Here is a 70,964-nt window from a genome sequence, read left to right as displayed (position 1 = left end):
AATAGATAGATCAAAGGCTTTATTAAAGTCAATAAACTGAATAAACCACCATAATAGATAGACGAAAGGCGTTATTAAAGTCAAGAAAGGAATTGACGCCACCGTAACAGATAGATCAAAGGCTTTATAAAAGTCAAGAAAAGAAAAAACGCCACCGTAACAGATAGATCAAAGGCTTTATTAAAGTCAATAAACTGAATAAACCACCATAATAGCTTTATTAACGTCAAAAACTAAGATAAAGCAACCATAATACATAGATAAAAGGCATTATTGAAGTCTAAAGAAGTAAAGATAGATGAAAGGCTTTGTTAAAGTCAAGAAAGGAATTAACGCCACTGTAACAGATAGGTCAAAGTCTTTCTTAAAGTCAATAAACTGAATAAACCACCATAATAGTTAGATCAAAGACTTTATTAAAGTCAAGGAAAGAAACAGACTCCATAAGAGACAGATGAAAGACTTTATTAAAGTCAAGAAACTAAATAAAGCCACCATAATAAATAGATCAAAGGCATTATTAAGGTCAAGAAACGAAATAAAGCCAGCATAATAGTTAGATCGAAGGCTTTATTAAAGTCAATAAACTGAATAAACCACCATAATAGATAAACTAAAGGCTTTATTAAAGTCAAGAAAGGACATAACGCCACGGTAACAGATAGATCAAAGGCTTTCTAAAAGTCAAGAAAAGAAAAAAACCAGCAGAATAGATAGATCAAAGGCTTTATTAAAGTCAATAAACTGAATAAACCAGCATAATAGATAGATCAAAGGGTTTATTAAATTCAAGGAAGGTCATAACATCACCATAACAGATAGATCAAAGGATTTATTAAAGTCAAGAAACGAAACAGACTCCATAACAGACAGATCAAAGGCTTTATTAAAGTCAACAAACTGAATAAACCGCCATAATAGATAGATCAAAGGCATTTTTAAAGTCAAGAAACTAAATAAAGCCACCCTGATAAATGCATCAAAGGCATTATTAAAGTCAACAAACGAAATAAAGCCAGCATAATAGATAGATCAAAGGCATTATTAAAAGTCATTAAACTGAATAAACCACCATAATAGTTAGATCAAAGACTTTATTAAAGTCAAGAAAAGAAACAGACTCCATAAGAGACAGATCAAAGACTTTATTAAAGTCAAGAAACTAAATAAAGCCACCATAATAAAAAGATCAAAGGCATTATTAAAGTCAAGAAACGAAATAAAGCCAGCATAATAGTTAGATCGAAGGCTTTATTAAAGTCAATAAACTGAATAAACCACCATAATGGATAAATGAACGGCTTTATTAAAGTCAAGGAAGGACATAACGCCACGGTAACAGATAGATCAAAGGCTTTATAAAAGTCAAGAAAAGAAAAAAACCAGCATAATAGATAGATCAAAGGGTTTATTAAATTCAAGGAAGGTCATAACATCACCATAACAGATAGATCAAAGGATTTTTTAAAGTCAAGAAACGAAACAGACTCCATAACAGACAGATCAAAGGCTTTATTAAAGTCAACAAACTGAATAAACCACCATAATAGATAGATCAAATGCTTTATTAAAGTCAATAAACTGAAGAAACCACCATAATAGATAGATGAAAGGCTTTATTAAAGTCAAGAAAGGACTTAACGCCACCGTAACAGGTAGATAAACCACCATAATAGTTAGATCAAAGACTTTATTAAAGTCAAGAAACTAAATAAAGCCACCATAATAAATAGATCAAAGGCATTATTAAAGTCAAGAAACGAAATAAAGCCAGCATAATAGTTAGATCGAAGGCTTTATTAAAGTCAATAAACTGAATAAACCACCATAATAGATAAATGAAAGGCTTTATTAAAGTCAAGAAAGGACATAACGCCACGGTAACAGATAGATCAAAGGCTTTATAAAAGTCAAGAAAAGAAAAAAACCAGCATAATAGATAGATCAAAGGGTTTATTAAATTCAAGGAAGGTCATAACATCACCATAACAGATAGATCAAAGGATTTATTAAAGTCAAGAAACGAAACAGACTCCATAACAGACAGATCAAAGGCTTTATTAAAGTCAACAAACTGAATAAACCGCCATAATAGATAGATCAAATGCTTTATTAAAGTCAATAAACTGAAGAAACCACCATAATAGATAGATGAAAGGCTTTATTAAAGTCAAGAAAGGACTTAACGCCACCGTAACAGGTACATCAAAGTTTTTCTTAAAGTCAATAAACTGAATGAACCACCATAATAGTTAGATCAAAGACTTTATTAAAGTCAAGAAACTAAATAAAGCCACCATAATAAATAGATCAAAGGCATTATTAAAGTCGAGAAACGAAATAAAGCCAGCATAATAGTTAGATCGAAGGCTTTATTAAAGTCAATAAACTGAATAAACCACCATAATAGATAAACTAAAGGCTTTATTAAAGTCAAGAAAGGACATAACGCCACGGTAACAGATACATCAAAGGCTTTCTAAAAGTCAAGAAAAGAAAAAAACCAGCATAATAGATAGATCAAAGGCTTTATTAAAGTCAATAAACTGAATAAACCAGCATATTAGATAGATCAAAGGGTTTATTAAATTCAAGGAAGGTCATAACATCACCATAACAGACAGATGAAAGGCTTTATTAAAGTCAACAAACTGAATAAACCACCATAATATATAGATCAAAGGCATTTTTAAAGTCAAGAAACTAAATAAAGCCACCCTGATAAATGCATCAAAGGCATTATTAAAGTCAACAAACGAAATAAAGCCAGCATAATAGATAGATCAAATGCTTTATTAAAGTCAATAAACTGAATAATTCACCATAATAGATAGATGAAAGGCGTTATTGAAGTCAAGAAAGGACTTGACGCCACCATAACAGATAGATCAAAGGCTTTATAAAAGTCAAGAAAAGAAAAAAAGCCAGCATAATAGATAGATCAAAGGCTTTATTAAAGTCAATAAACTGAATAAACCACCATAATAGATAGATGAAAGTCAAGAAAGGACTTGACGCCACCGTAACAGATAGATCAAAGTTTTTCTTAAAGTCAATAAACTGAATAAACCACCATAATAGCTTTATTAAAGTCAAAAACTGAAATAAAGCAACCATAATAGATAGATAAAAGGCATTATTGAAGTCTAAAGAAGTAAAGATAGATGAAAGGCTTTGTTAAAGTCAAGAAAGGACTTAAAGCCACCGTAACAGATAGATCAAAGTCTTTCTTAAAGTCAATAAACTGAATAAACCACCATAATAGCTTTATTAAAGTCAAAAACTAAAATAAAGCAACCATAATAGATAGAGAAAAGGCATTATTGAAGTCTAAAGAAGTAAAGATAGATGAAAGGCTTTGTTAAAGTCAAGAAAGGACTTAACGCCACTGTAACAGATAGATCAAAGTCTTTCTTACAGTCAATAAACTGAAATAAAGCCACCATAATAAATAGATCAAAGGCATTCTTAAAGTCAAGTCACGAAATAAAGCCAGCATACAAGATAGATCAAAGGCTTTATTAAAGTCAAGAAAAGAAATAAAGCCACCATAATAGATAGATCAAATGCTTTATTAAAGTCAAGAAAGGACTTAACACCATATAATGAATAGATCAAAGACTTTATTAAAGTCAAGACACGACATAACACCAACACAATAGATAGATCAAAGGCTTTATTAAATTCAAGGAAGGTCATAACATCACCATAACAGACAGATGAAAGGCTTTATTAAAGTCAACAAACTGAATAAACCACCATAATATATAGATCAAAGGCATTTTTAAAGTCAAGAAACTAAATAAAGCCACCATGATAAATACATCAAAGGCATTATTAAAGTCAACAAACGAAATAAAGCCAGCATAATAGATAGATCAAAGGCTTTATTAAAAGTCAATAAACTGAATAAACTACCATAATAGTTAGATCAAAGGCATTATTAAAGTCAAGAAACGAAATAAAGCCAGCATAATTGATAGATCAAAGGCATTATTAAAGTCAAGAAACGAAATGAAGCCAGCATAATAGATAGATCAAAGGCTTTATTAAATTCAAGGAAGGTCATAACATCACCATAACAGATAGATCAAAGGATTTCTTAAAGTCAAGAAATGAAACAGACTCCATAACAGACAGATCAAAGGCTTTATTAAAGTCAACAAACTGAATAAACCACCATAATAGATAGATCAAATGCTTTATTAAAGTCAATAAACTGAATAAACCACGATAATAGTTAGATGAAAGACTTTATTAAAGTCAAGAAAAGAAACAGACTCCAAAAGAGACAGATCAAAGACTTTATTAAAGTCAAGGAACTAAATAAAGCCACCATAATAGAAAGATGAAAGGCTTTATTAAAGTCAAGAAAGGACTTAACGCCACCGTAACAGGTAGATCAAAGTTTTTCTTAAAGTCAATAAACTGAATGAACCACCATAATCGTTAGATCAAAGACTTTATTAAAGTCAAGAAAAGAAACAGACTCCATAAGAGACAGATCAAAGACTTTATTAAAGTCAAGAAACTAAATAAAGCCACCATAATAAATAGATCAAAGGCATTATTAAAGTCAAGAAACGAAATAAAGCCAGCATAATAGTTAGATCGAGGGCTTTATTAAAGTCAATAAACTGAATAAACCACCATAATAGATAAATTAAAGGCTTTATTAAAGTCAAGAAAGGACATAACGACACGGTAACAGATAGATCAAAGGCTTTTTAAAAGTCAAGAAAAGAAAAAAAAAAGCATAATAGATAGATCAAAGGGTTTATTAAATTCAAGGAAGGACATAACACCACCATAACAGATAGATCGAAGGCTTTATTAACGTCAAAAAGTGAAATAAAGCCACCATGATAGATAGATAAAAGACTTTATTAAAGTCATGAAAAGAATTAACGCCAGCATGATAGATAGATCAAAAGGCTTTATTAAAGTCAATAAACTGAATAAACCACCATAATAGATAGATCAAATGCTTTATTAAAGTCAAGAAAGCACTTAACGCAAAATAATAGATAGATCAAAGACTTTATTAAAGTCAAGACACGACATAACACCAACACAATAGATAGATCAAAGGCTTTATTAAATTCAAGGAAGGTCATAACACCACCATAACAGATAGATCAAAGGATTTATTAAAGTCAAGAAACGAAACAGACTCCATAACAGACAGATCAAAGGCTTTATTAAAGCCAACAAACGAAATAAAGCAACCATGATAAAAAGATCAAAGGCAATTTCAAAGTCAAGAAACGAAATAAAGCCAGCATAATCGATAGATCAAAGGCATTATTAAAGTCAAGAAACGAAATGAAGCCAGCATAATAGATAGATCAAAGGCTTTATTAAATTGAAGGAAGGACATAACACCACCATAACAGATAGATCAAAGTTTTGCTTAAAGTAAATAAACTTAATAAACCACCATAATAGATAGATCAAAGCCTTTATTAAATTCAAGGAAGGTCATAACATCACCATAACAGATAGATCAAAGGATTTATTAAAGTCAAGAAATGAAACAGACTCCATAACAGACAGATCAAAGGCTTTATTAAAGTCAACAAACTGAATAAACCACCATAATAGATAGATCAAATACTTTATTAAAGTCAATAAACTGAAGAAACCACCATAATAGATAGATGAAAGGCTTTATTAAAGTCAAGAAACGAAAAAAAGCCAGCATAATGGATAGATCAAAGCCTTTATTAAATTCAAGGAAGGTCATAACATCACCATAACAGATAGATCAAAGGATTTATTAAAGTCAAGAAACGAAACAGACTCCATAACAGACAGATCAAAGGCTTTATTAAAGTCAACAAACGAAATAAAGCAACCATGATAAATAGATCAAAGGCATTATTAAAGTCAAGAAACGAAATAAAGCCAGCATAATCGATAGATCAAAGGCATTATTAAAGTCAAGAAACGAAATGAAGCCAGCAAAATAGATAGATCAAAGGCTTTTTTAAATTGAAGGAAGGACATAACACCACCATAACAGATAGATCAAAGTTTTTCTTAAAGTAAATAAACTGAATAAACCACCATAATAGATAGATCAAAGGCTTTATTAAATTCAAGGAAGGTCATAACACCACCATAACAGATAGATCAAAGGATTTATTAAAGTCAAGAAACGAAACAGACTGTATAACATACAGATCAAAGGCGTTTTTAAAGTCAAGAAACGAAATAAACCCAGAATAATAGATAGATCAAAGGCTTTATTGAAGTCAATAAACTGAATAAACCACCATAATAGATAGATGAAAGGCTTTATAAAAGTCAAGAAAAGAAAAAAAGCCAGCATAATAGATAGATCAAAGCCTTTATTAAAGTCAATAAACTGAATAAACCACCATAATAGATAGATGAAAGGCGTTATTAAAGTCAAGAAAGGACTTGACGCCACCGTAACAGATACATCAACGGCTTTATAAAAGTAAAGAACAGAAAAACGCCAGCATAATAGATAGACCAAAGGCTTTATTAAAGTCAATAAACTTAATAAACCACCATAATAGATAGATGAAAGTCAAGAAAGGACTTGTCGCCACCGTAACAGATAGATCAAAGTTTTTCTTAAAGTCAATAAACTGAATAAACCACCATAATAGCTTTATTAAAGTCAAAAACTGAAATAAAGCAACCATAATAGATAGATAAAAGGCATTATTGAAGTCTAAAGAAGTAAAGATAGATGAAAGGCTTTGTTAAATTCAAGAAAGGACTTAACGCCACCGTAACAGATAGATCAAAGTCTTTCTTAAAGTCAATAAACTGAATAAACCACCATAATACATGGATTGAAGGCTTTATTAAAGTCAAAAACTGAAATAAAGCCACCATAATAAATAGATCAAAGGCATTCTTAAAGTCAAGACACGAAATAAAGCCAGCATACAAAATAGATCAAAGGCTTTATTAAAGTCAAGAAAAGAAATAAAGCCACCATAATAGATAGATCAAATGCTTTTTTAAAGTCAAGAAAGGACTTAACGCCACATAACAGATAGATCAAAGACTTTATTAAAGTCAAGACACGACATAACACCAACACAATAGATAGATCAAAGGCTTTATTAAATTCAAGGAAGGTCATAACACCACCATAACAGATAGATCAAAGGATTTATTAAAGTCAAGAAACGAAACAGACTCCATAACAGACAGATCAAAGGCATTCTTAAAGTGAAGACACGAAATAAAGCCAGCATACAAGATAGATCAAAGGCATTATTAAAGTCAAGAAACGTAATAAAGCCAGCATAATCGATAGATCAAAGGCATTATTAAAGTCAAGAAACGAAATGAAGCCAGCATAATAGATAGATCAAAGGCTTTATTAAATTAAAGGAAGGACATAACACCACCATAACAGATAGATCAAAGTTTTTCTTAAAGTAAATAAACTGAATAAACCACCATAATAGATAGATCAAAGGCTTTATTAAATTCAAGGAAGGTCATAACACCACCATAACAGATTGATCAAAGGATTTATTAAAGTCAAGAAACGAAACAGACTCCATAACAGACAGATCAAAGGCATTCTTAAAGTCAAGACACGAAATAAAGCCAGCATACAAGATAGATCAAAGGCATTATTAAAGTCAAGAAACGTAATAAAGCCAGCATAATCGATAGATCAAAGGCATTATTAAAGTCAAGAAACGAAATGAAGCCAGCATAATAGATAGATCAAAGGCTTTATTAAATTAAAGGAAGGACATAAGACCACCATAACAGATAGATCAAAGTTTTTCTTAAAGTAAATAAACTGAATAAACCACCATAATAGATAGATCAAAGGCTTTATTAAATTCAAGGAAGGTCATAACACCACCATAACAGCTAGATTAAAGGATTTATTAAAGTCAAGAAACGAAACAGACTGTATAACACACAGATCAAAGGCGTTTTTGAAGTCAAGAAACGAAATAAAGCCAGCATAACAGATAGATCAAAGGCTTTATAAAAGTCAAGAAAAGAGAAAAAGCCAGCATAATAGATAGATCAAAGGCTTTATTAAAGTCAATAAACTGAATAAACCACCATAATAGATAGATGAAAGGCTTCATTAAAGTCAAGAAAGGACATAACGCCACGTTAACAGATAGATCAAAGGCTTTATAAAAGTCAAGAAAAGAAAAAAAAACACCATAATAGATAGATCAAAGGCTTTATTAAAGTCAATAAACTGAATAAGCCACCATAATAGATAGATCAAAGGCTTTACTAAAGTCAAGAAAGGACATTATGCCACCGTAACAGATAGATCAAAGGCTTTATTAAAGTCAACAAACGAAATAAAGCCAGCATAGTAAATGGATCAAAGGCTTTATTAAAGTCAAGAAAGGACCTAAACCCACCGTAATATATAGATCAAAGGCTTTATCAAAGTCAAGAAATGAAATAAAGCTTGCATAATAGAGAGACCAAAGGCTTTATTAAGATCAGGACACAACATGACACCAACATAATAGATAGATCAAAGGCTTTATTAAAGTCAAGAAAGGACATAATGCCAGGACATATTTGATCTTGAGCTCACACCACAACCATAAGGCTGCAGGGCAGGGCCCCGACCACCCAGACAGGGACAGTCACCATGCCAACGACCCCATTGTCAGCAGGGGTAGCTCCCGATGTGGAAGTCCCCACCCATGAGGGAAACACTGGAGTTAAAAAAAAAAACTTAAAACAGCTCCAACAAATAAAACCAACATGTATAAAATAAATGTATAGAAAGTTTATAATAAAAGTAGATTTATGAAAGCTACATTAACAGACAGTAACAGTAAATAATTAAATTAAAAATTAAGTAAATATAGAAATGGATTAATTTAAAAGGAATAAAACTTATTTAAAAGCTCTTTTGTCCCTCCAGCCATTACCCTGTTGAACAAGGAGTTTGAGTCCCAGAAGTGCGTTGTCACAGCGCTGCGCTAAATTTACGCACCGAGTAACTTCAACGCACTTCACGTACCCAGAATGCATCAATTCCGCAGTTCAGATAGGGGCTGACAGGAAATCAGACACGGGAGCAGTGTATTTTTCAAAATAAATAGATTTGCGCTGCTTAACCATGAAAACATAATGTGTTTAACTGGTCAGGGGAGCTCAGTGTTTTTGTCATCACAGACGATGGGACGTTCATCCTGGAAGTGGAGAATCACAAGATTCTGCAATCTTCCTGTGATTTTGTGATCTTGCGGATCCTGTTAGGTGGACTGCACTCACGGGCGCTCCACACCTGACATGCTCCCAGTATGAAATGACATACAATGCAGGTCGGAACAAAATCGTGTGCACCCGGTATAATTCCGCTGTTAGAGTCAAAACAGTTTCTTACAGACAGAGTGTTTAAAACTCTCGTTTGCTTGAAATGATCTCTCTTGTCTGCTAGATGTTAAAGAAAATTTCAGTCTTGTCCTGGTTGAGCTGTAAGAAGTTCTCGGCCATCCATGACTTTATATCTAAAATACAGTTTAAAAGGACGTTAACTGGCTCCAGGTCATCAGGAGACAAGGCAATATAAAGCTGCATATCATCAGCATAGTTGTGGAAATCAATGCCATGTCTCCTGATGACATCCCCAAGAGGCAAGAAGTACAGATTAAAAAGACATGGGTCTAGAATTGATCCTTGGGGAACCCCACACTTTATTTCATGGATTCCTGAACATGTACCTGAGAGACACACCAGACTTCTGATTCTGTTTAATAAAATCTGGTGATCTGCTGTGCCAAAGGTGATGCTTTTAAAAGAGCTGTCTCGGTACTGTGGTTTATCCTAAAACCAGATTTATATTCTTCTAAAATATTGTTTGTTTAAAAACTCATTTAGCTGAATAAAAACAACTTTTTCAAGAAGTTTACTTAAAAACGTAAGTTGGATACAGATCGATAGTTATCATATTGGATCAGAAGGGGCCTCACCACTGCTGTTTTACAGGCAGGGGGGAAGACACCCATAAGAGAGCAATTTAATATATAAAAAAGCTAATATATAAAAAAAAAACACATTTCTGCACTCCCCCACCTGAAGTCTCACTGAATAATAATGTTGACTATGTGTTGACTCCTAAAAAATAAACGATGAATGTAATGCAAGGATCAATAACAACTTCAGAAATAAAACTCAGCCATGGACTAACCAGACCAGGAGGAGAGGCCAAAATTCCACAAACAGGAGGAACAGAGTAGCTATTGGCACCTCCACACTAAAGAAACAGACTCAGTTCTGGTTGGGGACTTCCATAACAGCAAGTGAGGATGGCAAAGACGGAAAATCTAACTTTTTCTGATCCTTCAGTCAGGGAACTGATAGACATCTTTAGACTATTCCAGATGGTATGAAGATTATGGTCCACATGGGGTCTTTGGATATTCTGAGGAGGAAAAATGGCTCTGAAATCCTGAAGAAAGACTTTTCTCTGCTGCTGGACAGACTGTGTCAATTTATATAACTGAAACCAGATTACCTGCTGCACGCCTGCGTCATGCTGTTGGGGCGGCAAAACCCAAACATGATGTACAGATAATGACACAGCAGAGAGGTGACCAACCCCAGCTCTCCTCCTCACCAGACCTTCTGCTCCACATCACCAAAGGTCTTCAAAAGATGTCTCAAACCCAGTCCGGACCCCAGAGACCATGGACTACAAGGAAACACGAGGCTCCCTCTCCTCCGCTCCTCATCCTCATCTTAGACCATCGGTCCTGGTAGAACAGGGCACGGAAGGATGTGCAGGAGGTTTACGGATGACCTGTTATATAAATGGCTGCTCTTGATGTTTGAAATATTTTTTATTATTTTTATTATAATCTTATTTTCTTTAGTCTTGATATGTCTGTGCCAAACTTGACAGAGAAACAGAAGAAGAGAGAAAAAGAGAAAAGGACAGGATTGAAATGTGGAAATAACAGTTGTCTAGGCTCCTAAATCACATCAGAATTCACAAAAACAATATAAACTACCACAGTACTACATGACACATGACGAAAATAGGATAATGATGAAATCAAACAGTCATCAAACATACCTGTAGAGAAATGTACCAACACACAAACATCAGCAACATTTAGTTGGAAGCAGATGGAGAGACAAGCATGTTTGTGAGCATGCACATGTGAACGTGAACATGCATGTGTGACCATGCAACAAGGATGAAACGTGTGCTTGCAAGAAGGCCGTGACCACGCCGCACCCCTAGCATCAGGGGGAGCCCAAGGGAGATGATGTCTTTTTTGCCCACGTACAACCACCTCTGTCCAGGACAATTGGTGATTTGGTGTGGAGGACAGTCTAGTGTCTGAAGAGAGATCCCATGGTATGGTGTCAAGTAGGGCAGAGGTAAGTGAACCAATTGTTCAAAAGTCTAAACTGCGTACTCAGTAAGAAGGGCATCTTTGGTTTTTAACTGACCAGAGAACTGCCTTATATCCTCCAGATGGTCAGCAGCATTTTCTTGTTAGTTTTGTGTCTTCTTCATGGGGAACGTTTACATCCATGGTGTCACGTCCCTTGGCCTCTGGCCTGGGTACGTGCTAGTGAGATGCTGCATAGCCTGCACCCTGCACCTCGCCTCAGAGACCTCCTCCTTCTTCCTCCTTCCTGGTGATTGGTCGCCTTCGGCTCCACCTTCCTTCGGAGGAGACAAGCCTCCGACACCTTAGTGGACGACTCCTTCACCGCACTTCCTCCTCTTCAGCCAACCAGCACGACGCCTGGCTTATAAAAAGGAGGTAGCAACGGTGATCATGGCAGCTGTGTTCCTTCAGCCCACAGCTTGCCAGTGCTGGGATTGTGCTTGAGTAGTAGCTGGACTGAGAACCTTGATGGTTTGTAGGAGCATTAATCTTCCCTTTAGTTATTTATTTAGACACCGGAATAGGTTATTGTTTGAGATTCTGCGCCCTCTTTTTGTATTCCTTGGTTTAGCAGACACCTTTTGTTTGTTTGTTGAATATACTTGATTTGGTGTGTATAAAGACTCTGTTTAAGGGAGTAAGAGTAATATTTTGGTTTGTGTGATACATTTGGAATTATAGTGGACTTTGTTTGGTTAAGAATAGCTTGTGTTTGGTTAATTCTAACCTCGAATGAGGACACCTTGTGTTAATTAGGATTTCTTTACTTACCTTGGTTGTTATGTAACACTTGAACCCATTTGTATTGTAATAAATTATTGTGCATACTTAAAGTTTTGCTCCATTTTGATTTGTTACCGACCCGACTACCCCTAGGTTGAGTAGGGGTCGTAACAATGGATGTAGCCATTAGCTGGTTTGTTTTGGCCAACAGCTGATCGATGGCTAACAGATGACAGGTGGCTACAAGTTTTTGACAGCTCCAGAATCAGTCCAAAACAAAAACTCTGTGTCAAAATGACTATTAAAATAACAAGAGCTCTTAAAATATGCTTTAAAACAAGTAAAAACCAGTTCAGACTAATAAAACACTCAAGGCCTCAAGACAACTCATTTTACTGGAACTAACACTGCGTTGGGTGGAGTGAATGGAAGAGGTGCAAGAGAGGAAGAAGATAAATTACCAGGAGCTTGTGGAAGACTGTCTCAGGAATGGGTGGGAGATCAGATATGTGCCAGTGGAGGTGGGCTGCAGGGGGTTTGCCAGCCACACTCTCAGAAATGCCTATGTAACCCTGGGCATCACAGGTCTGAGAAGGGACGTGCCATTAACCACAATGTTGAGGCAGCAGAGAAGGGGTCTAGATGTCTGCACATCACTGACCCACATCAATCCATGCAAGACTGCTGGTCCCAGGGCCGGCCGCTGGCATAAACACTCTATGCGGTTGTTTAGGGCCACAACCACTAGAGGGGGCCACATGATAAGTGTTTGATACACATTTTATCCCTTTCTTTATTCTAATTAAACAAAAATCACGGTAACATGAATTTAAATGGACTAATTAGAAAACTAAACAGAAAAAAATGGTGGTGAAAAAATAAACCAGCAAAATCAGATGTTGACTTCCTGATTCGTGCGTAACCATGATGACACGGCACCGCACGGCAATGGAGGGAATCCGAGGCGTAACGTAACGTATTACGCTAAACCCAAGCATTACCGATGGCTCCGAAAAGAAAATTTAGAAGTGGTGCTGAAGGACGGAAAAAAAAAAGATGGAGATGGAGAGAAGGACACAAGATAAAGGTATGTTGTCATGTCACTGTTTAATCTGAGTGAATTAACTGTCTGGAGAAATCTATCGTTTTTCTTGCTAGCTGCTAGCATGATGCAGCATTACAGCTATTCTGAAAAACAGCATCGTGAGAGGACTTTTGTGTTGTGTCCGATATGTCGGCAAGTTGTCAACAGAATAAGCAGGTAGTTATTAAACGTAATAATACATAAGCTAGCTAGCCTGTAAGATAGCCGGGCAGTCAAGCTCAACACTGCAGCCTGGGCGGGGATAAGAGGCTCTCTGCTGGCTGCATGTTCAAATGTGAAAAAAAGACGTGAAAACAAACTTTTAATCAAGAATAGACTATGAACAGAAGGCAGTTCAATGTATCAAATAAGCACAATTCTTTTGTGATATTATATAGTCAATCCATCTTATTTTAGGATGCACATTTTTGTCAAAAGCTAACTCTTATATTTAGACCTTTCACTATACTTAAGAAAGGGAAAAAATAGACTGTAATAAAAATTAACAATTAACCTTTGTATAATGTGAATGATAGATTTTTGGTGTATACACTCATTCACTCATCAAATCAATAGTATGTGTTGAAGCTGCAGGCCAAGCAATAACATGAATAGGAGTATTGTTTTAATGTTTTATTGCAACATTAAATTTGTGTTTTGATTTATTATTTTAATGCATATAATATCCAATATCTAAGCTGACCCAAAAGATTTAAGAATTTCCATTTACTTTCCAAGCTGTTAAATTGTATATTTTAAGTCTTATATAAAAACATATAAACTTACATAAAAATAATTAAATTCGAATGTATTATTTTTTTCAGGGGCATTACTGAAATATTTTGGGCCAGCCTCCGCCATACCGGGTCCATCTGCTGCTGAAGGAACATCAGAATCTTCAGGGGATTCTACTCCATCCTCTGATGTGAGTGTGGCAGCAGAGGACATAGATGAGGTACCACAACCCTCTACATCCTCCTCTGACATAATTCCAGCTACAGAGGACATAACTGATATGCCTTCTTCATCATCCACCGGTAACACTTCTGCCACCTCCCAGGATCCACCTGCAGCACAACCACTAGATCCATTTGACTGGCCATCTGTCCTATCAGATGCAGACAGGACGGACATTGTACGCAGAGGGCCATTTCAGGTTGATCCCTCATTCTCCTTTCCCAGAAGGCAGGATGGAAGATGTTTTCATTACCACTATATGTATAGGAGACTGGTAAATTACTTGTAGACTTTGTTAAATCCAAGTTGGTTGTTTTTATAGTTTAAATATCTTACCTTTATGTTTTCTATTATTTGAAGATTTCAGTTAAGAATTGTCTTTATTGTTTTGAGGATACCTCATTTTAAAATAAAGTAAGATATTTGCTGTTCACCATGTGCAAGTCTGTTTTAATTCAATTATGAGCTGTGCGTGTAATTTGGTAGTTGCCCTGTGCATGTTTTGGGGCCACAAAAAAAATCTTGCTTAGGGCCACCAAAATCCTAGGGCCGGCCCTGGCTGGTCCTAACGGCATACCTCGACGGGTGCTCAGAGCATGTGCGGAGCGGCTTGCTGGGATCTTCACTGACATTTTCAACCCATCCCTTGCCCAAGCAATTGCGCCAACATGCCTCAAAGTTACATCCATTGTGCCAGAGCCGAAACACTCCAACCCAACATGCCTCAATGACTACCATCGGGTAGCACTCACATCCATCGTTATGAAGTGCTTTGAGTGGCGGGTCCTGACATACCTGAAGAACTCCCTCCCATCTACATCTACACCAGTTGGCCTACCACAACAACAGGAATATAGATGATGTAGCTCTCATAGTGCTGCTCTCTGTGCTCACACACCTACAACACATATGCACGATTGCCGTTTGCCGACTTCAGCTCAGCATTCAGTAATGTCATCCCTTCCAAGTTAATTACTAAACTCAGGATTCTGGGCACCAACACCTCCCTCTACAACTGGATTATAAACTTTATGACCAATAGACCACAGTATGTTAGGTCAGACCATAACTCTTCCACCATCATCAAACTCAACACCAGTGTACCACAAGGTTGTGTGCTGAGCACATCCCTCTACTACCTATTCACCCACGACTGCTGCCCTGTACATAGGTCCAACTCCATCATCAAGTCTGCGGATGACACCACAGTCTTATCAGCTACGATTATGAGACAACCTACAGAGAAGAGGTACAGCACCTGGACACGTGGTACACTGAAAATGACCTGTCATCAACACCAGGAAGATCAAGGAGTTCATTGTGGATTTCAGGAAGGGAAGATGAGGCACACGTGATCCCATCCACATCAATGGGATGGCAGCTGAATACGTCTTCAGTCACTGGGGACCCACATCTTGGCAGATCTGTCCTGGACCACTAACACCTCCAGCCTGGTCCAGGAAGCTCAGGACACTGAAGTAGAACCACCTGTCTTCAGCCATCCTGGTGAACTTTTACTGCTGTGCAGTGTGCAAATAGTAAAAAACACCAGAGGGGGGACATTTTTTTAAATGTTTTATTCTTGAGAATAACAGGCTTATGCATGGTCTGCAATGTTATTATGGCAGTTTGTCCTGCCATGTACTCTTGACTTTTTCTGTTGTTTTTACCACTGTAAGGACTGTCTCATTCTCTTCGGATAACTAGCCGACTAGAGTGCCCTTTCAAATAGGTTTTTGTTTATCAAACTGTGCCATCTACTGTCAGGAGTATTGTATAGCTTACTCCGACCGCTTCCACCAGAAGCGGAGGGACAAAATGTATGTATAGGGGATAAAAAAATAAAAAATATAAAATGAATGACCAGACGGGGGACATCAAAAGTAGAGGGGGAGTAAATTCCCTCCGGTCTCAAGGACCTGGATTGGGAAACACTGAAATAGTTCATGGAAGGCTGATAATATAGCACAAAGAGGGGAATATGAGGAGAACGAGAGGAAACACACAGTTAAAACTTGACGATATGGAAGGCCGAATGGACCAAAACGTCTATTTTAACGTATGTGTTAAGACATACATTTTACGTTAAGACATACAAAGTTGACATCTTAAGATGAACAAAATTAACGTCTTAAGACGTTTGGACCTTAAGCCTTCCATCCTATTGGTTGGCATCAACATACCCTCCCCCCTTTGTACGTCAGTGCTACGATGGGCTGTACTTTACCTACACTTTGGTCATGTGGGCTCTTACTAGAGGATACGTTAGGGCTACGTACTTGTCACCTGTTTATATGCAATTGTGATTCACTGTTTGGGACAGTCTATTAATGCGGCGAAATGTAGCAAGTCTACTGTCTGTTTTAAAGTCTGGAGCAGAAGGTGGTGAATCAGTCGCCATGTTCGTTGTATCCTAGTTGTAAATAGCTGTTCTTCGTCTTTGCTGCGTTATAATCTTTGATAACATGGGAGTCTCGTGTTGTGTGAAAGACTGCCACACTAAGTCACACGATAAAAAAGATAAAAAAGTAGCCACATTGTTTTGTTGAGCTTCCCACTTGTAAACAAGGCTGTGGACAGCAGTTTGAAGATCGTAGCATTGAGAGGAAATCACTTTCACCACTGTCTCCCTTCATGTGTGTTTGCTGTCAGCGTTTTCATAAAGGTAAGTAGGAGTTTTTGTTGTTTTTATTGTGTAATTAATGTTCTATTCTATTCTACAGTCATTTAGTATACGCTTTTATCCAAAGCGACTTACATTTGAGTGTAAGAACAACACAATCAAGAATTCAAACAAAATGGGACATCATAATTAAGTGGTAGTCAGACCGCTTTGAGTCCAGTTGGACCCAGGTGCTGTCATGTAGTGCTAGAGGCAGTGCATATATTTTTTTTTTTTTCAAGTCATTTTGTTTAAATACAAGATCATGATTTCATCAAACAATATCATCTTGGGCATAAGTGCAGCAGCTTCTTCAGTACTTGGTTGAGCCAAAGAGCTGGACAAATCTTTCTACCTCATTCTGACTAGAAGAGTTAAGCTAGGTGTAGAAATGCTCCTTAAACAACTGAGTCTTTAGCTTGCTTTTAAAAGTGGATAAGGACTCTGCGGATCGGACGGAGTTTGGTAGATCGTTCCACCACCGGGAAACAACAGAGAAGAGTCTAGCTACTGATGTGGCGCCACCTTGTGGTGGGAGCACTAGGCGTCTTTCCCTGGCAGAGCGTAACTGTGGAGAGGGAATGTAGCTCTGGATTAAGGAGTGGATGTAGACCGGAGCCGTTTGGGTTATTGTTTTGTAAGCCAGAAGCAGAGCTTTGAATCTGATGCTCTGCAACTGGAAGCCAGTGGAGAGCGATTAGCAGCGGAGTGACATGAGCTCTTTTGGGCTGGTTGAAGACCAGACGTGCTGCTGCATTCTGGATCATCTGCAGAGGTTTAACTGAGCATGCAGTCAGCACAGTGGGAGGCTGAGCAGGTGGTGGAGATAGAAGAGAGTTAAACACCATGAACAGTTGTCGTGTGTTGGGAGCATTGCAGATCTTGGCCGCCTTTAGGCTGAATGTGAAAGTTTCAAGTTTTGCTGGTTCTCAGACAAGTCAGTGTGCTCTTTTGATTTGCACCACTTTCTTTCTGCAGCCCTGAGTCCGGCTCTGTGCTTCCTTAGAACCTCTGCGAGCCATGGACTGGGAGGATTTTGTCTGGCTGGTTTTGACACCAAAGGACAGAGTTTGTCCAGAGAGGCGCAGAGTGTTTCTGTAGCCTCATTGACAGTAAGGAGAAGTCTAAGTGTGAAGGGAGGCTAGAGTGAACCTCATCAGACAGCTGTGTAGGTCTGAGGGATCTCAAATGTTTTTTTTTTTTTTTTTTTTTAAACCTGTCTTGTCCAGCATCGTTGCAAACAGAATGATTGTCTGGCTGCCGTCTGGTGCTGGGCAATTTTACTCTATCAAGCAGGGATTTATACTACATGTATAAAGTCCCTCTTGATGACATGAAAAACTTTATTAAATCAGACTCTTAATGCTGGACTCGACCGGAGGGGACAGAGAGAGAGAGAGAGAGAAAAGAAAGTAGAAAGAAGAGGGAGGGGAGAGAGAGGGACAGAAAGGGTGTGGGGAGTGCAGGTGGGGACTTGAAACATCATACAGAAGACCATGTAATCCATACTACTTACAACATATATAGCTAAGATCATCCTAGCCAGTAGGTCATTACACAACTAGTTGATAATAGTAACAATAACAATAATAAGAGTAAGAGTAATAATAATAATAAGAACAGAAATAATAAAAAAAAGAGAAAAAAAAAATATGATAATAGATATAAGTGAAACTGCTGTATTCAAGAACACGCGCAGAGAAACCTGTGTGGATGTGTTGGAGAACTCGGCCACACGGCGACGCAAAGACTGTGTGGAGACGTTCAGGAAGGAGTGACCATGCAGAGTGATCATGCAGATGCCACCTCACTTGAACAGAGGCCAGAGTCAGGCCAGCGGTCCCGAGACCCAGGCCACCAGCCCCCCCGCAGGCAACAGATCCCGACCGGTCCACAGAGACGACCACTCGCCCGCCCAGGAAGGCAGCAGCAGGAGACCCCAGCAGGAGCCGCCCCGCGGACACAGGGCACCGGCCCCGGCGGGCCGAGGCCAGCAGTCCCCAACCCCCCCGGGCCGCCCGGGACAGACGGGGCAGAGGGCCCGGGCCCAGGAGCGCAGGGAGCACATAGACCTCCACACACACACCCGCACACCACTCACACACACATACACGCACACACCTAGACCTTCATACACACCCACACACACATACAGCACACACATCCCTCTACACTCACCCACACACCAGCATACCTACGGACACACACACACACACACCCACCTATATATAAACACACCCCCACCCAGGTTCCGGGGCTGCGACCAAGCACCAGGGCACGGACCAACCCCCGGCACGGCACATCCGGACGGGCCCAGCCCCCCCCAGCAGCGGCAGACCCCCCACCCCCAGGAGAGGGGGGAGACCCGACACCCCAGAGCCCGGGGCCCCCACCCGGCCCACCCCGGGCCCGACCGGCCACCCGGCCAGGGGCCGACGGACACCGACCCAGGCACCCCGGCAGCCACCCCCCACCGCCACGAGGCAGCCCCACCCCGGGGCCCACCCAATGCCGCCCGCCCAGACCGGAACCCCCAGCCGACCCAGCAGCGGAGCAGCCGAGATCCCCACCCAGGAGACAACCGGAGACCCGAAGCCACCAGGGACCCCCCACCCATATCCACCCCCATCCAAGCGAAGCCGCAATCCTCCACCTACATTAGGTGATGTAGCCAGTCACAGGGGACCAGAGGGAATGAAAGTCATCTGATTGGTTCCTGGAGGAGGCAGACATTGTCTCAATGCTGATGTGATCTAACAGGAGATTTCTAAACTGCTGGATAGACAAATTATTCTTATCTTTCCAGTTCATAAGAATAGTTTTCTTTGCGATGCATAAGACTGCGAGGACCAAGTTTATGGAGTGTATTCCTATGTTAGTGTCACCCAGGTCGCCCAGTAGGCAAAGTGTGGGGTTTGCAGAAAAACTGGTTTTAAACCATTTTGAGAGATCTTCACACACCTTAATCCAGAACCTTTGGACAGGTGTGCAGGACCACAGCGCATGGATGTAGCTATCAGAAGTGTTCTCAGAGCAGTGTGGGCAGATATCTGATGGTGAAAGGCCCATCCTGAACATCCTGTGTCCTGTATAATGAGTTCTATGGAGAATTTTGAATTGTATTAGTTGTATATTTGAATTCTGAGTCATTTTAAACGTGTTTAAACATATTTGTGACCATCTTTTCTGATCAAAGTTATTAGATAAATCATCTTCCCATTTTGAAGTTGGGAGAGATATCCTGTCTTCTAGCTTTGCAAGTAATCTATATATTTTTGATAATAATTTTGGAGTATTAAGATTCAAGAATTCTGCTATTCTGACAGGAAGCTGCAAGTCTAACTGTACAGGGGTATACTTCTTACATATAATTGATTTTAGTTGGTGGTACTCTAAGAATTTATTGCTGTTGATTCCATACTGTGAGACAATTGTGTTGAAAGATACAAAGTTTCCATTTTCTATTATCTGTCCTAACTGTTGTATTCCTTTAGTCTTCCATTGAGTGAAGTTTATCATCTTTTTGTTCTGCAGGATGTCAGGGTTGATCCAGATGTGTTTAAGTATACATGGAAAGAGGGAAGATCTGGTTATCTTACAGAATTCCCACCAAGCCATTAAGGAAAAACGGATGTTAAGGCTTTTAAAGCACTTATATGGTTTAATGGTTGAGCTGATGAACGGCAGGTCAGAGATGACTAAGTCCTCACACAAAGCCTGCTCCACATCTAACCACGGCTCATCCAGATAACTGGGTTTGAGCCACATTGAGATGTACTGCAGCCTGTTAGCTATAAAGTAGTGATTAAAGTTTGGTAGATCCAGTCCTCCTCTATCTTTAGTCTGCTGTAAGGTTTTAAGACTGATACGTGACGGCTTGTTTTTCCAAAGAAACTTGGATATGAAAGAGTCCAGAGATTTAAACCAACTGGTGGAGGGTTTAGTGGGTATCATTGAAAATAAATAATTAACTTTAGGTAGAATCATCATCTTAATGGTGGCAACTCTCCCCATTAGTGAGATGGGTAAGCGCCTCCACCGTAAGAGATCATCTTCTATTGTTTTTAGTAGCTGAACATAGTTTAATTTTGTTAAATCTGATAATCTGGGGGAAATATTTATACCTAAATATCTAATGTTTCCTGTCTGTATTTTGATATTAGGGATGTTTTGTAGGTCACAGTTGATGGACATGGCTGTAGTCTTAGACCAGTTAATAGAATAATCAGATATTGATGAGAACTTATTAATAACTGTGATTGTCTCAGAGAGTGATGTTTGTGAGTTCTGAAGGAAGAGTAATACATCATCTGCATAAAGACTTATTTTATGTTCTATATTTTTGCCCTGGATTCCTTTAATTTCTATATTTTGTCTAATAGCAGCTGCTAACGGCTCTATGAAAATGGCAAAAAGTGAGGGGGAGAGTGGACAGCCCTGTCTGGTGCCTCTCTGTAAGCGGAAGCTTGGAGAAGTTTGATCGTTGGTTTTCACACATGCATTTGGGTTATTATATAATATTTTAATCCACTCTATGAAAGCAGATCCAAACCCAAATTTGTCTAGTGTTGCAAACAGAAACTTCCAGTTTACCCTGTCGAAGGCTTTTTCTGCATCTAGAGAAATGATTGTGGATTCTAGATTATGTAAAGTAGAGTAATCTATGAGGTTAATTAGTCTACGCGTGTTAGTAGATGAATGTCGACCTTTTATAAAACCTGTTTGGTCCGGATGTATTATAAGAGGGGTTATTTTTTCTATCCTTCTGGCAAGAGCTTTACTAATTATTTTCAGGTCTACATTTATTAAAGATATGGGACGGTAACTGGATGGAAGTGTGGGGTCTTTGCCTGGTTTTAGCAATAGTGTTATATTAGCTAAGTTCATATTTTGCGGTATTTTTTGTTTTTCCTGTATTTCTAACAACATATTATAAAATGTAGGAGCTAGCGTTGTCCAGAATTCCTTGTAAAATTCTGCTGAGTAACCATCTGGACCCGGGGCTTTATTGTTGGGCATATGTTGGAGAGCTTCGTGGAGTTCATCTACAGTAATAGGTGCATCTAAATTTATTTTATTTTCATTTTTTAGTTTTGGTAGATTAATGTTGTTTAAAAATTGTTCAATATGTTCATCTGTTGGATTAATCTGTGATTCATATAATGTTTTATAGAAGCTTCTAAACGTGTCATTTATCTTGTCTGGGTCATGGCTGATGTTTCCGTCTTGATCTTTAACAGAGGAGATTGTTGTTTTCTCCTTGTTTGTTTTTAGTTGATTTGCTAAAAACTTTCCAGATTTGTTACTATGTTCAAAGTTCTCCAAGCGAAGTCTTTGCACTAAAAACTGTGTTTTTTTATCTATAATTTCTTTAAGCTGCAATTTAGTTTTCCTTATATTATTCATTGTGTGCTCTTCGGGGGAAATGCGGTAAGCCTCCTCCAATGATTTAATCCTGAGTTCTAATTCTAAAACTCTTGCTGTTTCCTTCTTCTTCTTATGTGAGGAGAAGGAAATTATTTTCCCTCGCATTACTGCTTTTCCTGCTTCCCAAAGGAGACACGCTGAAGTTTCAGGCATGTCATTTTTTTCTATATAAATTGACCATTCTTTTTTAAAATAATCAATAAACTCAGGATCTTTCAATAAAGAGGTATTAAATCTCCAGCTTTTACCAATCGGTTTATTATTTTTGTTTCTCAGACTGAATGAAACTGGTGCGTGATCGCTGATGCTGATTGGATGTATCTGAGTCTCTGAAATGTCGCCCATTAGTGAGTTACTATTTAAAATATAATCTAGTCTAGAGAAGGAGTGGTGAACTGAAGAGAAGAAGGTGTATTCTCTTAGTTTAGGATGGTGAGAGCGCCAAGCATCGCAAAGACCAAAATCCTTCATGTACTGTTTGATAGTTTCTGACGACTGCCAGACTCGATGACTACCTGATGTGCTGCAGCGATCTTGTTCAGTCAAGACTACATTAAAATCACCAGCTAGCACTATTCTGTTATCTGAATAATTCTGGAGTGTAGCAAACAGGGAGTGGAAAAAGGAGGGATCATCTGCATTGGGGCCGTACACATTGGTAATACATAATTTGATATTACAAATAGATAATAAAGTTATCAGAAATCTGCCTTCCGGATCCACTACTGTGCTATCTATGTCAAAATTTAGTCTCTTATTAATAAGAGTAGCTACTCCTCTCTGCCTAGAATTATAACAGGCTGAGTAAACATGAGGAAACTGAGTTGTTTGAAGAAGATCTATGGTTGAGTTTGTTAAATGAGTCTCTTGTAGTAAGACAATGTCAGCCTGCAGCTCCTGTAATTTATTAAAGATCTTCAACCTCTTCTCCCTGGAACCGGCTCCATGTACATTCCAACAGACGATTTTTAACATGGTTATTGTGAACGGTTTAATGCTTCATGCGTGTTACTGACGCGTGTGTCTTTGTGCGCCCCTCTTGCGTGTTCGCGCGTGTTTGCTTGCAGCCTGATTGCGCGCGTTTGTCCGTATGTTAAATGTCCGTATATGTAGTCTACCTTAATGCGTGTTCTCTCATACAGTAAACGCGAGTGTTTATATGTATCATGTATGGTGCGGCTGTGCGTCCTGACGGTGTTGCGTGCGCTGCTGATATTACGAGCTGGATTACAATTAACAGTGAAGACGTGAAATAGAAAGATAGTGAAAAGTGAAAAGTGAGAAGAGTGGTAAAACAGAAAAAAATACATCGATCTAGGTGTAGAGGCTGTGGTGAGACGAGCAGTGTGTTCTACTGTCAGTGATCTATAATGGCGAGTTAAGAGTGATCATTTGGAGAGATTGACTTACAGCACCTGGGATCAGAAGAGCCACGGAGTGATGTCCGGGTCGCGGTACAGTTGTCCATTAATAAACAGTTTATCCACCGCGATGACAGCGCGAGCGCCGTTGGCGATCGATTTTCTCCTGATGGGAAACAGGACTCTCCGTCGGTCCAGAATCTCTCTCGGATATTGGTCGTTTACTCCGAAGTTGGTCCCCTTCAGTTCGCGGCCCTGGTTCTTCACCTGCTCCTTCTGTTTGAAGCTGACGAACTTCACTACTATGGGTCTTGGTCTGCTGGACCCGGGTTTCCTCCCGCCGAGCCGATGGACTCTGTCAAAGGAGATGTTTTTCACCGTTTCCTCCGGGAGCTTCAGGTGGGTTTTGATGAAGTTTTTCACCGTGGTCTCGGGGTCCTCCTCCGTCTGCTCTGGAATCCCTGCAAATACCAGGTTCTCTCTCATGCTCCGCGCCTGCAGATCGATCACCGTTTCCTTAATCTTCTTATTTTCATCTGAGAGACGGGTCAGGCCCTCGGTGAGGGATTTTACCGTCTCTCTGAGACCAGCATTTTCTACAGCCAGACTTTCCACCTGCTTCTGGCTGAATTCTAATGATTCACGTAGCGCCTGGAACTCCTTGTGGAGAATTTCTACCAGACTCAAACGCGCATCAAAACTACTGAGTTTCTTATCTATAGAGATCAGAACATCTGTTGAGTCGTTCCCCGGTGGTGAAATAGCTCCAGGTGAATCCTCATTTCGCTGTCTCTTGGACTTAGATGTGGTGGAGGGGGTGGACGTGTTGTTTGGTTTCCCCATGACGATTCTGTCGTAACAACGATCTATAAAATCTGTCAGGCTGGCCAAATCCTCCCCGCTGTGCTCCAGAGTGTACCTTTTAAAGACACTATAGTCCTACTTTAAAGAATATTTTGATTAAGTTGGCACAAAATACAATCGAATGAAAGTAGAAATGTTTGGGCGCGCCTAGTTTGAATCTGCCGTCTCCCCCGGAACTACGTCACCTACAGCATTAGTGTCACTTACCTGGGATCTCAAATGTTAATGAATAAACTTTATTTGGCTATTTAAAGTCACTACATTCAATCTGGCTAACTTCTCTTGTAAACTAGAGGCAAAGAGGGTGACATGGCCAGCGGACGTGGTACAAGGAAGCGGACCCAAAAGCAGATCACTCAGAAAGGCAAGGGGAAAGGTGCAAACAATGTTTATTGATAAGAAGTGTATGTGGCTTTGTCCAGGTCCGGGCAACTCTTCCTATGAAAGGACAGAGGGTTACTGCGGTTCAGAGAAGGTACCGGGTTGTGTCAGCTAGGCAGCGGCTTACTGTGTTCCAGAGTGAGACTGACGATGGAGGGGTGAACCAGGAGATGCTCTCTGTGGAGGGTGATATGAGCTTGCTTGCAGGCAGGGCGAGCAGGCAGGCAGGCCGAGCAGGCAAGCAGGCGGCTTGATATGAGGAGTAGTCCAGATTCTGGATCGCAGAAATCGTGGAAGAGGCCTGATTACCAAGCTGCATAGAATGACAACCTGCATGAATCTAAATAGCCGGGAGTAGAGCCGGCTAACGAGCACGCTGATGATCTGCAAGTGGTGTCAATTGAGGCTCCAGCCTCCGCCCTCCGTCCCCATGGCAACCTGCTCAGCCCAACCTGCAAACTCAGACACACATACACACAGAGCCATGACAGAGGGAGGGAAATAGAAATGAGTTCATCTGTTTGTGTTTGATCATAGCTTATTTTATTTAATCATCTTCATATAAAACATCACAGAGTGAATGATTTTAGAGATACAGGTAAATACCAAGAGTGCTCTGTGAGATCTGATAGGATAGTTAACTGGTTGGATTAAGTGGTTCAGATTGTGAAATGTAATGGAAGCATCCAGTGTTAACTAGTTTTTAATAACACCAAACATGTGATTGCAGGTCAACCAGCTTAAGAAATGATGGAGGCTCAGACTGGACACCATCCCTGCTTCTAGGACACATCAGTTCCACCCACAAACGCTGCACGCTCTGCAAGACGAAGAAGACGGATCAGCTGAGTAAAGAGACGCTGCAGCAGCAGAGATGGAGTCCACCAGGATGCAGACCCTGGAGATCTACAGACCATGAAGAGGACTCCTGATGCTGGAAAGGAAAGCTTCAGATACAGACCAGAGAGGCCGGAGAAGATGGAGATCAGCTGATCAGAGGATAAGACACATGATGAAGATGTTGATGAAGATGATATGTGTGTACAGTGAGCTGGAAGTTTTTTTTATATTATTTGTGCAGTGTATTTATTTTTGTTTTTGTTCATGACTTAAACATGAATAATAAAGTGTGTTTTTGAAGTATTTTGCCTTTTCGTTGCCTCTTAAGAACATAAATAACCAGTGTCAGTTTAATAATAAAATGACATTAAATTTACATTATATTATAAATCTTGTGGAAATAAACATTGAATAGAAACATGATTGTTAACCAGATGAGAAGCTTGACAGTTGTACTTTTTAATATAAGTTTTTATTGAAATTCTCAGTCAGAATAAACAGCAGCAGCACAGCGTTAAACAGATCAAATTTTATAAAAGAAAATACAGCTATGCACATGCCCGGTGATATAATAAAACACTGAAGTTGTGGTGTAATATCTTCAAGTAATGTAGAGAAAGAATTTCACATCTTTGATGGCAAGTTCAACACTGAAACAATATAATGAGCAATTGTGGTAAAAACTGCAAACTATGTGTAAATGAGTCACCAAGAGGACCAATGAGAGCAGATCCAGAAGTCTTCTTTATCTGCTGCAGGCTGTAGACCTCCATGAAGCAGATCCAGAAGTCTTCTTTATCTGCTGCAGGCCGTAGACCTCCATGAAGCAGATCCAGAAGTCTTCTTTATCTGCTGCAGGCCGTAGACCTCCATGAAGCAGATCCAGAAGTCTTCTTTATCTGCTGCAGGCCGTAGACCTCCATGAAGCAGATCCAGAAGTCTTCTTTATCTGCTGCAGGCTGTAGACCTCCATGAAACAGATCCAGAAGTCTTCTTTATCTGCTGCAGGCTGTAGACCTCCATGAAGCAGATCCAGAAGTCTTCTTTATCTGCTGCAGGCTGTAGACCTCCATGAAACAGATCCAGAAGTCTTCTTTATCTGCTGCAGGCTGTAGACCTCCATGAAGCAGATCCAGAAGTCTTCTTTATCTGCTGCAGGCTGTAGACCTCCATGAAGCAGATCCAGAAGTTTTCTTTATCTGCTGCAGGCTGTAGACCTCCATGAAGCAGATCCAGAAGTCTTCTTTATCTGCTGCAGGCTGTAGACCTCCATGAAGCAGATCCAGAAGTCTTCTTTATCTGCTGCAGGCTGTAGACCTCCATGAAGCAGATCCAGAAATCTTCTTTATCTGCTGCAGGCTGTAGACCTCCATGATGACCAGACCTCCATGATGACCAGAGCTTCAGTCGAGAGTCAGTCAGGTGTTGGGAGGACCTGTAGACACACTGGCAGACAAACAACCATGTTCAACCGTTTGCTTTATTTAGCTTCTTTTATAAGGATGTTTATATTATTACAGGTTCTGGTTTACAGGCTGATGCCAGACTGATGTGTTAGCTTCAGTAATTATGTTGTATGAACATGTGGTCGGATTATTACATCATTTAAACCTTTTTCAGAGTTGTGTAATATAAATATGAAGTTGTTTCTTTTACAACATTGTAAAAGCACATGAATCATTTATGCTTCACTAACAGCAGGTGAGCTTACCTTTGCAGTGAGACGGTGTTGTTCAGTCCTGCGGTGGAAATGTGAATAGATCTGCACCCAGACATTCCAGAGATTTATAGTTTCTGAACTGTTCATACGTGTAAACACTGATACCATAAACGAGGTAGCTTATGTCCAGCGATGAGGTTGGAGGTAGTAATGTAGCATCGGAGCTCTGTTCCTTTGCTTTAAGGTCGTAAGGATCTACGTTATTGATTGTTTACAGTTTGGCCAAATACCGATCCGATCTGATAAGCTTGTCCCTGTACGGTATCCTCTCACCATTCCTCTTTTTATTCATATTGACGACCGAGTAAACGGTTTTAAAACGTATTAGTAACTAAAGTACTGCTCCTGGTGTTGCTTGTTTATATCCGAGATACAACTGATATGACGCAGGGGGGGTGTGTCGACTAGTTAGGTCATGTGTCTGACAAAGACTGATAAGCTGGATGCCAAACGCTATTAAACAAAATGAGAGCATGTGTTTGTGTTTTTTGCAGTGGTTTACTGAAGACTGATTTGTTATTCAACTTTTCTTTCTCGCTCAGTGTTCTGTAAGTCCTGTGCTGTGTCACTGGGTTCCATTGGTGTCTTTAGCCCAAAATGGTAACTGCAGTACCGCAGCGCCATCTAGTGGCATTTGTAAAAAACAAACAAACATCAATTTATCATTTGCAGGGATTGTATGTAGGAACTCCCCTCAACTGGTAGCACCCAATTTTTTATGTCTTAAGATGTCAAATTTGTACATCTTAACACGAACGTCAAAATAGACGTTTTAGTCCATTCGACCTTCCATATGACGATTCTACCTTGAGCGAAAGCGAAGATTGTCTTGCGGGTGCTAATGCTAGGAAGCACGTCAACCATACCATAGCATCATTGCCGAAATAAAGGAGGTACACACCAACGTGAGAGAGTATGTTAGCAAAGCCACAGGAGAGATCAAAAAAGAACGTTCAGATTTCAGAGATGAGCTGCATCACGCGCTCAACACCATTACCTCCGACATGAAAGAAATAGGTGTAACAAGTGCCACCTGGGGGTTGGGAGTTAACTTCCTGATGGGGAAGGAAGTGGATAAAAGAGGCAGGAAGTGGAGGGAAAGGCCAGCTGTAACCTATTGAGGTTGGGTGATGAGGTGAGCCTCATGTCGAGGGTGAGCTTGGTAAGCAGTCTTGGTTTGTAAAATCAGTGTTTCTTATCGATAACCACATTGCTTGATATTTTAATGATTGTTTGAAATTTTAGTGTGGCCGCACAGGATTTTAGAGGGCAGTGCACTACGGTTTCTGCGTATGAGGGATACCAATACGCCAGGTGACGTAAAAGTTAATTTTAGATTTTATTTTTAATGAAAGACTGATTAAAGCTGTTTTATTGGCAGATGTGTAGTTAATTGTGTTTATGTTTTTATTTTTTTCAGTTGCCGGACGGCTAATGCCACTGTTTCCTGCTGTCCTAAATTTGTTTAGTTTTTCCTTTTGCAGTAGTTAGTTCCGCTTGAGTGGGGTGCTTGTGATTGCAAAGACGTAGTTGTACAGTGGACTAACTACTGCCTTATTTTTGTTTTTGTTTTTTGTTGTTTTGTTTGGGCTACTCCCTCGTCTAAGCATAATACAGTAGGTCATCACACAGCTCAGTTCCTGGGCTCCGTAAAACCGGTGTGAATTTGAGGTGTCTTCACGTGTGAGGATTTGTAGTGGAAACTTCTTCCGTGTGCAGTGATGTGTCATTTCTAGGGTTTATGGTTATGGGGTTATGCCTAGAACTGTAGGGTGTGTGACAAGCCTGAATTAAGCTGATGAGGAGTTCCTCTGCATGTGTTAATAAAATCTTTCTAATGATTTGAAGCTTCCGAGGTGTTATTGACACTTGAGTAGTAGGACCTGTTACATAGGTAACCGGATTGAAAAGGATTTCAGCGCCAATGTTAAATAAGAGCTTTCATACACACTTGAATAACAAGACCGCCTTCAAACACAGCTTACGGATTTGGAGGCCCGTTCGAGGAGGAATAATATCCGCATTCACGGCATGAAGGAGGGCGCAGAAGGAGACATCACAGATTTTATTGAAGGATTCATAAAAACTGAACTGACCCTCCCTGACACCCCCCTGGGAATACAACGATGCCACTGCTCCCTTGGTCCTAAACCACCACAGGACTCTAGCCCCCGATCTGTAGTTATATGTTTTCTTGAGTTTAAGACAAAAGAACTGGTGAGGTCGGGCTGGTGAGGTGAGGTCGGGCTGGTGAGAGGTGAGGTCGGGCTGGTGGCAGGTAAGGTCGCTGGTGGCAGGTAAGTGACGCTAATGCTGTAGGTGACGTAGTTCCGGGGGAGACGGCAGATTCAAACTAGGCGCGCCCAAACATTTCTACTTTCATTCGATTGTACTTTGTGCCAACTTAATCAAAATATTCTTTAAAGTAGGAAAATAGTGTCTTTAAAAGGTCCACTCTGGAGCACAGCGGGGAGGATTTGGCCAGCCTGACAGATTTTATAGATCGTTGTTACGACAGAATCGTCATGGGGAAACCAAGCTACACCTCCACCCCCTCCACCTCATCCAAGTCCAAGAGACAGCGAAATGAAGATTCACCTGGAGCTATTTCACCAACGGGGAACGACTCAACAGATGTTCTGATCTCCATAGATAAGAAACTCAGTAGTTTTGATGCGCGTTTGAGTCTGGTAGAAATTCTCCACAAGGAGTTCCAGGCGCTACGTGAATCATTAGAATTCAGCCAGAAGCAGGTGGAAAGTCTGGCTGCAGAAAATGCCGGTCTCAGAGAGACGGTAAAATCCCTCACCGAGGGCTTGACCCGTCTCTCAGATGAAAATAAGAAGATTAAGGAAACGGTGATCGATCTGCAGGCGCGGAGCATGAGAGAGAACCTGGTATTTGCAGGGATTCCAGAGCAGACGGAGGAGGACCCCGAGACCACGGTGAAAAACTTCATCAAAACCCACCTGAAGCTCCCGGAGGAAACGGTGAAAAACATCTCCTTTCACAGAGTCCATCGGCTCGGCGGGAGGAAACCCGGGTCCAGCAGACCAAGACCCATAGTAGCGAAGTTCGTCAGCTTCAAACAGAAGGAGCAGGTGAAGAACCAGGGCCGCGAACTGAAGGGGACCAACTTCGGAGTAAACGACCAATATCCGAGAGAGATTCTGGACCGACGGAGAGTCCTGTTTCCCATCAGGAGGAAATCGATCGCCAATGGCGCTCGCGCTGTCATCGCGGTGGATAAACTGTTTATTAATGGACAACTGTACCGCGACCCGGACATCACTCCGTGGCTCTTCTGATCCCAGGTGCTGTAAGTCAATCTCTCCAAATGATCACTCTTAACTCGCCATTATAGATCACTGACAGTAGAACACACTGCTCGTCTCACCACAGCCTCTACACCTAGATCAATGTATTTTTTTTTGTTTTACCACTCTTCTCACTTTTCACTTTTCACTATCTTTCTATTTCACGTCTTCACTGTTAATTGTAATCCAGCTCGTAATATCAGCAGCGCACGCAACACCGTCAGGACGCACAGCCGCACCATACATGATACATATAAACACTCGCGTTTACTGTATGAGAGAACACGCATTAAGGTAGACTACATATACGGACATTTAACATACGGACAAACGCGCGCAATCAGGCTGCAAGCAAACACGCGCGAACACGCAGAGGGGTGCACAAAGACACACGCGTCAGTAACATGCATTAAGCATTAAACCGTTCACAATAACCATGTTAAAAATCGTCTGTTGGAATGTACATGGAGCCGGTTCCAGGGAGAAGAGGTTGAAGATCTTTAATAAATTACAGGAGCTGCAGGCTGACATTGTCTTACTACAAGAGACTCATTTAACAAACTCAACCATAGATCTTCTTCAAACAACTCAGTTTCCTCATGTTTACTCAGCCTGTTATAATTCTAGGCAGAGAGGAGTAGCTACTCTTATTAATAAGAGACTAAATTTTGACATAGATAGCACAGTAGTGGATCCGGAAGGCAGATTTCTGATAACTTTATTATCTATTTGTAATATCAAATTATGTATTACCAATGTGTACGGCCCCAATGCAGATGATCCCTCCTTTTTCCACTCCCTGTTTGCTACACTCCAGAATTATTCAGATAACAGAATAGTGCTAGCTGGTGATTTTAATGTAGTCTTGACTGAACAAGATCGCTGCAGCACATCAGGTAGTCATCGAGTCTGGCAGTCGTCAGAAACTATCAAACAGTACATGAAGGATTTTGGTCTTTGCGATGCTTGGCGCTCTCACCATCCTAAACTAAGAGAATACACCTTCTTCTCTTCAGTTCACCACTCCTTCTCTAGAATAGATTATATTTTAAATAGTAACTCACTAATGGGCGACATTTCAGAGACTCAGATACATCCAATCAGCATCAGCGATCACGCACCAGTTTCATTCAGTCTGAGAAACAAAAATAATAAACCGATTGGTAAAAGCTGGAGATTTAATACCTCTTTATTGAAAGATCCTGAGTTTATTGATTATTTTAAAAAAGAATGGTCAATTTATATAGAAAAAAATGACATGCCTGAAACTTCAGCGTGTCTCCTTTGGGAAGCAGGAAAAGCAGTAATGCGAGGGAAAATAATTTCCTTCTCCTCACATAAGAAGAAGAAGGAAACAGCAAGAGTTTTAGAATTAGAACTCAGGATTAAATCATTGGAGGAGGCTTACCGCATTTCCCCCGAAGAGCACACAATGAATAATATAAGGAAAACTAAATTGCAGCTTAAAGAAATTATAGATAAAAAAACACAGTTTTTAGTGCAAAGACTTCGCTTGGAGAACTTTGAACATAGTAACAAATCTGGAAAGTTTTTAGCAAATCAACTAAAAACAAACAAGGAGAAAACAACAATCTCCTCTGTTAAAGATCAAGACGGAAACATCAGCCATGACCCAGACAAGATAAATGACACGTTTAGAAGCTTCTATAAAACATTATATGAATCACAGATTAATCCAACAGATGAACATATTGAACAATTTTTAAACAACATTAATCTACCAAAACTAAAAAATGAAAATAAAATAAATTTAGATGCACCTATTACTGTAGATGAACTCCACGAAGCTCTCCAACATATGCCCAACAATAAAGCCCCGGGTCCAGATGGTTACTCAGCAGAATTTTACAAGGAATTCTGGACAACGCTAGCTCCTACATTTTATAATATGTTGTTAGAAATACAGGAAAAACAAAAAATACCGCAAAATATGAACTTAGCTAATATAACACTATTGCTAAAACCAGGCAAAGACCCCACACTTCCATCCAGTTACCGTCCCATATCTTTAATAAATGTAGACCTGAAAATAATTAGTAAAGGTCTTGCCAGAAGGATAGAAAAAATAACCCCTCTTATAATACATCCGGACCAGACAGGTTTTATAAAAGGTCGACATTCATCTACTAACACGCGTAGACTAATTAACCTCATAGATTACTCTACTTTACATAATCTAGAATCCACAATCATTTCTCTAGATGCAGAAAAAGCCTTCGACAGGGTAAACTGGAAGTTTCTATTTGCAACACTAGACAAATTTGGGTTTGGACCTGCTTTCATAGAGTGGATTAAAATATTATATAATAACCCAAATGCATGTGTGAAAACCAACGATCAAACTTCTCCAAGCTTCCGCTTACAGAGAGGCACCAGACAGGGCTGTCCACTCTCCCCCTCACTTTTTGCCATTTTCATAGAGCCGTTAGCAGCTGCTATTAGACAAAATATAGAAATTAAAGGAATCCAGGGCAAAAATATAGAACATAAAATAAGTCTTTATGCAGATGATGTATTACTCTTCCTTCAGAACTCACAAACATCACTCTCTGAGACAATCACAGTTATTAATAAGTTCTCATCAATATCTGATTATTCTATTAACTGGTCTAAGACTACAGCCATGTCCATCAACTGTGACCTACAAAACATCCCTAATATCAAAATACAGACAGGAAACATTAGATATTTAGGTATAAATATTTCCCCCAGATTATCAGATTTAACAAAATTAAACTATGTTCAGCTACTAAAAACAATAGAAGATGATCTCTTACGGTGGAGGCGCTTACCCATCTCACTAATGGGGAGAGTTGCCACCATTAAGATGATGATTCTACCTAAAGTTAATTATTTATTTTCAATGATACCCACTAAACCCTCCACCAGTTGGTTTAAATCTCTGGACTCTTTCATATCTAAGTTTCTTTGGAAAAACAAGCCGTCACGTATCAGTCTTAAAACCTTACAGCAGACTAAAGATAGAGGAGGACTGGACCTACCAAACTTTAATCACTACTTTATAGCTAACAGGCTGCAGTACATCTCAAAGTGGCTCAAACCCAGTTATCTGGATGAGCCGTGGCTAGATGGGGAGCAGGCTTTGTGTGAGGACTTAGTCATCTCTGACCTGCCGTTCATCAGCTCAACCATTAAACCATATAAGTGCTTTAAAAGCCTTAACATCCGTTTTTCCTTAATGGCTTGGTGGGAATTCTGTAAGATAACCAGATCTTCCCTCTTTCCATGTAGACTTACACCCATCTGGAACAACCCTGACATCCTGCAGAACAAAAAGATGATAAACTTCACTCAATGGAAGACTAAAGGAATACAACAGTTAGGACAGATAATAGAAAATGGAAACTTTGTATCTTTCAACACAATTGTCTCACAGTATGGAATCAACAGCAATAAATTCTTAGAGTACCACCAACTAAAATCAATTATATGTAAGAAGTATACCCCTGTACAGTTAGACTTGCAGCTTCCTGTCAGAATAGCAGAATTCTTGAATCTTAATACTCCAAAATTATTATCAAAAATATATAGATTACTTGCAAAGCTAGAAGACAGGATATCTCTCCCAACTTTAAAATGGGAAGATGATTTATCTAATAACTTTGATCAGAAAAGATGGTCACAAATATGTTTAAACACGTTTAAAATGACTCAGAATTCAAATATACAACTAATACAATTCAAAATTCTCCATAGAACTCATTATACAGGACACAGGATGTTCAGGATGGGCCTTTCACCATCAGATATCTGCCCACACTGCTCTGAGAACACTTCTGATAGCTACATCCATGCGCTGTGGTCCTGCACACCTGTCCAAAGGTTCTGGATTAAGGTGTGTGAAGATCTCTCAAAATGGTTTAAAACCAGTTTTTCTGCAAACCCCACACTTTGCCTACTGGGCGACCTGGGTGACACTAACATAGGAATACACTCCATAAACTTGGTCCTCGCAGTCTTATGCATCGCAAAGAAAACTATTCTTGTGAACTGGAAAGATAAGAATAATTTGTCTATCCAGCAGTTTAGAAATCTCCTGTTAGATCACATCAGCATTGAGACAATGTCTGCCTCCTCCAGGAACCAATCAGATGACTTTCATTCCCTCTGGTCCCCTGTGACTGGCTACATCACCTAATGTAGGTGGAGGATTGCGGCTTCGCTGGGATGGGGGTGGATATGGGTGGGGGTCCCTGGTGGCTTCGGGTCTCCGGTTGTCTCCTGGGTGGGGATCTCGGCTGCTCCGCTGCTGGGTCGGCTGGGGGTTCCGGTCTGGGCGGGCGGCATTGGGTGGGCCCCGGGGTGGGGCTGCCTCGTGGCGGTGGGGGGTGGCTGCCGGGGTGCCTGGGTCGGTGTCCGTCGGCCCCTGGCCGGGTGGCCGGTCGGGCCCGGGGTGGGCCGGGTGGGGGCCCCGGGCTCTGGGGTGTCGGGTCTCCCCCCTCTCCTGGGGGTGGGGGGTCTGCCGCTGCTGGGGGGGGCTGGGCCCGTCCGGATGTGCCGTGCCGGGGGTTGGTCCGTGCCCTGGTGCTTGGTCGCAGCCCCGGAACCTGGGTGGGGGTGTGTTTGTATATAGGTGGGTGTGTATGTGTGTGTGTCTGTAGGTATGCTGGTGTGTGGGTGGGTGTAGAGGGATGTGTGTGCTGTATGTGTATGTGGGTGTGTATGAAGGTCTAGGTGTGTGCGTGTATGTGTGTGTGAGTGGTGTGCGGGTGTGTGTGTGGAGGTCTATGTGGGATGTGTGTGTGGGTGTGTGTGAAGGTGTGTATATATGAGTGTGTGCACGTGGAGGTCGAGGTGTGTGTGGAGGAGTGAAGGAGTGGGTGGAGGCGTGAGTATGTATGGAGGTGCTTGTGTGTATATGCAGGTATGTATGTGAGTGCGTGTGTAGTGGTGTATGTGTATGGAGGGGTATGAGAGTGTGTGTGTATGTGGGCACCGGTGTGTGTGTTTATAGGTATGTGCGTGAAGTGTGTGTGTGGAGGTATGTGCACGTATTGAGGTGTTGGTGTATAGAGGTGTGTGAGAGGGTGTGTGAGTGGCTGGGGGAAAAAAAAAAAAAAAAAAAAAAAAAAAAAAAAGTGTGTGTGCGTTTGCAGGGGGTTAAGACGTGTCCTCTGGGGGGCGCCCTGGCCGGGTGTTGGGGGCGTGGGCCTGGGGTTCCCTTCCTTTGCCTCGCCCCCCTCCCACTCAGAAAGAGGAAAGTGGCCCCTTGGGCTGGTGACCTGGCCCCTGGGGGGGTTCGTGGCGTGCCTGGGTTGGGGTGCCTGCTCCGGGCGAGTCCAGCATTAAGAGTCTGATTTAATAAAGTTTCTCATGTCATCAAGAGGGACTTTATACATGTAGTATAAATCCCTGCTTGATAGAGTAAAATTGCCCAGCACCAGACGGCAGCCAGACAATCATTCTGTTTGCAACGATGCTGGACAAGACAGGTTAAAAAGAAAAAAAAAAAAAAAAAAAAAAAAAAAGACAAAAAAACTGGTGATCCGGACCGCCTGGATTAAAAAAGACATCCAGTACAAAGGGAGACTTTTTTGTCTTTTCAAGGAAACCTGACTGCAACCTGAGGTGTATTCCCCTCTTCATAGACCCTGGTCTGGAGCAATGAATGGGAGAACTGGGAAAGGCCCGCGACCCACATGTTGAGAATCACTGATGGAAAACTCAAAAATAAGGAGGACAGAGTGGTTTCTGGTGCATTGGGTTCACCGCTGTGACCAAGCACCTACATCTCTCAGAGATAACGGACCAGCAGGTCTATAAAGGACCACATGAGGCCAGTTAGGTGCCCCTGGGTTCACCACCACAGGTTCTAGTTAACATGTTCTTTAGGTTGACATGCTGCTGGTAGTTTGGCCAGTAAAAGCAACCTTTTTATGTTTGGACTGACATTTATTACACAGAATTTCTGCTTTTTTCCTGTTTTATTGGCTTCTTTACCTAGCTGGTTTATACCTTTCGATCTGTTAGTCCAACAATTATCACTAGAAATGGTTTTGATGGTGAGCTACAGTCTTGCTCGTTGCTCATGCAGCCTTTCCCAGTTGCTAGTAAAACATTACTAGCAACATTACTAGTACATTTCTTGTTAATAAAATGCAGAATCTACATTAAAATGGTCTTATATCAATCAAGAGTTAAACTGTGCACATTACTGGCCAAGTAGTACCTTACACCACCTCTTATTCTTTTAAAGTCTCTGTCACCAGATGACTGTAGTCCAATAGACTTACTGTGTCAGACTCTGGAGCAAATAAACACCTGGATGAAGGAGAATTTTCTACAATTAAATGAAGACAAAACTGAGATTATTCTGTTGGGTAGAAAGAGAAGAGGGTCAGCATTGGTAAACACCTGGAGACTCAGGCTCTTAAAATCACCGACCAAGTTGGTAACCTTGGAGTGTTGATAGACTCAGACCTGACTTTCAGCAGCCACATCAAAGCTTCACTAAGAAGCTTTTTACCAGAAACTTCAACAGAATTAAAAGTTTAGTCTCCCAGAAAGACCAAGAGAAACTCATCCATGCATCCATCTCCAGTAGGCTGGATTACTGTAATGGTCTTTTAACAGGACTTCCTAAAAAGAGCATTAAACATCTGCAGCTCATCCAGAACGCTGCTGCTAGAGTTTTAACCAGGACTAAGAGATCTGAACACATCACACCAGTTTAGAAATTTTTACACTGGCTTCCAGTCAGTCACAGAATAGATTTTAAAACCCTTCTGCTTGTTTACATCCCAGAATGGTTTAGGCCCAGAATACATCTGTTATATGTTCAGAGAATATAAACCTAGCAGAGCTCTTAGATCCAAAGACTCTGGTACTAGAGGTCAGACTAGAGTCCAGACCAGAGTCCAGACCAGAGTCCAGACTAAACATGGAGAAGCAGCATTTAGCTGTTATGCTGCAAACAAGTGGAACAAACTGCCAGTGGAGATTAAACTTTCACCAAAAGTAGACATTTTTAAATCCAAGTTAAAAACATTTCTTTTCTCATGCGACTATGCATGAAATCTACACGGTAACTTTTTTAACTTATTTTGCTTTTAATCATTTTAATGTAATTTATTATTTTATTGTGATAATGTGTTGATGCCTTTTACTATTCTAAATATCTGTAATATCTTTGTTTTATGTAAAACACTTTGAATTGTCCTGTACATGAAATGTGCTGTACAAATAAACTGCCTTGCTTTGCCTAAAGTGGAATTTGGTCTCAGAATAATTGTTTTAACATATCAATAGCTGATCATGGGCCCTGTAATTGTCTATAAAACAAAAAATGTTGCTTGAAATGGCTGCAGTTTGTTCAGGTGAGACATGTTTTAAAGATGAATGGCCATCTACTTCCTTGTATCCACTCCACCCCCTTTAAAGCAGTGTTTCCCAATCCAGGTCCTCAGGCCCCCCTGCCCTGCATGTATTAGATTTAACCCTACTTTAACACCTGAATTAAATGAATGGCTCGTTAACAGGCTGCAAAGAACTGGATGAAGAAGTTCATTCATTTGAATCAGGTGTGTTGGAGTAGGAACGTCTATGAATTAGGAATTAGGTCTCAGAATAGTGTTTTTTGTCAAAAAACAAAAAAGTATCTTTGTCAATATAATGTTACATTTGGCACTATTCTGAAGCCTAATTCCACCTTAAAAAGATTTGGAGACCACTCGGAGAAAACGTTCATGCTACAGGTGAACTCGGCGGAGAAAACAAAGTGTGGTATATTGTCATTGTTTGCTGAACCCTGAATACATGCAGCAGCAAGTTCTGCTTATTTTCCAAGATGAATACGTGGAATTTCTGACTTTAACATTGTTCATTGTTCAATTCATTTTCTACAATTCAGAGTCTCAACCACTTTATACACAGTTAACATTTTTTTTTGTTTGTTTTCTTTCCTGAATCATAGTGAAAAGCCGGAGATCCGGCATGGCGCCGGAATACTTTAAGCCCTGAAAATATCACAAAAAATGCTAAAAGAATCTAGTTGGAGTCTAGTAAATAGTGATTCACGGTCTTTGTCTAATCTCAATCTGAGACTTGGCACTTGTCGTTAGATGTGAGCAGGTGTGAGCTGGTAGTTTTCTAGAGTCTTTTCCAAATCCTTTTAAAGTCTTCTGATGTAAGCATAACTCATCAAACATCTTATTACTTAAACAGTAATAATACTTGATAACTTTTTAAATATGTCATTACTTAAATACCTTAAAAATCACTGAATACCTTATTACAAAATCTATGGAGGGCAGAGTCCCACTTGAAATGCATACAAGTGATTTCTACGGCCCCTGGTTTGCATTTTGAAGCCACCACTTCCTGCACAGCATCTGATGACTGCAGTCCTCCACATGGCCAGGTAACGACACTGTGCTTTCAGCTGCACACCAGCCTGTGGAAAGCAAGTGAGATACAAAGAAAAGAAAAATCAACTACACACTAAAATGGAAAGGCTTGTAAATAACCATTCATTACAGTAATGCTATTTTCAAAAGATGATACCTGATGAGTGTCACCTTTCATCGTGGCCATGTGATTTCACTCAAGATTTGATGGCGGCGCGCACAGACGCAGCGGCCTGGAGCTCCTGCTACCACCGTAGTTTTTGCACTTTATTGGTGGTGCTGTGCATTATCTCATACAGTTTTGGGACATTTCAGTACAGCAGAAGTGATCTCCTACAACTAAACAGCGGAGTACATCACCTGCCAGCCGAGTTTTTAATCCCTCCAGAGATCACCAGATCGCCTCCCGGGACACCCGCAGCTGAAGGCCGGAGGAGGAGACGCTGTGAGCGGAGTCGAAAGAGAGGCAAGCGGGGGGGCCTGTGGGCCAGGCTAAAGGCTAGCCCGTTTAAACCACCGCTCCCGACCATCTTTCTCTCAAACGCACGGTCTATCCGGAACAAACTGGACGAGATTCGGCTGCTAATGAACATGCGGAGGGCCATCAAAAACTGTTGCTGCATGATTTTTTGTGAGACCTGGCTAGACGGCTCCGTTCCGGACACGGCCATAGAGTTGGCTGGTCGCACCGCCTACCGAGCCGACAGGACCGCGGACTCTGGTAAGAAGACGGGCGGAGGACTATGCATTTACATCAACAACTGCTGGTGCACTAACGTGACGGTAATGAATGAACTGTGTAGCCCAGATGCAGAATTGTTGCTGTTAAAGTGTCGGCCAATCTATCTCCCATGCGAATTCTCTGCTGCTTACATTGGTGCTGTTTACATACCACCTGACGCTAATACTAAGCTAGCGCTAGCACAAGTGAGCAGTAGTATTAACAACAGCCTAGTAGCACACCCAGACAGTGTTTTTATCGCAGCTGGGGACTATAATCACGCAGATCTGAAATCAGTGCTTCACAAATTCCATCGAAATGTGAAGTGTGCTACTAGAGGAGATATAACTTTGGACCAGGTGTATACTAATGTAGCAGATGCATACAAAGCCCAGGCCTATCCCCACCTGGGTCTTTCAGACCACCTTTCTCTCCTGCTACACCCACGGTACACACCAAAGATCAAGAGCACGGGGACCACAGTCAGCACAGTGAGAATATGGCCAGAGGACGCAATTCCTTTGCTCCAAGATTGTTTCCAATGCACGGAGTGGGATGTATTCAGAGAACAGGGCACCGATAATCGTGATGCACTGGATAATTACACCTCCACTGTTCTGGCCTATATCGGCTTCTGTGTGGACCAAGTTACATTCTGGAAACAATACCGTGTATTTCCCAACACACCACCCTGGATGACACATGGAGTACAACAACTTATCCGGAAAAGGAATTTAGCTTTTACCTCTGGGGACCAGGGGGCGTACAGCGCTGCCAGGGCTGACCTGAGGAGAGGCATCAATGCTGCCAAACAACAACACAAGAGGCGCATTGAGGCCAGATTTGACAACGCCACAGACTCTAGGCAGGTCTGGGAGGGCATCAGGGCCATTACGGACTATGGGAGGAAACCACCGTCACCCTCAGCTGACTGTCCCACCTTGGCTGAGGACTTAAACCGCTTCTATGCCCGTTTCGACAGGGACAATACTGACCCTGCCCTTCCCCCTCTCCCCTCCACAGATCCTGCTCCGGTCCTGAGCACACACGAGGTGAGACGTGTCTTCCAAGGCATTAACATCAGGAAAGCAGCCGGACCAGACGGAGTGCTGGGCCGTGTACTCAAAGACTGTGCTGCGGAGCTGGCAGATGTGTTCACCTCCATCTACAACACTTCACTGTCCTGCGCTCTGGTCCCAGCCTGCTTCAAGGCTGCCACAATCGTTCCCCTCCCGAAACAGCCAAACATCACATGTCTTAATGATTACAGACCTGTGGCACTCACCTCTATTCCTGCCAAATGCCTGGAGAGATTGGTTATCAAGCACATAAAAGCCGTTATATCACCATTACTGGATCCACACCAATTCGCCTACAGAGAGAACCGCTCAACTGAGGATGCCATCGCTACGGTGCTGCACACGGTACTGGAGCACCTGGAGAACAGGAACAGCTATGCACGGCTCCTCTTTGTAGACTACAGTTCGGCTTTTAATACCATCCGGCCGTTTAAACTGCGGTCCAAACTCCATCAGCTGGGACTCAATACCACCCTGTGCAATTGGATTGTGGACTTCTTAACTAATCGCACGCAGAGTGTTAGAGTGGGTAATAACACCTCCTCCACCCTTGTCATCAACACCGGGGCCCCCCAAGGGTGTGTTTTGAGCCCCCTGCTCTACACTCTGTCCACCCACGACTGTTCTGCCACCTCCTCGTCCAACCTCATTGTTAAGTTTGCCGATGACACCACAGTGCTCGGACTTATCACCAAGGACAATGAGACATACTACAGGACTGAGGTGCAACATCTGGTGTCTTGGTGCCATAACAACAACTTGGCCCTAAATATCAAGAAGACCAAAGAGATAGTCGTGGATTTCCGAAAGAAAGGACGAAACAACCACCAACCTCTCTTCATTGGCACTGACGTGGTGGAGAGGGTGAGCAGTTTTAAGTTTCTGGGGGTGACAGTGACTGAGGACCTGTCCTGGGGTACTCACATCGCCTCAGCTGTGGGAAAAGCCCAACAACGCCTATATTACCTGAGGAAGCTGAGGAGCGCTCGTATCCCCAGATGCCTGATGGTGAACTTTTACAACTGTGCCATCAGTAGTGTGCTGACATATGGGTTTTTAGTGTGGTTCTCCAGCTGCACTAAGGCTGACCAGCAGGCACTTCAGCAGGTGGTGAAAACAGCGGGGAAGGTCATCGGGATGGCTCTCCCAGAGATTAGCACCATCTACCCCACTCGCTGTCTGAGAAGAGTGCGCAACATCCTGCGGGACCAGTACCACCCAGCTCATCACCTCTTCCACCTGCTGCCCTCAGGGAGAAGGTACAGGGCCATAAAGGCCAGAACATCCAGATTGGCCAACAGCCTGTACCCTCAAGCTGTAAGACTTCTGAACACTGTCCCCCTCCCCTTTCTGCCACCCTCCCATGGACAATAACCACACCCACCGATCAATAGCACTGAACTGGTTTTGCATTGCTGCATAATGTCACTATCTTCATGTACTGTATCTGCCTGAATGTCCCCGCTCTCCAATACACTTTATCATCGCCCTGTTGCTGCTGCCAATATGCTGTACTGATGTCATACTGTGCTAACTGTGCTAATGTTTACACCCGGGTTATATTGGGGTTATTTATTACACTGGGCTAGCACTTACCAATTTTTTTTTGCACTTTATCAACTACATGTGGATGCTCCAAACGTAATTTCGTTGTTTTTGTGACAATGACAATAAATACTTGAATCTGAATCTGAATCTGAACATCTGCAAGCAAGCCTGAGGAAGGACGTACCATCTGAAATGAATGAAACCAAATTTGGATTGAAACCGCTTTAAATCTACTTCTTAAGGGTAATAAATACTTTTTATGACATTATCTTGGACCTAAGGCAGCCAAACACTCCCCATCTTATATAAAACATAAAAAATGACACAGGTATAGAACACTTCATAAGTCAATCATAAATAGTGACATTTATAATGTAGATGGCATGTCATTTCTCCTCTGCTCGGGTGGTGCTCGGCCCTGATGTGGTGAGACTGCCACCAGCTGGCAGAGAGCGTCAACTACTGGCCAACACCATGTTATACAGATTATACATTTACTCTCCCCACAATTTACGTTATCTACACTTAAGTGATTCAATATACGTGTATGTAAAGGACTGCAGTAATATTCTGTGATGCATGGATATACCACCGTAGCACTAACCATGAACAAAGAGTCCTACGTTTGCATCTGTATGTGGGATTTGAATCCCTGTACTGTCATTCACACTCATGCTGTTTCCAATGAGTTTGCGGTTTTGCACTGGTCTAAGTGACCGCTGTACTAGCAGTTCATGCCTGTTAGGAAACTACTACTCTGTAGTCATGAGGCCTTTTTGCAGAGAGACACAGACCCATCAGGATGTCATGTAATACAGTGATCTGTGAGAGAGACGGTTTCTAACAAGAACAAGTACTTCCATCTGATAACCGATATCTCCAGAATATTAGTATACTGACCGAGTTACTTAGACACAGTTTTGGATGTGTATACAACACAGTGTACGCAGAGCAGAGACAACCTCCGGGACAATGTACTGCTTCAAATGAAAAATCCAATTTGATCATTTTTGCTTTAACCCTTGACAGGACTGAAGTCGTCAGATCATTTTAATATGGTCATAAAACATTTTATTTGCTACATATAGAATGAAGATGCATACTTTGAGGGAATATGTAAATTGTGATACACTGAAGAGAAAACATTAAGTCCTTTATCATTTTTAAGGAAAATTAATTAACATTAGTTCCAAATATTTTAAAGTCATAGTAACAAGCTTTAACCAGTCTCTTTTAGATCAGTGTTTCCTCTCAAGATATTTTTCTTGAAAATGCTTCAATGAATTCAAACAATTCAGACGACCTGACGAGAAACAGAAGATAGTTTCTTTTACTGTCCATGCACCAACAAGACGACTGTGGAAGCATGCAGCTGAATGTTGATGTATAAATGTTGTAATATGTAGTCCAAATATGGACATAATTTAAATGTACTGCATAAAAAACAGCCACTACCAGAAATTATGCAGTCGAAATTCCTACATTTGGGGAGTTCGCAGGAGTCGTGTCTACGGTAGCGCAATGACGGCGGACGCCGACCGTAGACAACCAATGGGATCGCCCGATTTACTGACCGTAGACTTTGAACGTAGACTACCAATAAGGATCGTTGAAGCCACCGTAGACAGCCAATGCAAGGTATCTGCAGCCTTAAGGGAGCCAAATTTAAGACTTTTTAAGACCTTTTTAATGCCGCTTTGATAAAATTTAAGACCTTACGTTCACGAAATGTAAAGCATGGAACCACCTTACAAATAGTCCAAACACTTATGTGACAGTGCTAAAAGATAACAAATGTAAAGATAATTGTTTCTCAGAGCATGAAAGTGAATGCATTTATCAAGTACTAACAGGTTCAGTTAATCAAATACCAAAAATACAAGTATTTAAGTAAACTCTGTTACATGAATATCTAAACTGAATACAAGTGCTGCAAACTGAATAAGTAAGTGAATTGTGATGCTACTTCTTCCTGTTATGGAATAGATCTGAGTTCTTCAGTCTTTGTGTTCAGCTCAGCTTCCACTTGCTCTAATTCACACACTTTTTCTTTGTGTCTTTTCCTCAGTGTGTTGGATTTTGTGATGAGCTGGGCCATCAAGGTTCCACTCTTCCCTTCAGCTTCTTCTGCAAGTTTATCAGCGTCCCTATGTAGGCTGCTGGACACCTGCAGCAGAGTTTGCTTCTTCTTCCTAAGCTCCTCTATGGTTTCCTCTGCAGCTTTTCGTCTCTGTGCCTGGGCATCAGTTATTTTCTTCCTCTTTTGCTCATCTAGATGCTGTCTGTATCTGGACCTTGCTGATGCAGCAGATGCAAGTAGTTCCTTTGAGATAGGGACTTTGAGAACTCCCCCACAGACACTGACATAATCACAAACCAATCGCTGGGTAATCACTGTTTCTTCCTGCATATTGCAGGTCTCCACCTCTTTGTTTACAGAGAATCCTCTCTCCACTGTTGCTTGTCCATGGGAAAGAAGAAGTAGTTTCTGGCAAAACTCCCATAGCTCCTGATAGCGTTGGCTCAGGACACCATGGAGAAATGCATCCAGTCTGCTCTCTGTGGGTCTATAGGAGAGAAAGGTCTCACTTCTTGCTCCAACAGATAAGACCTCACTAAACTGCTGTATAATTACATCACCTGCAACATAAAAAGAAACAGGGAAACACATTTTGATTATATACAGTTGTTACGGCCCTCCACAAGATCCAGGGGTTTAGGGCAGATAACAAAAAAGGCTGGACAAAACCGTAAAATATAACCAAGGTTTATTTACACACTCGGGTTCATATAAACAACCAAAATCCAAAATACAACAAAGGGTGTCCTAAATATAGGTTATATAACTCCAGCCAAAAGAAAAAGAGCAACGGAAAGAAAAGAGATATTACAATTACTGTTATACTATGTACAAAAAGGAAACTTAACCAATGGCTACTCACAAAAGGTGAGAGCGTCTAATAACCAAAACAAACAACCAAAAAGCTACTCACAAAAGGTGAGAGCATTAACCATATCCAAAACGATAACTTAAGATGACTCACACAAAACTGGTGAGAGTCTCTGCTCAATATCAACTCAAAAGCACAAAGGTGCACACAATTACTCAAGACAGGAATCAAGCTCACTAAATACTCTATAAAGTCCAACGATTACACTCCAACACCCAGCCTGGCAAACTGTGCGCCCACGGGAACACAGCTGCCCCGGTTGTTGGGGCCTCCTCCTTTTTGAAGGCCTGGCTGCTCCACTGGATTGGTTGTAGAACCTGGAAGCGGAGACGGAGCAATCATTCCAGCTGGCACGGAATAGAAGGACGTCTGGCTGACGTCAGAGGGAGGGGCGGTTCCAGCTGGGGCTGCGTCAAACCCACAAGGAAATCCCCAGACAGCCTTTCTCCCATGGGCTGTAGACCAGGGGTCGTAACACAGTACATAAACCAGATTCATATTTATCAGCAAACTTGATCCTTTTTATATTTTGGTGTAAACACAGACTGAACTGTTGTATTATCTCCTACCAGCAGAGACACCTCCTGATAAATGCTTGCTTTGCAGAAATCTCTGCACTAGTTTTGTCATATTTGTCTGGCACCAGTCTGGGTCAGAGTACATCCTGCTGGGGTCCAAACAGGCCACCTGCCTAACAGGGGGATACTTTAATGGGCTCTTGTCTTGCACTTTCTGAATGATGGTAGACATCATCTTGATGCAGTCCTTCCTATACTCCAAGACTGTGAGCTCCCCCATCTTTTTTTGTCTCTGAAGTTCCTGACAGAATGAAATGTAATAAGACTAAGTGACCCTTTCTTATAAAAACAAACTATATTTGCTGTCTATCATCATTACATTAAAAGGTGAAACACTACCTTGAGAACTGATTCTGCACCCAAGCCTACAGTGACATCTTTTAGGTGGACCCAGCTATTCTTGTCGCTGACATTCAGTCTGACCAACGGCAGTGGACTGATGTCCTTCAGGATCTCTCTTTTGACAAAACGCCTCAGCACACTCTGACAGAAAAACAAAATGCATCTTAACTCATGCTAAATTTTTCAAACATTTATCACAACACAGACCAACATTAGAAAATTGATTTCTTAAATCATATTTGTGGGTGTGAGTTTCTGTATATAATTTGCAAATCAATCATATGAATCACATTTTTTCAATATGATTAAAGGTAGCACACTACTGTGAGGACAAATTTAGTATAAATTAAGTCAGACAGAATTGTACACACACTGAAATAAATAGCAACATCAAACTGTCCAGTGCAAGGATATAGTTACCTTCATCAACTCAGTCAAGTCTGTGGCTAAGAATGGCATCACTGGTTCATCAGTTTGATATCTGTTCAAGAATGGCGTGAATGTCCTGATGATAGCGATGTAGAAATGTAGCTTTGCCTGGATGAGGGGGTCTTTCTGAGCTGCTTCAAGGGTATCAAAAGATGCAGTTCCTGGATTTGGTAGCTTCCTCATTCTGACTGCATCCAGGTACATGGTCATGGCCACACCTCTAGGGCTCTCTCGGCTACTGGTAAGTTTTCAAGCCATCGGTGGCTACAGAATGCAAGTGGAAATTTTGCAGATTTGGTCAAAGCAGTGAAGTCCTCTCTCCTTGCTGGCACATTATGGAAGAGAACATGCATGGCTTTTAACACTTTCTCTAGCTGCCATAAGGCAAAACCGCATTTGCAGGCATTGTGTAGGGTGTGGAGGCCACAGCTCCCGACAACAATCAATTGAGTCCCCTCACACTGCCCATGCTGTTCTTGTTGAAGTAGTTCCAGAAACTTCCAGTTTACACTGGGTCCATCCATGGAGACTGAAAGCAGCTTTTTCAAATCCAGCTGTTGAGTGCATTCCTGATGAAAAAAAGAGTAATTTATCAAACATATAGTCTAGACGATATCTAGCATTAGTAAAATGTATCACAATTAAAACTTAGAATTGATGCACAGAAAAGCCATAGCTTGTTGTGAAATTGTCAAAAATATGTTTTATATTTTACACATTTTAATATGGCAAAATAAAAAGCATTATTTGTTATGGATTTCAACACAACTGCATAATAATTTTTATAACAAAAAATGCTTAAGAAAAAAAACGTTCATGTTTTCCATTTCAAAACAAAAACAACTACAGGTATTTTATAAGTGTTGGCTTGATTCTTACTTTAAAGTGGAGTAGTAAATCCTCAGCTCTTCCATGACCCATGAACTGGGATCTCAGGTATCTAGACTGGACTCGATCATCTTTCCAGTAATGAACATGTAAGTCCAGTTGCTTTGTTTTAGTCATTTTGTTGAGGGTTTCATCAAACATCAAAGTAAAACTGCCTCTGTTGACATCGGCCACGAGGAGTTTAATGATATAGGGAGCCAAACCAAATGTCGATATGTAGGCTGTTTTGTCTTTACCACAGGTAAAGTTTTTAGCGATTCCTGAGTCAGGAAACAAAGCCTGGAAAATCTCTCCAACTCCATCATTAGCGCTGTAGGACTGGTGTTTTGTCACGCTATGCAGACACCACAGTACCTCTGCCTGAAGGGTAGCGGTGGACCCAAAGATTGCCCTGAAGTCTGTCTCTGATGCTGCAGTCGTCGCTGGGATCGGAAATGTAGCTGAAGTCTGAGGAACTGATGGAATAGCGCAGAACTGAGAAATGGCGGGCATCTGCTGGCGGGTTTTGGCAGCAGCTTCTTGCTTCTCGCTGCGCATATGCGACTCCACAGCTTTAACTCCCATCGAGCAGAGTTTAAAAATCTTCTTGCACAGCGTACAGTGGGCCTCGTAGCTGTTCCCTGGAACCGTTGCTAACCATGTGTCCTAAATGTTGGATCATCCAGCCAGCGAACATTAAACCTGCACTTCCCCATGACTGACGCACCTGTTAGCTAATGAAGTACAAACTGCTAATGTGCCTGAAAATAGACCCCCCCACACACACAGACAACCAAGGGGTTCCGCAGATTCCAACCTCTTATACAAAAATACAAAACAGTAATTAGAAAGTTCTTTAGAGATTTCCAGATAAAATATATAAGTTCTGTTTATTTGATGTGTGCTATTTTTTAAGACCTTGGGACTCTGGATTTAAGGATTACTTGTCATTTTTAATGATATTTAAGGCCTTAATTTTGAAAAATCTCATTTAAGACTTTTTAAGGATCCGCGGATACCCTACCAATGACTTGGTGGGACCTACCATAGATATATATAGAACGCTAGATGCCTCGTCCGCGTTGCCAGCCAACAAAGTCGAACGTCCGTGCCTGGCGGCCATCTTACCACAGGTAGCTCTCTCACCCATAACGCTGTTGGTAGTGTAAAAGTACTTTTCAGAGGACCATAACTTGATCAAATTTCAACAGATTTTCAAACGGTTTGGTTTGTTATAAACATGGGTGGATGTAATAATTATACTCAATTGTTATTAATGATTATGTTGTCCTAAAAATAATGTTATGAAACAGGTAGATTAATATTCCCTATTACAAATAGGCTATAAGAAAGGCTCTATGTTGAAATCCTTTAATGATTATGTTGTCCTAAAAATAATTTTCTGAAACAGGTAGATTAATATTTCCTATTACAAATAGGCTATAAGAAAGGCTCTATGTTGAAATCCCCACCCTGTACACAGATGTATATACTGTAGACACTGCATACTTGAATAATTGAGGCCTTGAGACCATACATGTAGGGGATAAACTTAACTGAACATTTTACCCACCTCTGACAATACTTCATCCGCCTCTCAATATAATGCATGCTCATAATGTACCATAATCACAGAATACACAATATAAATTTACCCCTTTCATGCGTAGCATCCACTACGGTGGACACCTATTTGACAGCTGTTTTCTAGTATATTCTTGGGTGGATATTTGTAATTTTGCCACTTCAGGGGACATCAGTGAGTCATGCAATACACTGTCACTTACTCTAGAATGAATATTTATATATGTAAATTCATACATTGTAATAACCAAACTTTCTTTAGTGATAAACAGGAAAATAAAAATGATAGCCGTATTTTTATAGAATAGCCAGAAAATATAAATATGAAAAGCTTATCTAATTAATAATTTTGAATAAACTGTCAAAATACATTTAAAAAATAAGGTAAAATATGATCAAGAAATAAAAAAGCATCACTGTATGTGTCTCTGGAAGTAAAATACTGTATGCAAAAAAACATGTGGCACTGTTTCTTATAATTCATGCTTGAAAGGGTTAATACCACTAATATTGGTATAAACAGTAAACGGTAACCTTCAGCATTATCAAATGTCCTCAATGTACAGTATAATTTACATTTACATATATGAAATCATAGAAAACCAGTCTGAAACACATTGTTTAGAAATATTTAATTAGGAGCTGAAACTCGGTGTCCGAAGACCCAACATCCACATTGCGCTAATGCCCTTTGAAAAGCACCGTTTTGTTGAGCTTCTGTCTCATACTGTTGCTCTGTAGGGTTATTGTCGTCATCCTAGCGACGTGGTGTAGCCTCAACTTAAAAAACAGGGACACAACTAATGTCAGCAGTGCATGGTGGTGGCTGTCTATGCCATACTGTGTATCATTGATGTGCTCCCCAAGCTCAAACACATCCTCTGACCCAATCCTCTTCCGTACAATGTAAATGACCTCCAGCAGTTTGATGGGCCTTGATTGTCTGCAACCAGCTGAGGCCTGGCGAATGACACATTCTGCTGCCCTGACGACCTTTACTGTTCCCTGTGATGGAATCACCAGGCCTCCATTGTTTTTTAGAGAGAGTAGGTGGTAGCTGTGGTCCTTGATGGCAGATGCAGGATCTGTCACCAGGCTGGCACGGCAGACATCACAGGCCAGCTTCTTCAGAGCCCGTCGCACAACAAATCCTAAAAAAGGGTTAGTATAACAATAGCATGACTAGAAGTAATGATAATAAATAAATAAACATGGGAAACCGTGAGACAGTTCTCCTTTTTTGACAATCATCATATCGTTTTCCCATGGATTTGAATACTGGCACTATTGGTTACCGGCAAAATCGGCTTTCAGTCAGCCTTTACCTGAAATGTACACAAGAGCGTTGTCCACAAGACCATTGAAGCGGACGGGAAGATAGCTGTGGTCATGGAGTAGGGCCGGAATGTCTGCAAATGGAGATGGAAGGTCTTCTCCTCCTGCTGCAGAGGAAACATCCACAGCTGACAGGCTTCTAGAGGTGTCAGTGGTCGCTGTTAGGGACTCGGTTTCATCTTGTGCTGTAACATTGCCTCTGCGACTCACAACTCCACACCGGGCCATCAGCTTCCTGAATATGTACTTAAACTGGCTGGCAGTGGGGTTGTTATTCCAGCCGCCTTGAAGAAACACAAGATTATCAAATAATTCAGACTGTGTCAATGGTGATCAATGTTCAGATAGACTTTTTTTTAGATACTCAATTTGTCAGTTTGTGACACTTGCATGAAATGTGTATGTCTTCAGAAAACACCCTCTCACACACACAAAAATTATATATATAAATATAATATAAATGTGTATGTATATATATATATATATATATATATATATATATATATATATATATATATATACATACATAAATATTATATATTTATATACACACACACACACAGGACATGATACATACACAAACAGACCCACAAACAATAAAAGCATTTGATTAAAATTGTGTCATTTTAGTGTTGTGGATGGTAAATATAAGTTGTGATCCCTACCGGATGCTCTAATAGAGTTAAAGAGAAGCTCTAAGTGGTCCTGGCTGAATCTGTAGGTCAGGACATATCGCTGGCCTTCAAGCAGCACAGGGACCATCGACATCAATGTGTCGATGTTGATGACAAAGCCCAGGACTGAGAGGAACCTTCAAAAGCAAATATTTAATTACTATGATTCTACTACTGTCCACAGGAAAGCAGGAATGCAAACTAACGGTATAGGATCAAAATAGTGAATGCTCCCAGAGCATCTCTCACTTCTACGGGTAGACACAAATTTACAGGTTAAACAATTGAAAATTGTTCACTGCTATTCAGCTTAATTTTTTTCTTGGGGGGGGTAAGCTGACTAGTTTGCATCCCTGACCTTAAAGTAATTATTGTGAGGTTTAGGACCCTTAAAATTACTTAAGGACACTAAACCTTCTTGACATAACAAAGACCATGCAAGACGTACCATTTTGACATGGGCATCTGGGGAGAAAAAAAAAAACGAATAAAGGAGAACTATAACCCAGACAAAAGCTGCAAACAGAAAATACATTGGAGCAAGATAGAATCATATGAATAATACATACCACTTTATGAACTTGATGCAGACTGAAAAGAGCATCTCATGAACTCGATGCAGAAAGGACAGAACATCTTACAGGACAGAGCATCCTATGAACTTGATGCAGACAGGAGGACAGAGCATCTGAACTTGATGCAGAAGATAGTAGATAAACAAGAGAACAGAACTTATTTAATGAACTTGAGGGATGCACTGACAACCAGTAGTTTTATCTTAAATAATTTCATGATTTATAAATTCACTAGCTTGTATACATCTACAAAGAATAAAAGAAATCCTGATTTTCTAAATCAACAGTCCAATTCTGATAATGTAATTAAGAATTTGTACTGGGTATTGGCGACTACAAATGGTGTCAGTGCGTCACTAGTTGAACAGTCACTATTTTAAAAGACCTCTTTGTTCTGTAAAGGGGTTTGCCATCCTCCATCTTCAAAGTGAGTAGGAACTCCCTGGCTTTTAACAAGAACTCCCTGGTGCTTGTCCAGTTTGTAGAACCAAGGGGGGCTTTGAACCCTTTGGCTCTGGGATTGCAACTGTTCAAGATGTCAAACAGCCTGTCTGTTATCTATAAACAAATATCTTAATTAACTGATAGCACTGAAATCATCACTATAAGACTTAGTGTCAACAGGTATCAGATACTAAGCATCCAAGTATGAGGCATAGTTTCCATTTCCATTTCCTCTGTGGATATGTTGCAGTGCCTTATACCTGTAAATATGAGATGTGACAATAAGGGTGCTTTTGAGAAAAGTATGAGGTCGGTGTAAACCGTTTTAACCATTTTAAGTTCTTACGTATCGTTGTATTTAAGGAGGATCATAATTATTTAATCAATCCTGATTTCAAATGTGAAAAGTGATAATCCTGGAGACATTCTTACCTCATAACCACAACTCTCTTAGTGTCACCTGACCAACAGATCAACTACAAAGGGAGGATGAGTTTTATAGGTTTGGTCAATGATGCAAATCTGTAGTTGCATTACCTTGATAAACTCTGAAGTAGCCTCAGAATCTTTGAACTCTGCATATCCCATGTCCTGCAAAGAGCGAAGTGCCACAGCCACAGAGTTACTGAGGGTCTGAGCAGCCAGGGAGACCTTAAGTTTAGAAAGAGAAATGAAGAACACATTTGCACTACAAGATACAAAGACCATCATAAAGTATAAAAAAAACAAAGGCTTAGAGTCCATTTCTATTGTGACCCTCTCTAAATGAATCCCCATGCAAACATACCTTCATCTTCTGATTAGCAAAGTTCACATGCTTATCAGTGACTCGGTTGGCAGCATGTAGTTCATTTTTCTTTTGGACATTGTTCAGCTGGACTATGTAATTCCAACTGATTCTGCCAGTTACACTTCTTATGGGGCTGTATGCCTGCAGATTGCAGAATCACATTTTTTTCCTCACAGCACACATCAACTGCAGTTAACATAATTATGTAAATACAAAGAACAATGTATAAAAAACAGAAAAGTAAAACAGAGTAAATGGGAAATAATGAGCATGTACCTGCAACATATTGCGTGTCAGCTTCAACATGTGGCAGGCATCCATCATGACAAAAACCTTGTCATGGGTTATTGGATGTGGAAAGTGGGTCTTCAGGGTACACATTTAACCACATAGCCATTTAAACCACTAACTCAAGCATGCCTATGGTGGACACTGGACATACTAAAAACATCTGTAAAATGACTATGTAAACATCGATTTGACTTTGGACAAGTTTTGCCCGATCCCCAGCTTGCCCCGTCAAAAATAAATATTTGAAGCCTTCCTATGTAGCCTGACCATTTATAATAATATTGTCTGCAGAGCTTCATGTAATTCAGTGTTAAATTAGACATCATGCACAATACCTTTGCAATGAGCTGGGATGTGGAAGGTGAATATGCAGAGTCTCTCTCAGGTAGTGGTAAGCCTTTGGACCATGCAAATGAAGGGTAAGGGCAAAATCTCTCTGTGCCTCGACAGGAGATGAACTGGAAGATCTGAAATTCAATAGGTCTTTTAATAGAAACTAGGAAGGGAACAAAGATCATAAACTAGACAAAATAATCAATGTAATATTTTCATTTTACCTGAGTAGCATCCAAGCTTGTCTTTCAGCTCTTCGTTGATGAGATTTTTATCCTTCAGTTCCTCCAGGAGAGCCTGCATGTTGTTCTTTGCCCTCTTTTCTCTCCTCAAGGCATTGCTCTTCTCCCGCTCCAGTTTCCTAACTCTCGCTGAGGCTTCTTCAAGTTTGGCCTTTAGAGCCTTAGGGGAAGCAGGCAACGCGTACAAGTGGTCAGTGGCCTGCCGCTTGCGCTGCCCCTTGAGCCTCAATCTCTCTTCAGATGCTCCCTGTTTTAGGCAAAATATACAAAACGTACAACATAAATTAACACTTTACTTTTACAACACTTCTCAATTATGTGAGCCTGAAGACACCATTAGGTTCTCCAATTCTCCAACAGAAAACACAACATCATACAGTATCCCACTGATGGTGGATTTGTGGAGAAATAGAATGATAGTTACAGGCCATTATTAGATCGCTATTTTGTTTCTGTGCATGTGTGGGGTTGGGGTGTCTGTTTGGGGGGGGGGGGGGGGGGGGGGCACTTTGTAGGGCTTAGAGTAGAATCTGTGGTGCTATTCCAGACACTGGTCTATGCATGGAAAACAATGTAGGTTTCTTCACTTATATGGCAAAATATGTTTTTGTGGCTCTGGACAATAATGTAAAGGTCACCTAACCCTAGGTATGGTTTAAATGTTCATGTTTATTCATTCCAGTGTATGAGTGACAGAGAGCATGAGATGGCCAATGGTTTTCAAACTTTTTACACAGAGTAACACATCAAAATATATTTGGCTCTTAGACTACCTTCAAAGACTTATTTGGGTTCCACCAAGATAAAGGATTTAATATAAAAAGCCATATGATGCCCTCATTGATTTGACGTTCAACATGCAAATACTCACATCATCATTCATCAGGTCCATTGGATTCAGCAGGTTGTCTTCTGCTCTTCTAGAAGTGGCTGTGCTTCTAGTTGCTTCCGACTAGAATAAACATAAGACATTTTGGAGTCTCTAAAATGTGCTGATATAAACAACATACTACAACTTGCAGGTACTAAAAACTAAAGTGTGACATTTGATCACATACTTCTATTGATATAACAATCTTATACACCTTCAATTATTGTTGGTTACACATACTCTTTGAAGATGGGCTGGAAAGTTGAATAAAGTTGGGACAACACCGTCTTTGAGCCGCACAGTCTGCCCCGTCCTGTCCATGTCCTCTCTCCTGAAATGCTCACTGCAGAGCAGAGCCCTGTCAGAGGCTACAAAATCATTTCTCCTCAGAGCAATTTCCCACTGCCTCCTCCTTTCTCCGTTTTTGGGAAATCTAAATAAAGTAAAAATGTACCTAGATCAGGGATGTAAAGTAGCACTAGCCACCAGGCAAATGCTGGTCAAATATAACAGTGGCTAGTAGATTTCAAATACATAAAAAAAAATTATCATTGGTTCATTTGTCATAGCCCCACTGTTCCTGTATAACAGAAATTGTATTGAACATACTTCCACTAAATAACTAACGATTATCCTAAAAATAATGTATTATCTTACTGGTGAAAGGTGATCCCTCGTTTTCTTGTGTCAAGACTACGATGATTAGCGCAGCCATAAGCTGCACAAAAGTCCGGCATGTTCTCTTTGAAAAACAAATTTCCTAGAAATAAGAATGGAAGATGTTTTAAACAAACCAAACCCAAATTGAAAATCATGTGCAACTTTAGTTATATTGAAAAGAAACACCAATTCTGCCTCTGACTTCGACGTAAAATTACTAGGTGCTAGCTAGCAGCCTAGCCATACACAACGTTGACTAAACCGTTTTCTGAAGAGAAAATCTGCGATTTCAACATGTCCAAGCATCCAGGATTATAACCACGTTAATACTGTTTCTAATAAATCCAACCATTTGTAAATCCGTCAAAATTTCATCGAGATAAGAATAATAATGTTTCAGCATATCACTGACCTTACCTTGGTTTACCTCAGGTTCGACAGATTCTGCCAGGAAGCGAACCTGTGGTAAGATGGCCGACCTGTGATGCCGTTTAAGACTCCGCCATAAGGCATCTAGCGTTCTATATATATCTATGCTTACTAGGACAAATGACGTCACATTCTCCATTCATGTGTATTGTGTTTTTACTTCCAGCTATCCTAAATGACATTCCTCCTATCTAAAATAAACATTCTGGATATCTGAAACAGTATTCTTACTAGGAAAAAAGAGAGTTTCTGATATCCAGAATCCAATAGTTTCTAGTCATAATTTTCATTTCAGGTATCAAAAATCATTACTAAAACAAACTAATGTAATCACCTGCGTGTGACCCATAATGCTTAGCGGCTCACATTCCGTATTTAACACATTCAGCTTCGTTAACTCCGTTTTCTCCACGAGTTGTAATGGCATTAGCGGTCATTCACAAGAACAACCTAATTTAAAATCCGCCCTGTTTTTGGATTTTGGTAATTCCTTTTTTTTATTTTTCCTTCTGAATTGAAAGATGAAGACATGTTAAAAGGGGGCCCAGAAGTTTGACTATTTCTTTGAAATTAAAAGCCTAGATTAACACGTAGCATCGTGCAAGCACATACTGTGTTGAATGAAATGAAATGAAATGAAATGAAATGAAATGAATGAATGAAATGAAAAATACTTTATTAATCCCAAAGGGAAATTCAATATTGTAGTAGTAGTAATTTTTTTTTTTTTTTTTTTTTTTTTTTTTTTTTTTTTTTTTTTTTTAAACAATCACATTAATTAATTAAGGGCTTTGTTCTTCAGCCTGATAGCTGCTGGAAGGAAGGATCTTCTGTATCTCTCTGTCTTGCATCGGACTTGAACAAGCCTCCCACTGAACACACTCTGTTGTTTCGTCACGGCGTTGTGTAGAGGGTGTGAAGGATCTTCCATTATCTTCGTCAGCTTGTACAGAATTCTTTTTTTGATGATCAACTCCAGCGGCTCCAGAGTTACTCCAAGCACAGATCCAGCTTTCTTGATCAGTTTGTTAATTCTTTTCAAGTCTCTGGTTCTGATGCCGCTGCCCCAGCAGATTGCTGCAAAGCTGATTGCACTTTCAACAACAGACCTGTAGAACATTTGCAACATTTTGGTGCAGACGTTAAAAGATCTCAGCTTCCTTAAGAAGTAGAGTCTGCTCTGACCTTTCTTGTAAATGTACTCAGTGTTGCTTTTCCACTCAAGTCTGTTGTCCAGCTGAACTCCAAGGTACTTGTATTCCTCCACCACCTCCACCTCCTCTCCCATGATGGAAACACTTCTATGTGTGTTCTTGTTCCTCCTGAAGTCAACAATCATCTCCTTTGTTTTCTTGGTATTCAAGATGAGATGATTGTCACCGCACCATTTCACAAACTGACCGACCAGTTCTCTGTACTCTGCTTCTTGTCCATCACTGATACACCCAACAACTGCTGAGTCATCAGAGTATTTCTGCAGATGACAGAACTCAGAGTTGTACTGGAAGTCTGAGGTGTACAGCGTGAACAGAAATGGTGAAAGTACAGTCCCTTGTGGTGTTCCAGTGCTGCTGACCACCATCTCAGACACACAACCTTTCAGTCTCACAAACTGTGGTCTGTTTGTGAGGTATTCGTAAATCCAGGTGGTTGTGGAGGGATCCACCTGGAATTTCTGCAGCTTCTCACACAGCAGAGCAGGCTGAATCGTATTAAAAGCACTTGAGAAATCAAAGAACATGACCCTCAAAGTGCTGCCTGACTGGTCCAGATGAGAGTGGGCTCTCTGAAGCAGGTATATGATGGCATCTTCAACCCCTAAGCCCATTACGGTATGCAACTGTAATGGGTCCTGAAAGGTGTTCACCTGCTTGCTGAGGTGAGCCAGTAAGAGTCTCTCCAGGACTTTCATGACGTGAGATGTCAGGGCGACTGGTCTGTAGTCTTTTGGTTCAGCTGGTTGTGGTTTTTAGGCACTGGAACAAGGCAGGATGTTTTCCACAGCACCGGGATTCTTCTCTGACTCAGGCTGGTGTTGAACAGGTGCTGGAGAATCGGACATAGCTGTTTTGAGCAGGTCTTGAGAACTCTGGGACTGACACCATCTGGACCTGCAGCCTTGTTCTGGTTCAGTTTCACCAGTTGTTGCATGACTTGGTTACAGGAGACAGACAGAGTGGAGGTGGAGGCAGAGGAGGTTTCAGGAAGTCCTGATGTGGAGGGAGATGAGGTTGTGTCCAGGTCCTTGACTGAGCTGCAGGGTGACAGAGTGGAGGTGTGACAGGAAAGCTGTGGGCTCATGGAGGGTGTGTGGCTAGTTGGGGTTGAAGCAGGAGATGAGCTAAACCTATTGAAGAACATGTTCAGTTCATTCGCTCTGTCCAGACCTCCATCGGTCTGATCCTCCTTTATCCCGAAGCCAGTGATCTTCTTCATTCCTGACCACACATCCCTCACATTGTTTTTCTGAAGCTTACTTTCCAACTTCTTCCTGTAGTCCTCCTTGCACTTCTTCGTTTGTGTTTAAGTTGTTTTTGTGTGGACTTCAATAACTCCCTGTCTCCATCCCTAAAAGCTTTCTTTTTGATGTTCAGCAGCTTTTTCAGGTCACTGGTGATCCAGGGTTTGTTATTGGGGAAGCACCTCACTGTTCTTGTTGGAACGGTGCTGTCCACACAGAAGTTAATATAATCTGTCACACACTCAGTCAAGGCATTGATGTCATCTCCATGAGGTTCACATAGGACGTTCCAGTCTGTAGCCTCGAAGCATCCTCTCAGAGCATCTTCAGCTTCATTAGACCAGGTTCTAATAGCCTTTCTAATGACTGGTTGTTGCTGAACGATGGGCTTGTAGGAGGAGGAGAGAAGAACTAGGTTATGGTCTGATCTTCCTAAAGGTGGCAGGGCAAAGGAGCTGTATGCATTTTTAATATTTGCATAAAATAAGTCCAACGTTTTGTTTTCTCTGGTGGAGCAGCTGACAAACTGTTGGAAAGTTGGTAGAGTTGCAGAGAGGGAGATGTTGTTAAAATCTCCAGAGATCGCCACAAATGCGTTTGGATGTTGTGTTTGAAGCCTGGCCACTACAGAGTTAATGACATCACAGGCTGCGTCTGGAGCGGTACCAGGTAATATATATACCGCTACCAGAATAACGCATGTGAACTCTCTGGGTAAATAATACGGGCGGAGACTCACAGCTAGCAGTTCAATGTCTCTTGTGCAGATCTTCTCTTTAACAGTGACATGTTCAGGATGACACCAGCGCTGGTTTACCAGCACCGCAATTCCACCTCCCTTCAACTTCCCGCTGAGTTGTTTATTGCGGTCTGCACGGACCGTCCTGAAGCCGTGTACAGACGCATTACAGTCTGGGATGTGTTCATGCAGCCATGTCTCGGTGAAGCACATAATACTGCACTCTCTGTATTCTTTAAGAGACCTGGTTAGCACCTGAAGTTCATCAATTTTGTTAGCTAGCGATCTCACGTTTCCCATAACAACCGTTGGAAGAAACGGTTTGAATCGCCACCGTTTTTCTCTCTGCCTCGCTCCTGCCCTGCATCCTCTTCTCTTTCTTTTCAACTCCGTTGGGATTTGAAGTGTTGTTTCACTGATAATCTTGAGTTTGGAGAGTTTATCAGTTGATCCCGATGGTAAACAAGTCTCGTTGCCATGGAGACTCACAATAACAAGTCTTGCAAAAACAGAAAAATATTCAGAAAAATCTCCCGTATAGCACAGCCTCTGACCAGCGTGAAAAATCAACCCGAACAGACACAGATTGACAGCTGATGTCTTAAAAAAGACGGCTATATTGCAAAAAATCACGAGTTAAAAACAGAGCTACTACAATTGCTGCTGCCACCTAGCGGCGCATTCTAGAATATGTGTTGACTCATATAAAACAATATGAATATGTTCGTTCGGGCAGACAGCGACCCCAAGATGATGACAATAATAATAATAATAATAATAATAATAAGATAGATAGATAGATAGATAGATAGATAGATAGATAGATAGATAGATAGATAGATAGATAGATAGATAGATAGATAGATAGATAGAAATAAAAGCCTAGTGGGTAACAAGTAACCAGGATTATAATGATTGTTCACAGTGATCACAGTGCTGTGAACTGTTCATAGCTATTATTCCTTGCTGGCTAAGTTACGTTGAATGTCTGGAATTTATCTGTGCCAAGCCGTCATATAACATGGTGAACAACTTAATCTGCCAAAGTGGAAAATCAGCATTTTCATTCAGATTTTTCCAGTGGGTAGGTCATTTTGTGCAGTTTTCTCAATAGTAAATGTAAATGGAGTCTAGAAAAGTTGTTTCATCAGTACAGCGCAGGAAAACTTCTAATATTCTATTTCCTTACACAGCTGCTGTTACTGAATCACCACAAGGTGGCAGAATACATGAGGGACATGGACTGGACTTTTGGCAGGCTACGCATACTGAAGACTTTATTCCATGTGGGAATGCCAAAGATTGAACAATATACCATCCACTCCAATGTACAAAGGAAGCTGTTGCCACAGTTTCCACAACAGTGCCTGATATGGAGCCTGAGTGAAATTAGGGTGTAATCAAGACCTGTTTCTATGTTTATATCACCATAGAATAAAACTATTTGTCATGTCAGTATTGATGAACGTTTAAAAGTCCATTTAATAATTTACTACACTAGAATGAAACTCCTGATTACGTTAATACTTAAATTAACTGGCTTTCCCACAGGAATCCTGGTAATAACCAAAAACACAACAGCTTGATTTTGATGGTGCACAAGCTCTTTAAGGTAGTTACCACTTGTATGGGAGATGATGTTAAATATGAAAGGCTGCTGGCAACAGCTGATGAAAACTAAGTGTATGCTGGTTTTACAGTGTATGCTAGTCTAACAGATGTAGCTGTCGAACGTATGCCGATCTGACAACGTATGCTAAACTGACAGAACATGGGCAGACAGACCAAGTGTTTGGGAGAGGACAAAATGGACAGAGGTGTACAGGAGGACATGGATGCTGAAGTGCTGCTTCAGTGCCATGATTATGATGTGAAACCAGAACCAGGAGCTTTAGGTACAGTGCACAAAATCATGGGGCTCAATATGTTTTTCACTTTTAAGGTTTGCCAGTTACCGTCATCTACTGACATTTTGGCATCACACTGAACAAAGAGCTGGTACACATCATCTGCCTCCAGTGCAGCAGTTCCTGACAAGGCCACGGATCCACTGCATCGACCAGTAGGAATAGTTTATAATTCAAGTTTTTGGTTTAACTTTTAAAACAGCTTTCTGCCAAGTAGCCCTTGAAAACACTGTTTTTCATTTTAATAAAGTTAAAATTTTCTTTTAAATGACCACTATCCCTTCTTCACTTCACCAGAACCAATGTCTTCCAACAATTGTTGAATAGTTTCAGTTCTTGCTGTACCTGTCTCTCGGTCTGAAGGAGAAAGATCTCAGTGACCGTTTCAAAGTTCATCAGTCCACTGTAAGCAGGATCATTACAACCTGGATCAATTCTTTGTACACTTGGCGAAGTTGGGATATGGATGTCTCCTGACATGATTAAAGCCACAATGCCAAACGTGTTTGGAAAGTACTCTGACACCCCAGTAATTATTGACTTTACAGAGATGAAATGTCACATACCTTCATCTTTTCTCTTACAGAGTGAGATGTTTTTACAGTACAAATCCCACTCTGCCATGAAAGGAATGTGTCCCCACATGGTGCTATCAATCCTGCTTCTTCGTTGGATTCTGGCTCTGTTAGTAACAAAGAATTGTTTAGGCAATCTGGCATTATCCAGCTTCTGGAAAAAGATATGGCCATTATGGAGAATTTTAGAATAAATGACCTGGTGCCCTTCAAAGTTTACAAACCACCTTTTCTCACTAAAAACTCAAAGCTATCACATGACGTGCTGTTCACTCAGGACTTTGCATGGTTAAGGATACAAGTGGAAAGGGCCAATAAGGAGAACAAATTATTTGACACCATCATCCCCTGAACCTTTGAGGCAGTGTCAACCAGCTTTTTGCAGTAACCTGCCTCCTGAGTAACTATGAAAACAAACCCCCGGTCAAAACTTGGGCCAAGGTACTGACAGCAGGTTAAGTTGCACATGGGGTGATCAGATAGCTCAGTGGTGCCCTACTAGTTTACAGAACAATAACATGTTTGAAAATGCCATTTAGACAGGGACCAGTGATAACACCCTGCTGACGCAGTCTGATTGGCTGAGACACCTGCGCTGCAGAGTGGGTGATGACTTTGCCTAATTGCCCAAAATGCAGAGACAGCATCTTTGTGGACCTGCAGTTTCATCTAACAGGATTGGAGGATGTGATAGACATCCTCCAGCCTGTCATCAGGGGATAGAGTTTTGTTGTTTTTAATCTCAACTGGTGCTTTTTCTGTTCAGTTATAAAGTTATGGTTAAGTTGGTTCTAAGCATTTGTTTATATTGAAATGAAAAGTTTGGTTATTTCTTTTCAAACTGGTTGTGGTCTCTCCTTCATGTTGTTATCAACACAAGCCTGGCACAGAAACCAGTAACTACAGGTACATTTTGAATCTGTCGTTACTGTTAGAGTGTTTATGAATAAAGCCGTTGTGTTTTTCGTTATTACCAGGATATAAATTCCACACGTTCAACGTAACTTAGCCAGCAAGGAATAATAGCTATGAACAGTTCACAGCACTGTGATCACTGTGAACAATCATTATAATCCTGGTTACTTGGTTACCTGGTTACCCACTAGGCTTTAATTTCTATCTATCTATCTATCTATCTATCTATCTATCTATCTATCTATCTATCTATCTATCTATCTATCTATCTATCTATCTATCTATCTATCTATCTATCATTATCTTATTATTACTATTGTCATCATCTTGGGGTCGCTGTCTGCCCGAACGAATATATTCATATTGTTTTGTATGAGTCAACACAGTATGTGCTTGCACGATGCTACATGTTAATCTAGGCTTTTAATTTCAAAGAAATATTCTAGCTTCCGGGCCGCCTGTTAACATGTCTTCATCTTTCTATGGGCTTTATGCGCAGTCTCTTCCTGTTCACGATAAGCCAGCCCAACTACTTCCGGTTGACAGCTGCCAAAGCGGTGAATATGGTGTTTTTTACCCGTTGTCTTCAAGACTTGCCTCGCATCAACGGACGATGTCCACAGGATTTTCCAGAAGCATACGACGACGTCCGCAAGCAAGCGGATTAAAGGCTTTAAGTTGTTTATCACCAACTTTATACACGATTATGAAGGTAAGTGTTTCGCTAACAGTGGTAGCTCGAAGGTAGCATCATAAGAAGACAGGCAGCTAGTCAACGTGTTAATGTGATTAGGACACCGTGTAGTAAGAACAGTAAATATTAAGCTCACATTTTACACAGAAATATGTTTGGTCTGTTTTTGACATATAGTAATGCTTTGCTACTTATATTGTGTGTTCTTTGGTTAGCACCATTTGCTAATAAGTCACTACTGCTTCTCTTCCTCAGTTTCCCACAAGAGTGAGACAGAAGTGACAGTGAGGGCAAAGTGCTTCAGATCCATGAAAAAGAGCCAGAAGCCGCATTCATTGAGTGTAGGGAAATGGGAGCAGCGGGAAGAATTTACTTATTAAATATCACCTCAAACGGCAGTTAGTTGCAGTCCTGGGTTTTGATGCTGCTGTAATTTTTGCTGTTAATGTCTGTCGTTCAGAGGCATTTTCTACTCTGGTTTATTAATGTGATGGGAACTATGTAGCTCTAAATTTATTGTCAGGAGTTTTTTTTTCATGTAGACGAAATAAGGGGAAACGATGCATATTAATGAACATTCAGTCAAATGTAAATATAGCTCAAGGCTAATTTCCATCTGTAGACCCCCTGGCAGGTTAATGGTACTACAGAAATGCACACTAGACAAAAATAATTCAGTATTTTATATCTATTCAGTATTTTAACATATAAGAATATTTGGCTAAAACATATAACAAGTTTAACAACTTTAGTTGCTGTGTTTTTATAAGTCATACCAGTTTTAGGGCTATCATTCACTGCATGGATATAAAACCACTTCACATGGTACTGTTTCTATCAACTTCTTTTACAGGTGGTTCTCAAAGACACTAAACCTGTTGAGCTGCTGACGTACCAGTGTTCATGTGTTGCTGGGCTTGCCCTGTGCAGTCATGTTGCAGCCTTGCTGTATCAGTCTGCTGATTACAGCCAGAAGGGACTTACAGCTGTACCCCCAACACAAAGCTGCACACATTCTGAACAGCAGTGGCACAAACCTCGTACTCAGGTGAAAAATCCAAATTTTTTTAACATAATGTTGTTAGTTACACACATAGAAAAACCTCATCTTTAACTTTTACATTTCTTTACAGGGCTTCAAACCTGGTCCGACCAATCAGATGGTGATAGTATCAGCAAGACCCAAAGAAAGAAGACTGGCTGAAGGAATCCGGTAATACATTACACATAGAATAGTTCATTTATTTTCCTTTGTCTGTTTCATTGAATTTCCCTTTATAAGCATGCACACATGCACACTCTTCTTCTTATCGCACACAGCTTGTTAACAGTGAGGCACAAGAGAAGGCATAGATGCAGTGAGTACATAGTACATGGTAGATGATACCAAACCAACAAGCAGCGTGAACAACTTCTTAAGAATAAAGTCTACTCCAAAGTTTGGCAGGTCAGAAGGTTAAACTGAATTGATCTCATAAAATATTTGACTGAACATGTAAAACAATTACGCTATGTTGTAATTGCAGGAGTAATTTATACAAAGCAGCCTCAAACCTGACCTGCGAGCTCCCAGACATGACTGTGCTTCACCTGAACGAGGCCTATGAACAGATGCCAAGGGACACTGCTCCACTTATAACCACCGTGGGGATTTCAGGGGCTATACCACTGGTGGATAGTGCCTTTGGCAAAGTTCAAGAAGGAAGTGTCCTCTCCTATCTCCTCCCAGCATGGAGCCCACCTAAAACGTGTTTGCATTCCACTGCAACACCACGACCATCTGTACCTCCCTCTAATTACTTCTTGGGCCCCACCAAGTGCTGCTTTGTACTGAGCCATCATCAGCAACTCCACATGGTGTCTCTGGAAACATCACATGACATGGCCCACCGAACTGAGGAGAGCACAAGGCAGCAAAGCTCTCTGCAGGAATGGCACCTCTTAAGGAGGCTGCGTGTGACATCCTCTAGATTTAGGTATGTGCACTTTTCACCCAACAGGATATATAGTTGTAAACAAACATGATGATCCTGTCGGAATAAGAAACTGTGTTAAATATGATTTTGTTTTTAAAACTTTGCCTTCATATAAACATCTTTTTTAGAAACCGCAGCCTAGCAGACCTTATGCATTTTGGTTTTAATAATAGTATAGTGTTTATATATATATATATATAATTGTACTGTTTAATTATATACTGTTTATCCATGTGATGTGCTTCAGAGAAGTTTGCCATGTGAGAGGACAGTCATCGGCAGAAAGCTTGGCCTCGAATCTCCCAGTCAGGCTACAAAACTGCTGACATGAAGAGAGGCCTCGAGCTGGAGCCTAAGGCAATAGAGGAGTATTGTCTGGCGAGGGACGTCAACCACTACCCATGTGGCTTCATCATTCATCCCGATGCGCCGTGGCTTGGGGCTTCACCAGATGGTCTGATCTACGACCCAAAAGCTGAACCTGCATTTGGACTGGTAGAGGTGAAGTGTCCTCATGTCAGAAGCTATGTCGACTGCACTTACCTCAGGGTCTCTGATGACATACTTCAGTTAAAAAAATCACATGCCTACTACTGGCAGGTGCAGGGGCAACTTTTATTAAGTGGATTTGAATGGTGCGACTTTGTAGTCTACACTGAGGATGACCTGTTCATTCAGAGGATTTACAGGGATGATGAAGTTCTACAAGCTATAAAAGAGAAAACTGATTATGATGCTTGCACTGCTTGTAAACAGAGGTGGGTAGTAACGTGGTACATTTACTCCATTACATTATCTTGGGTAAGTTTTTACAAAAAATGTACTTTTTATCGTAGTTTTAAAACGGTGTGCTTTTTACTTTCACTCAAATATACTTATAAATTAACACTACTTTTACTCCATTACAATTGCATGCATTCCACTCGTTGCTTCTATTTTTTGGCCATTTATTAATACGAATCAGTTTTGTTACACGACTTCCACATGACCATCTCAGAAAACAAACATACTGTGCTGGTGGCTACGTCAGTTTTATGGAGACTGTTTTAATGTGATGGATGTTTTATTCATGTTCATTTTTTTCATCACTGTTTCAGTTATTGATTTTTAGTTAAAAAAGAAATATATCTGATGTTGTTGTCAGTATTTTAGTAGTTTTTTTCAATAAGTACTTTTTAGTCTAACTAGAGTAATTATCTGGATGACTAGCTTTGACTTTTACTTGAGTCATATTTTCTCATGTAACAGTACTATTATTTCAGAATTTTGGCTTCTCTAACCACCTCTGCTTGTAAATAGCAAACAAACACAAAACAATTAAAATTCCACCGTTTGTGTCCCAAAGGAAGGCTGTGAGATCGCCTTTTTTATTGCATCAAAATGTTTAAAACAGCAATAACAATATCACATTCAATGACTAACTATTCTACAATAATCACTTGCAATGTCAGATTTGATTGTTCTACTTTGCCCAAGCCTTAACCAAGGGGCCATTTTCGTAGTTCAGCAGGAGACATGCAACAACGTACAGCTGATTAATGTTACCAAACATATTCAAAGGAATGACTGAATCCAATAACTTGTGTTCTTTCAATCTTCGAATCACACGCTCCACATGCACTCTGAGGTGTGCGATTGCCTGCGTTTCCCTGACCTCACTCTCAGGCATTTGATGTCTTCCTGAAAGAAATGCAGGTCTGTACATCTTACAGGGCACACAGTTGTCCATCAGGAAGCCTCTGTCCACCATGATCACTGAGTCTGGACGGAGAAGCTTGCAAAGAACCTGATTCCACAAACAGCTGCTTGTCGCTGATTCGAACCAGCATAGAGGGGAGAAACAAAGGTCACTGGACCATGTGGTTGCTATACCAGTCATTCCTTTCAGGGTGCAGTGGGACTTGTAGTTTGAGTAGACCTCACTCTGTAGGCAAGGGAGAAGAAGGGGTTTGGCACCTCAGCTCAGTGCAGTCCAGAACCACCAGTGGTGTCAGCATAGTCTCTGAACTCTACAGGTAGGTACTCCCGGATCCTCTCTTGTGTCATCCAGATTCTCTGTGCACCCAGGACAGAAAGCAAAAAATTGCTCCATGTGAGAATTATTCTGCTCACAGTAGATTGGTGGATTTGGATAGCGGTCAGCCAGGTCCCTCTGCTTCAGTACAAGGGCCGGGTAGTTCAGGAACAGGAACATCTCATCTATTGGGTGTAGAGCCTGTCCCTGTGAAATACACAAGATAAGAATAAATGGTTGGCTGTACTACTTTATTGTGCTCTAGTTGGAAAAATCACATAATTACAAATAAGGCCTACCGTGGGAGCACTCAGTCGTCCAGCATCATCAGCAGTTAAGCTGGTCGCATCGGACCATGTATTTCAGTGATGGTTGAATGACTGCCAAAACCGCATCAGGTGGTCATAAGATGCAAACCTGGAAACAGATGGAGACCTAACTTCACCTGAGGGACATTCCATTTTGTTTTATTTATTATTTTGAAAATTACCATAAGCAGGACAAAATGTTAACCAAACTACATTAGTCAGATATTCCAGTCATTTTTTCCCCACACGCTGTGTAAATTTTTTTAGATAGACATTTATTTATGCCTCAGTGGGGTAATTCATAGTGCTGTAGACAGCTGTACAATTTCACAGTAAACAAGTAAAACAAATATGAATAGATAAACAAGTTGTGTATACAAATATATATATATACACAACTACAATATAAATACATCAACACTGCTGTGAACAGGCCTAATTGTGGAGTCTGACAGCAGAGGGGAGGAAGGACCTGCTGTATCTCTCCATTGATGATGCTTTTGGTGTTCTTGACCTTCATCTGCGATCTGAAGTAAACCTTCCTGCTACAAGCAACCACCTGTTAGACTTATTAATTTGTATTTCAGAATACGTTTTTAATTTCCATGTTCATGGAGTCTAACAAGTAAACCAGTCTATCCAAATATAAGAAGACGACCCCTCATTTCCCCTTGATGTTTCACTCTCAGCAGATATCTGCATCTGATCATCCACCTGGCTGCTTACTACCTGCAGATTGTACAGGTGAAGCTCCTGCAAACTTCAGTTATACTGAGGGGTTACCTTATGAAATAAATGCTTAACATTTTCACAGTACAGGGCAGCCCCTTTCACCCTGCTGCTGTCAGACCTTACAATCAGACCTGCTCACAGTCGAACAACATGTAAGCTAGATGTTTACAGTAAGCAATAAGCAGAAGAGCAATATACCATCTCCTGTGCTATTACACAGCTCTTTAATTTTCACCAATATAAAAAATAAAATAATGGAGCTCCTCTTGTGACACTATTATTAGGGTCCGAGCCATACAAAGTATGGCGAGACCCTATTGTTCCTGAAATGTTTATTATTAGGGTCCGAGCCATACAAAGTATGGCGGGGCCCTATTGTTTTCCAAATGTTTATTATACTTCTCCTAAGCGCTTCCAGGCCAAATTTGACCCCCTAAACACCCATGAAAAGTTGTGAAACTTGGCACACACGTCAAGCCCGGTGAAAATCGCGATATTCTAAAGTCCGCATACACTCCAATGCAAAAGTGGCTCAACAGCACCACCTAGAAGTCAAAAAAATACCCCATTGAATGGGGTCAGGGAACGTCTACTTCCACGTAGGAAGACGAAACTCGGCACACACGTGTAACACCCCGAGTCGAGCAAAAAAGTCATCTAACACCTATTGCCATGGCAACAGGGTGCCCGCCATCTTGGCGTGTGCTGCCATTTATTTGCCATTTTTTGCACTTTACACACATCGTATTTGAACGAACTAGTCTCAGGGGATTCATCCGAGTGACTCCAAACTTGGTGGGAAGCTTCCTGACAAGTTGGGGACCAAACGCTCCTCAAATCTTTCTAATAGCCAAAAGCGTGTTACCGTGGTAACTGACGGAAAATGACCTTCTCGCCATGAAACACGGTTTGCTCATATCTCCATAGAAATACATGGGATCTCCACCAAACTTGACAGTATTCATACGTGTCACACCCCAAGTCCAGCAAAGAAGTCAATCAAACACCTGTTTCCATGGCAACGGGGTGGCCGCCATCTTGGATTCACTGCCTATTTGAACGAACTAGTCTGAGGGGATGCGTCCGACTGACTCCAAACTTGGTGGGGACCTTCCTGACAAGTTGGGGACCAAACGCTCCTCAAATCTCTCTAATAGGAGAAAGCGTGTTACCGGTGGCAACCGACGGAAAACGCCTTCTCGCCATGAAACACGGTTTGCTCATATCTCCATAGAAATACATGGGATCTCCACCAAACTTGACAGTTATTCATACGTGTCACACCCCAAGTCCAGCAAAGAAGTCAATCAAACACCTGTTTCCATGGCAACGGGTGGCCGCCATCTTGGATTTCACTGCCATTTGAACGAACTAGTCTGAGGGGATGCGTCCGACTGACTCCAAACTTGGTGGGGACCTTCCTGACAAGTTGGGGACCAAACGCTCCTCAAATCTCTCTAATAGGAGAAAGCGTGTTACCGTGGCAACCGACGGAAAACGCCTTCTCGCCATGAAACACGGTTTGCTCATATCTCCACAGAAATAGATGGGATCTGCACCAAACTTGACAGGATTCATACTTGTTGGGTCCCTAACACATTGCACCACCTGTTGTCATGGACAAATAGCCATGTTAGCTAGCAGAATTACCATGCAAGCAAGAAATGCTAACTAAATATATCAACATTTTAGATTTTCAGCTGGGTGTTTTGCCATTTTACCTTCCATGTTACCAGGTTACCTACCATGCTAGGAACAGGTGTATGAGACGGGTGGCGGGGTCCAGGCCGCTCGGACCCGATGGATGCCGCTTGCGGCTTTAATTAGGGTCCGAGCCATACAAAGTATGGCAAGGCCCTATTGTTCCTGAAATGTTTATTATTAGGGTCCGAGCCATACGAAGTATGGCGGGGCCCTATTGTTTTCCAAATGTTTAGTCTCCTCCTAAGCATTTCGACGCCACATTTGACCCCCTAAACACCCATGAAAAGTTGTGAAACTTGGCACACACATCAAGCCCCGCGTAACTCGGATATTATAAGGGCCGCATACACTTCAATACAAAATTGGCTCAACAGCGCCACCTAGACACCAAAAAAATAACCACATGAATGGGGCCCCGGAACTCTACTTCAACGTAGGAAGACCAAACTCGGCAGACACGTGTAAGACCCCGAGTCCAGCAAAAAAGTCAATGAAACACCTGTTGCCATGGCAATGGGGTGCCCGCCATCTTGGCGTGTACGGCCATTTTTTTGCCATTTTTTGCACTTTACACACATCGTATTTGAACGAACTAGTCTGAGGGGATTCGTGCGATTTACTCCAAACTTGGTGGGAAGCTTACTGACAAGTTGGGGACCAAACGCTCCTCAAATCTCTCTAATAGCAGAAAGCGTGTTACCATGGCAACCGACGGAAAAACGCCTTCTCGCCATGAAACACGGTTTGCTCATATCTCCATAGAAATACGTGGGATCTGCACCAAACTTGACAGTATTCATACCCGTGACACCCCAAATCCAGCAAAGAAGTCAACCGAACACCTGTTGCCATGGCAACTGGGTTACCGCCATCTTGGATTTCACTGCCATTTGAACGAACTAGTCTGAGGGGATTCGTGTGACTGACTCCAAACTTAGTGGGAAGCTTCCTGACAAGTTGGGGACCAAACACTCCTCAAATCTTTCTAATAGCAGAAAGCGTGTAACCGTGGCAACTGACGGAAAATGACCTCGCCATGAAACACGGTTTGCTCATATCTCCATAGCAATACTT

At 40.9% G+C, this 70,964-nt stretch overlaps 2 protein-coding genes and 3 long non-coding RNA genes across 5 annotated transcripts; 2 read left to right on the top strand and 3 right to left on the bottom strand.

Moving 5' to 3' along the window:
• Positions 1 to 23,921: 23,921 nt before the first annotated feature.
• LOC121653313 lies at positions 23,922 to 39,092 on the bottom strand. Its single transcript, XR_006012780.1, has 3 exons — positions 39,004 to 39,092; positions 38,636 to 38,637; positions 23,922 to 23,932 (listed from the first exon to the last, which is right to left on the bottom strand). It is a non-coding gene; the product is annotated as an uncharacterized LOC121653313 (long non-coding RNA).
• On the top strand, positions 28,489 to 29,306 carry LOC121653311. The gene is made up of 3 exons (XR_006012779.1): positions 28,489 to 28,580; positions 28,664 to 28,732; positions 28,839 to 29,306. It is a non-coding gene; the product is annotated as an uncharacterized LOC121653311 (long non-coding RNA).
• A 10,810-nt stretch (positions 39,093 to 49,902) lies between the features above and the next one.
• LOC121653749 lies at positions 49,903 to 53,407 on the bottom strand. Its single transcript, XM_042007410.1, has 8 exons — positions 53,316 to 53,407; positions 53,037 to 53,180; positions 52,787 to 52,900; positions 51,800 to 51,923; positions 51,679 to 51,695; positions 51,222 to 51,367; positions 50,547 to 50,840; positions 49,903 to 50,372 (listed from the first exon to the last, which is right to left on the bottom strand). The coding sequence occupies exons 5-8, from the start codon at positions 51,693 to 51,695 to the stop codon at positions 49,903 to 49,905; spliced, it is 927 nt and encodes a 308-aa protein (XP_041863344.1). The 5' UTR covers positions 51,800 to 51,923; positions 52,787 to 52,900; positions 53,037 to 53,180; positions 53,316 to 53,407.
• Positions 53,408 to 53,711: 304 nt separating this feature from the next.
• Positions 53,712 to 55,956, bottom strand: LOC121653748 (THAP domain-containing protein 6-like). The gene is made up of 6 exons (XM_042007409.1): positions 55,854 to 55,956; positions 55,434 to 55,536; positions 55,017 to 55,209; positions 54,777 to 54,857; positions 53,888 to 54,152; positions 53,712 to 53,797 (listed from the first exon to the last, which is right to left on the bottom strand). Exons 2-6 carry the CDS (start codon positions 55,511 to 55,513, stop codon positions 53,712 to 53,714), a joined length of 705 nt encoding a protein of 234 aa, XP_041863343.1. The 5' UTR covers positions 55,514 to 55,536; positions 55,854 to 55,956.
• An 8,213-nt stretch (positions 55,957 to 64,169) lies between these two features.
• Positions 64,170 to 64,748, top strand: LOC121653544. Its single transcript, XR_006012812.1, has 3 exons — positions 64,170 to 64,204; positions 64,290 to 64,369; positions 64,683 to 64,748. It is a non-coding gene; the product is annotated as an uncharacterized LOC121653544 (long non-coding RNA).
• Positions 64,749 to 70,964: the final 6,216 nt, after the last annotated feature.

Source organism: Melanotaenia boesemani, chromosome 14 (genome assembly GCF_017639745.1).
Source record: "Melanotaenia boesemani isolate fMelBoe1 chromosome 14, fMelBoe1.pri, whole genome shotgun sequence".
Taxonomy (NCBI): domain Eukaryota; kingdom Metazoa; phylum Chordata; class Actinopteri; order Atheriniformes; family Melanotaeniidae; genus Melanotaenia; species Melanotaenia boesemani.
This window is presented reverse-complemented; position numbering and strand designations above follow the sequence as displayed.

What these genes read in the sequence shown, in the direction of transcription:
- LOC121653749 (XM_042007410.1), bottom strand. An exon ending in TAACTCTATTAGAGCATCCG is followed by an intron (nt 50,841 to 51,221) that starts GTAGGGATCACA and finishes TGTTTCTTCAAG; the next exon opens with GCGGCTGGAATAACAACCCC. An exon ending in CGCTCTTGTGTACATTTCAG is followed by an intron (nt 50,373 to 50,546) that starts GTAAAGGCTGAC and finishes ACCCTTTTTTAG; the next exon opens with GATTTGTTGTGCGACGGGCT.
- LOC121653748 (XM_042007409.1), bottom strand. Translation starts at nt 55,513, where the DNA reads ATGCCGGACTTTTGTGCAGCTTATGGCTGCGCTAATCATCGTAGTCTT. An exon ending in CGAGGGATCACCTTTCACCA is followed by an intron (nt 55,210 to 55,433) that starts GTAAGATAATAC and finishes TACTTTATTTAG; the next exon opens with ATTTCCCAAAAACGGAGAAA. An exon ending in TTCCAGCCCATCTTCAAAGA is followed by an intron (nt 54,858 to 55,016) that starts GTATGTGTAACC and finishes TGTTTATTCTAG; the next exon opens with TCGGAAGCAACTAGAAGCAC.